Source organism: Trichogramma pretiosum, unplaced genomic scaffold (assembly GCF_000599845.2).
Source record: "Trichogramma pretiosum strain Unisexual culture from Peru unplaced genomic scaffold, Tpre_2.0 scaffold120, whole genome shotgun sequence".
Lineage (NCBI taxonomy): Eukaryota > Metazoa > Arthropoda > Insecta > Hymenoptera > Trichogrammatidae > Trichogramma > Trichogramma pretiosum.
The window spans coordinates 1-52559 of NW_019641645.1; the positions used below are offsets into that span (position 1 = coordinate 1).

The 52559-nt window shown below is 40.8% G+C and overlaps 3 protein-coding genes across 9 annotated transcripts; 1 reads left to right on the forward strand and 2 right to left on the reverse strand.

The window, feature by feature from the left end:
* Positions 1–2491: 2491 nt before the first annotated feature.
* LOC106655608 (transcription factor Dp-1) lies at positions 2492–8658 on the forward strand. Of its 5 annotated transcripts, XM_014376094.2 has the most exons (11): positions 2915–3042; positions 3105–3180; positions 4161–4429; positions 5363–5466; positions 5552–5615; positions 5688–5791; positions 6020–6138; positions 6211–6747; positions 6818–6900; positions 6980–7063; positions 7150–7379. In XM_014376094.2, the coding sequence occupies exons 3-11, from the start codon at positions 4381–4383 to the stop codon at positions 7377–7379; spliced, it is 1374 nt and encodes a 457-aa protein (XP_014231580.1). In that variant the 5' UTR covers positions 2915–3042; positions 3105–3180; positions 4161–4380. The 5 variants fall into 5 exon arrangements, with proteins under 5 accessions (XP_014231581.1, XP_023315539.1, XP_014231580.1 ...); XM_014376095.2 differs by lacking the exons at positions 2915–3042; positions 3105–3180 and adding an exon at positions 2492–2644; XM_023459771.1 differs by having other exon boundaries at positions 2912–3180; positions 6023–6138.
* Positions 8659–8738: 80 nt separating this feature from the next.
* Positions 8739–11997, reverse strand: LOC106655581 (COP9 signalosome complex subunit 9). 2 transcript variants are annotated; one of them, XM_014376051.2, is made up of 3 exons: positions 9354–11997; positions 9209–9281; positions 8740–8905 (listed from the first exon to the last, which is right to left on the reverse strand). In XM_014376051.2, exons 1-3 carry the CDS (start codon positions 9450–9452, stop codon positions 8868–8870), a joined length of 210 nt encoding a protein of 69 aa, XP_014231537.1. In that variant the 5' UTR covers positions 9453–11997; the 3' UTR covers positions 8740–8867. The 2 variants fall into 2 exon arrangements, with proteins under 2 accessions (XP_014231536.1, XP_014231537.1); XM_014376050.2 differs by having other exon boundaries at positions 8739–8905; positions 9209–11997.
* Positions 11998–12021: 24 nt separating this feature from the next.
* LOC106655583 (uncharacterized protein DDB_G0271670-like) lies at positions 12022–48284 on the reverse strand. 2 transcript variants are annotated; one of them, XM_014376052.2, is made up of 5 exons: positions 48195–48284; positions 33458–34782; positions 14029–14167; positions 13316–13373; positions 12022–13201 (listed from the first exon to the last, which is right to left on the reverse strand). In XM_014376052.2, the coding sequence occupies exons 2-5, from the start codon at positions 33549–33551 to the stop codon at positions 12212–12214; spliced, it is 1281 nt and encodes a 426-aa protein (XP_014231538.1). In that variant the 5' UTR covers positions 33552–34782; positions 48195–48284; the 3' UTR covers positions 12022–12211. The 2 variants fall into 2 exon arrangements, with proteins under 2 accessions (XP_014231538.1, XP_014231539.1); XM_014376053.2 differs by lacking the exons at positions 33458–34782; positions 48195–48284 and adding an exon at positions 26787–27629.
* Positions 48285–52559: the final 4275 nt, after the last annotated feature.

A 52559-nucleotide genomic window follows, 5' to 3' on the forward strand; every position in this document is an offset into this window, starting at 1 on the left:
AAATATGGTTGCCGCAACGTTGCTGCAACTTTCCGTGCTATCAGGGTATGCTCTCTATGGGTGGCTCCAATCACTTTGGCATATTTTTTTTCTGAAAATTTGGACAATTTCCAACAAAAAAGTTGCTGGGCACTTTTACTTTTGAATCATTCTACCCTGATCCAGGAATTATTTGAATATTTGTGATTTTTCATGAATTTCAAAAAAACCCTAAAATGGCCAACTTCGGGCCTCTGAAAAAGAGTGATAGATGGTCCCAAAAATTCTAATAAAATTTGGGGACATTTCTGACATCGAGAACAGCAAGTTTTTCATATTTGCAGAAAAAAAAATTTTTTGGCCATTCGATTTCACAGAGAATCGGCCATATATACAAGTAATCGAGGTAGAGCAGCCTCGTCGCCGACGGACCGAACGAGCACGGAGAGCGACTATGAGACTAACAACTACTGACGCAGAGCGAGATACCGCGACGAGTCGTCTATATAAACAAATTGTATGTTAAATTAATTATATTTAAGATTAAGCATAAGTACGCGAGATTTGTAATTCGAATAGATCATAATAAATTCCCCTTTTATGTACCCAATAATTAGAGTGTTCACACCTTTCACTTATCGAACCTACCATTCTCTTCAGCCAGAATAAGATCTAAAATAATTAATTATTTATGTAACAATCTACCCGTTACATTTTCTCGTAAATACGGCTAATTACTTAATTTCTAAGTCGCTGAAAAAGTATCAAAATTCATCTAAAAAAAATAACTGGCCCACAACGGGGGTATCAGATTTTCCGACAAGTCGCAAATTCACCGACAAAATTGCCATCAAACATGCCAAGCTAAATATCTCGAAAAACTCGGTACGGAAAAAGTAAACTTTATGTTTTATTTTCGATTTTTCCTCGTGAAAATGAAATTTATCGAAAAATCTGACTGCACCATGAGAAAACCACAGAAATTTCCTATCGAAAGCATATCTTCATTAATTTTTTCAGTCCCAACATCAATATATAAAAAAATTCATTGTCCAAAGATGGAAAATTATCAAATTTCAAATAATTCCATGAAAAGTGCGTAAGAACGCTTTTTTTGCATACAAAAAACTATGCGTCCAGTCCCAAAGAATACACCCCTAAAATTTTTAAGCGATTGTATAAAAAGATTTCGAGTTATCGTATGACCGCTAACACACGAAAATTAGACGAACTGGCCACGATACGACTTCGCTGCGCTCAGTTTAATTAAGCTTTATAAATTAATTTCCCTAGTGAAAAATACTTACTTTTACGTCTCGATGGATCCAGTTTCGGGAGTGAATGTAATTTATGGCATGCACTAGTTGTTTGAACCATCTAAGCACACCATTATATTTTATTTCTTTCGTCTCGACCAACCACTGGAGCAAATTTAGATTACCTCCAAACTCCATTTTTATGCAAAACAATTTTGAATTTTCGGTCCAGCTGCCATAATACTTCACAATATATTCATGATCGAGAGTTTTTAATGCTTCAACCTCTCTTTTCGACGTCACGGTATTCCGATCGTTTGGATCTCTAGTTAAACATTATTGATCATTAAAAAAATATTCAGTTGTAAAAATTTTTTTACGACTTACTCTGGCTTTATTTTTATATATTTAATAACATGATTGTTCTTTGAACTTGATTTACTTCGGAACGCCACCACCTTGCCAAACTTTCCCTCCCCCAGCGGACTAATTTCGTATTCATTTTCCATTTTTAACTTGTTTTTTTTCAAGGAAATATTTGTACTACGTACAACGAGGATTGAATTATGAATTAGACTCTCAACGGTTTGTCGTTCAATTAGGCGTTGGCCCTATCAAAAACAAATTCATCATATGATAGAAAGGCGATGATCAAAATATTTACATTTCTATTACGACAATAAGATTGGTTTCCTCTGTCAGCTTATTTAAATTTTGTATCATTTCCAGATGATAGTAATTAATAAAATCATTAATACAACTTTTTTTACCGATGTATTTGATAATGATCTTTGGTATAACTGCGTCATTCATAATTGGAAAAGAACATTTTTTTCGTGCGCGCATTAGTTCGCATTAAATAAGAAACAGCTAAATGAAATGGCACTTTGCTCGAATTCAAATTTCAAGTTGTGCCGCTTATCACGTGACCATCGTCGCACACGCGAGCGTGTACAGTTTCTGTGTCTCTCTGTCTATCTCTCTCTCTCTCTCTCTCTCTCTCTCTTTCTCGCACGCGCGCTGCAATGTGCATCCATGTTCCATTATTACGAGCGCGCGCAAGTGCACATCGTGTGGAACGCCGCGGTGCACGCGCGCGCATACATATATACTCATATACTACTAACTACTGCAGGCCTGTTGCCTGCCGCTGCCGCTGCTGCTGCCACAACTCCGTCCGCCAAGTCGATGTTACGTACTTACACATCTGTATATATGCATTATAGAGGTGCGCGCGCGCGCTTACGTTCATCCAACATTGAGTAGTAGTAGCATTAGCGGTGGCTCCGAGTGAAGCGGATAAATTCCGGCCGGAGCGTCGAAAGCGTATAGCGACGCAGCAGTGCAGTGTCAGTGTCGTGTTGTGTTGTATCGCGTGTGTGTATGTGCGTGCATGTGTCAGCAACAAAGTACGTAAACATCATCGCACCTTTATTAACTTATAACAAAACATAAAATTACGTCCAGTCGTCTGCGCGCGCGTGCGAATGTAGCTGCCTCGCTCATCATGTCCACCACCGCTACATAACATCGGCATCCGCGAAAGCGCATCTGTTGATGCATCGTTGTTCGATCAGAGATAGATAGAGTCCTGCATCGTGATCCATTCCCCGAATACTCGTACATAATTCAAAGTAAAGATACGGAGTGACGCGCGAGTGTCGCTCTTTCTCTTTCTCGCTCACATGCGTACATGAGATTCTTATAATCTGTGTGCGTCTCTCGAGTCGTGAACTCGACAGCAGCAGCAGCAGCAGTAGCATTTGTACACATATAATAGCGAGGCTAACGCAGTCTACAGTCGGTGGTGTGTGCCTGCCAGCTTGCTCCTGCTGTTCGCATTATTAAGTGCTTTTATTTACTATTTAGCAGTGCGTGAGTCCTCTCTCTTTCTACCGGACCGCAGACTACGATCGTCCATGTAATAATAATAATACGAATAATCGTAAGTGTGTATTTCACGAGTGTGAGTGAGCGTGTACGCGTGCCTGGACGTTACAGTACTCCTTCTCTACTATAATACCAACAAAACTTATAACGAGAGACTGTGTGCTCTGTGCTTGTTTTTTTTTTTTTTTTTTTTTACGTACTATACATATATATATATACTATTATGTACTATCGAGGCGCGCGCCAGCCAGCCAGCCCCGCAGAAGAGCGTCGCGCCATTTTGGGACGGCGATTTATAATAATACATACGCGCGATCATTGGGAAATTATAAAATAATACCAACTTGCACATAGGTGCAGGCGATAAACGCCGGGGATCATTCGGCGCGCGCGAGACACTCTTGCGTCTCTGCAGAGTTGTTGTTGTTGTTGTTGTGTATGTGTGCTATCCGCAAAGGCACCTCGGTGCAGTCGCGTCTCGCGTTCGATTACGAGAGTCGCGACGTATACGCCACCGCCGCCTGTTGTTTGCTTCGCTCTTGCATGCGCTGCTCGTGCTGCAAGGAGAAAAAACGACTGGGCCCCCGAGACACGGTGCTCTCGCCGATAATATAGGATAACGCTCGTGTGTGGATAGGTATTATATACATGGGCCGAGAGAGCCACCGGATTACGTTATTTTATCTTATATCGCCTCCCGAGCGATGTCCGAGGCATAATAGTAGCTTGTATACAATAAAACGATCGTCCTTTCTAGAGACAGTAGTCCGGAAGTCTCTCTCGAGGCGTGTATAATTTATAATTAATAAAAAAAATATATCCTTTATTTTTCTCGACGAGCCGCTTGTCACTCGATGGGTATACACACATGCAAACGCGCGCGCGCGCGCGCAGGCAGTGCAGGCAGTGCAGGCAGCAGCTTTTACCGCTGTCTCTTATTTTTTTTCTCCTCTTTGTTTTTGCCCATTCTCTCGCACGACGCTGGCATAATATCATACCCATAACTACAAATCGCAACTTTTTTTTTGTCAACAGCGGCAGCAGCAGCAGCTAGCTAGCTCGACGCTCGTCCGAGAGAGTGTGTGTTTTGGTTCCACGACGAGCCCTCCAGATAGAGCTCCTGCGCGCGCGAGAGACAGCTTGAGAAAGAGAGAGACAGCGAGCGAGGGAAGCCGACGGCGAGCTATTCATCGAGGGAATTCGAGACACGAGAAGCCCCGGAGCCCAGGCCCCGCGCAAAAACAACCACGACAATATGACCCAGCAAAACAAAACCGTGAACTTCGTGATACACGATGCCCACGGTAAGTACCGCCCCGATCGAGCGAAAAACTCTTTCTCATCTCCTCGGCGTACTCTCTTCCGAGCACGGTGTGCGATGGAGAGCGTGGTTATAATGGCACTGCGAGTGCTACGTTAGAGGCTTGACTTGACTTTATTCGTGCACTCGTCTGAACTGCATACTTTTTGGTGAAAATCAGCGTGTGCTTAGTCAATTGTAATGTTTGATAAATGCGTATGTGCCTGACAAAGACCAGGAGATATATTGTGCTATTCGTAATCAACATAATCGATGATCAATTTGTTATCGTAGTTGAAAATTCTACTTCTTTTGCTTATGAAAATATCCTGTGCTCTTTTAAATGCTTTGACGTATGACTTCAAACTTGAAAAAAGTGAAACTTGTCTAGAGAAAATTATTAACTTATCTGTCCAGTAGAGTTTATAAACCCTAGCTGAAAACGTTCTTATAACTTTTATAGTCAATTTACTGTACTCAACAATTTTTATACATAATTTTTTCTTATCGCATTTGTCCAATGCTGCAAATCTTGATAACATCTAGTAGTAGGAAATAATAATTTTAAAGAATTTAATAGAAAAAGCTGTAATATCAACACAAAAACCAACTCAGCTAAATGAAATCAAAGTATTTATCCAACCTCATAAACATGTGCCAAGCTTTCACTAATTGAAATTAATATTATTCCATCAGATTGTTTTAATAATTAGGTCAAGTTTTAAGAACCTGTCAAAAAATTATTTTTCAATTGATGCATGTGTCGATTACAATAATCTGCCATGATTAAAATTGAATTGTAGATATTTATGATTTTATTTATAACGCAAAGTATTTGAAAGATGAAATATTATTAAGCAATTTATAGATAAGAGATGCAAAAACTAATTCACCTTTATTGTTTTTTTTTGTTTTTTGTTTTTTATTTTTGTAACAGGAATGCCTCAATATATCAAACTAGTTCAAAGCACACCAAATAAAAATCTCAGTGGCATCGTTGGGTCTCCAAAACTTTTAAGAGCAACTAACCAAGAACCACAGGTAAATTTTAAACCAGTTATCCTTGACAAATTATAATCTGAAAAATTTAATTCAAAAAAATGTCATGGTATCAATTTTGATCTAGGTTGTAACAGCTAGCCAAGTGCTTAGAACTTTAAGTTTCCAGAATCCAAGTAACACTGGTCAGAGTAAGTTTTTTTTTAATAGTTTTAATCATTTTTTAATATCTTTTTTACAAATAAATGTTTATATTTCCTCAGGATTAGTTACAATACCTATACAAAATGCCAAGGTTCAGACAGTATCTACTATGAAACCTGCTGATCCACTTGCAAAAACAATACAACTGACTCCTAATCAAATGGTAAGTAACAAAAATTTAGGAATTCAGTCATAATTTACTCACTAATCAGCATTACCACTATTTTGTTACTCCTGCACATCATAGCTCTCATATCAAATTCATTATTCAATAAAATTTCCATATTTCCATTATATAGTAAAACATAGCTGAAACTTGAGATGGTTATTGCCTTGAAATATATTGCATTTTATTTAGCTTTTGTAACTTACAAAATAATACTTTTTTTAGCAGGCTGTCAATCATCAAATAATAAAAGATGCATCTGGTAAAACTTATATTAGTCCAATATTGGATCACACAGGAAATCGTAAACGTCAAGATACAGAAGGAAGTGAATCTGTTACTGAGTGAGTATTTTTAATCGTTTTTTTCTTTTATTGATTGATTTTTGAATCTATATATATTTTTTTATTTTTTAGTTACCCTTTTACTAAGCGTAGGAAAACAGATAAAGTAGGAAAAGGTCTAAGACACTTTTCTATGAAAGTTTGTGAAAAAGTAAAAAAGAAGGGTACAACTTCTTATAACGAAGTGGCAGATGAATTAGTTGGAGAGTTTACAAATCCAGCTCATTCTAATTCTTTAACCGATCAACAATATGATCAGAAAAATATCAGAAGGAGAGTTTATGATGCGTTGAATGTTCTCATGGCTATGAACATTATTTCAAAAGAGAAAAAGGAAATCAGATGGCTGGGATTACCAACCAATTCATTGCAAGAATGTGTCGCTTTGCAAAAAGATCGAAAAAAGAAAATTGAGAGGATCACTCAAAAAACCCAACAGTTGCAAAGAATTATTTTACAACATATTGCTGTAAAAAATTTGATGGAACGAAATCGTATTACTGAAACAATGTATGGTCCACCTAAGCCGAACTCTGCAATTCAGTTGCCATTTATTATTATTAACACAGATAGAAAAACTGTTGTTAACTGCAGTATTTCAAATGATAAGTAAGTAGTATATACAAATACATTTTTCTACTAGATAAATTTTTATTAATCATGTGTTTAATAATTTCAGAACTGAGTACCTGATGAATTTCAATGATAAATTTGAAATTCACGATGATGTTGAGATATTGAATGAAATGGGCTTGACATTTGGTAAGTGAACAATATACCATTTCCATTATTGCAGTATTTTTTAAATAAAAGCCTGTAATATTTTACTTTCTTTTTTCAGGATTAAATAAAGGAAAGTGCTCAGAAGAAAATCTTAATATAGCCAAATCAATGGTTCCAAAAGCTTTGGAAAAATATGTTGAGCGTATGTATTGATTAAAATCTTCATTAAGATATATTCTAGTTATGAAAAATGGTTTTTCACGATGGTTATTTTTTTTTTTTTTTTAGAGATGGCAACTGGAGATATTGAAAAGTTTTTACCAGTTCAGATTTCTGCTTCTAACTCTGGAGTCGATGACATTGAGTTAAAAATGGAAGCCTCTAGTAGACCACCATCATCTTCACACACCTCATACTCGGAAGAAGCTCCGTCGCCGTCTCACTATTATTCTGAATTTGAAGATGAAGAGGATAGTGAGCAAGAAGAGCAAGTAGAAAGTGACTCAGAAATGAACTAGCGCTCATTTGATCTCTAAAGCTACTGAAACTCATATTAAAAAAAAGCTAATCAAAATGAAACCAACAATTTCTCTCGGTGAAATCAATAAAATACAAGGACTTTTAAGTGAGCCGTTCTTATAAATTATGGTGTTGAATACCGTAGAATCGGTACGAAAATAGATTGTAAACGTATTAGCGACACATTTAAGTACAAGAGCATTTTGCAAATCTTGTGACAATTTTTTCACATGAGTGATGTGTGCATTGCACTGATTAACTATGATGTTTATCGTTATTATGAAGTTTTTTGTAGGTGAGCTGCTCAAATACACGTAAAACGTTGACAAAATATCGTGTAAATTTTTGATTTTTTTTTTTTTACATTTAAAATGTACAATGACGGTGGTTATTATTGTAACATTGGAATGAAACAAACAATTACACTGGCTGTCTTTTTTTCCGTAAGTTTCGTATATAAACAAATACCAAATAGTTACCGAAAAAACGACAGCTTTTATGCAGTATTTGTTGAATTTCAAATAATAATTTGGTCTCGTATTTGAGCAGTCAACGCAATGCATTGTTAAATATATTATTCTGTATGAAAGAGAATCAAATCATCAGCAGATTTCCAAGTAGAATTTGTGTGAATTTTGGAGTTGAGTGGGGCCAGTCATGAAAATCAATAAAATGTATGAGAGCATTAGATAAAACACTGAGGGAAAATAATTTTTTTTAGTAAAAATACTGGATTGAAAGTTTGAAATAACCGAGTTACATCGGAATTTTATAACAAGAAGCATCTCCAATCTTTTTGAGATTCACAATGACTGATGAGAAATTCGATGTTTTTTTAGGTATGCATCGTCTTAAGGGTTTTAGGCCCAATATGTATTGTACATTATATGATAAACATAGTACATGTACAAAATATTATGTACTATTATTACTCATTTTCTTATGTCACCTTAATGTAACTTTGAAGTATAAAAACTTATTATGATAGGCACAAAGTGTCAAAATAGATATGGAAAAATTGTAATAACTTTTATGCTTTTATTATATCAGTTGTAAGTGCACCTGTTATCATATAAGTAAATAGTGATTTCTATATTGAAAAAAGTAGAAAAAGGCCAACTTCACACAGAATACTGAAAGAATTTTGCTTCAAAAAATTTATAGATTACTAAAAAAAATTGAGGAAAGTTTGGGTTGAATTTCTTGAGTGCAAATATTACTTTAAATAACTTTTTATAGCATTGTCAGACTTTAGGCTTTAAAAAAAAACTTATTTTTGCGATTTAAGGTAAAAATGATTGAAAAATAATTAAAATGTAAATACATACGTAATATAGATTGTATTATCAAATAAATTGATATTATTCAAAATTTTAGTCTTTATTCATTATGTACATTGATCCAACAATTCACAATTTTTACACTGCATATAATAATTATACATTACGTAAAGAGTATTTGTTTGTAGTGAAAGGCTGGTTACTTTTTTAGTCTAGATCATTGTCATCAAACAAGTCGTCGAAATCTGAAAGTATAAATTATGAAAAATCAATGAATAATTGAAAGTAAACTAGAGGTATACGTCAAAAATAATGTAATTGTACGCATCAATTTAACCTTCTCTACGTTAAAAGATTTCTGTACGTTCTGATCTAATTGTACGAGCTCAACTTTGAATAAGTCTAATCGAAATAAGCATAAAACAATCAATTTAAAGATTGAAGCTGCTTTATTATTTATAAAACTATTTATCACTAGTTTCTGTACTTCAAGAAAATGAAGAAAAAAAAACCCCACTATCACGCGCCAAGAGATGTCAAAAACTCACCATTGTAAAAGTCTATGTGTACGGATTTTTCATCTCCGGCAATGTCAACCACAATGGGGCCAGATCCACCCGCCTGGAAAAAATCATAACTTTCATCTCCTTCGTCGTTCGAGTCGACGTTGTCCTTCCGCTGTCGTTTACTTACGATATCCTCCATGTTATCAGCGACCATTTCGAATGGCAGATAACGGCCGTGCACACCCTCGGGGAACATCTCGTCGGCAACGACCGGTGAGGGTTTCATTGTTGCAATTATCGTTTTTTTTTTCTTTGTCAATTGATAAATAAAACGAGTCAAACGCTGAGGTTAGGAGACGCGCAAACTGACGCAGTGGTGTGTGTTTTGACTTATGAAACTGTTTTTGCACTGACTGCACTGTCTGCTCAGCAGTCATATAGCAGTGCGCGACGCCGAAGACACTGACAGTCAACGACAATAGCGAAAGTGGCGACGATTGCTCGGCTGCGGCTATTTCTCGAACATTATCAGCCGAGGATATTCGTGTGCGTGATAGTTAACGGTATATTTTTGAAACGAGAATCAATAAGTAAAGCCATGTTTTTCAAGAGAAATAATGAGTTTATTTTCATGAAAAAAAAAGTTATCTGTATTTATGAAATAGGCTTCGATGAAAAGATATACAAATCGTTATTTCGCATCATGTATCCTTGCATCTCGTTTTCATCTTCGTACATTACTCTCGATACCGTTGATCGGCGTAAAATCATTTCTAAGGTCTCCCCATAGAGCTATTGCAACGAAAAATATCAACGACGATATTATAAAGTGATTTCACTTCGATAGTACACATATTATTATTTGTTTTTTTTTTGTTCCTTTTTATTATCGGTATACAAGTTCGCAACATGTAATATAAAATTTATATCAGCATCAACTATCCGTAATTATTATTATAATATAATGTATCGTACGCGTTGGCGTTTTTACATGATTTTTTAATGGTAATTATAGCTTCTTCTTTTTTTTTTGTATTTCTCATCGTCGTATCAATTTGTGATACACACATGAATAAATAATGTTAATAAAATGTCACTCTTCATCGTATCGATAGACATACCCTTGATACATGCCCATTCATCGCTCGCGGGAGGAGATTGCACAGCAAACACGCGAATACTTTTACTCTTCGTTATTTGTAACGTCAACGTTTTGTCTCCAAATATAAATAATATATGGCTTATGCTGTACTTAACTTTAATGACTTCATTCGTTCATTCTTTTTTATTCTCGATTGCTAAATGATATATCAATTCATTTTTGCACATAATTGTCATAATTCATACCGTCTGTAACATCTCCGAGCTGTATCAATTCGCAGATTGATCCATGCCGTCTGATTCCATCCTTGTTTTTTTATTTATATTTACAAATATTTTCATGCAATCCTCACTCGCACCCAATATTTTACATCGATATTTTTTATTTCATGATCAACAGTGAAAGAATTTAATATATATATCTCTTTAGTTAACTTATGTTTGGCACTTAAAACCTATTTACACATTCTCACGTTTTTGTACACATTTAGAGAAGTATTGATTATCCATTGTCCCTTAAGGAGGGTAAAAAAGGCTAAGCTATATTTAGAAGTTGATTTTCGAGCTTTAATTTGGAAATACACTTAGACGATACGATTATTAAAAATTGTATGTTTGTATTCTTCTCTCTTTTTTCTTCCTTATAAAAAAGATGAAAACTTACGAAATAGGATCCTGCCTCGCCATATCGAATCGCTGTTGATATACGTGCGTTTTTTTCGCAAATAAATTCATAAAATTGTCACCGTTCGAGTCGAGTCACTGTAACAATTCTCGTTCAAAAACGCCCCAGAGAAATGGTTGAAATTATCAATTCGGTCGCGAGCGATCGCAATTACAACAGCAACAAGAAAAAGAATACAACAATAAATGCACTTTGAATATTTATTTAATCGTTTTGCACAAAAAGACGATTCGTTCAATCAACGTTATTTTTATCGGCATAATTCTTTCGTTTAGGTATCGGAAAATTTACTCGGTTTAACTCTTCATTTGTACTAGCATTGTTAATTGAACTTTTTCTCAAACTCGACAGATTAGCCACGCTACGATTCATCTACATTATTATCAATCATCGTTAGAAGGTCCTCGCATAAATTATCACATTAAAATTACCAGAAAAAAATCATCAATCGCGACCGTGCTGTTATCTTCATTTTTTTTTTTTTCGTTCTCGACGATTCACGAGATTACAAGTTTTGATATATCATTCTATGTACATAATTATATAATCAAATACATATATATAAATATACACATGTTTATATCGTAGGCAGTTCACAATACATGGATTATATGATCGACGCAACACGCGCTCGGCCAATTTTTCTTTGACCCTCCCTCTCATCCGACTCAAAGAGAAGAAGAAGTAATGCGAAAGAAAAAGCGCGGACATTATCGTCGTCGTCGTCGTCGTCGTCACACAAGTACCATCGAGAGGTATTACACATCGATAACGCGCGCTTTCCACGCGAAAAGCCTTTGGTCCCGCAAAAACAAATACGGTATCTCGGTTCCATTAAGAAACGCAATTATGATAATCTCGTCGCGGTACGGCATTCGGGATCGGAACGAGAAAACAAAAACATCAGACAGAAAATTCCCATACATACGCTCGTAGTCTCACATTCGTACGCCATATACTCTCGCATGCGATTATAAATTAAATTTACAAAAAAAAAAAAAAAAAAATCATGACCAGACACACGTATACATTAGCATTATCATTATTACATATTATATTTTTTCTTTTGCACATCAGTCTTCGGTAATTAGATATATATATATATCATACGTACATATATATTTTTATTATTATTATTATAAACAAGGGTATACTACGGTCGCTTTGAATGTTCGCGTTCACAATCCAAGAGTCTGGTGGTCACTACTACTACAACTACTACTGCTGCTGTTACTACTACTACGACGAACGAGAAGCGATCACAACTTGTGATTGCGATGGCGCTGCCTCCTCCTCTCGGCGTCCCTCTGCAACGCCAGGGTGTTCTCGTCGAAGGCGGCCACCAGCGGATTCTCCGGCGGCTCGCGTCGATAAGACACCGCGGACGACCTCGACGACGACGTCGACGTCGACGACGAGGACGACGAAGACGACGACGAGGCGCTCGAGTTCCTGTTGCGCTGCTGCTGATGCTCGATGGCCTGCTCGAGCGCCTCGGCGCCGGTGGCGCGGCCCCTTATGCGCACCGCGAAGTCGCAGGAGTTGCTGGTGCCGTGGATCCGCTCGTACGTCCTCGAGTCGTGGTCCGGCCGATACGGATAGACCATGGGTACGGGCCTGTCGCACTCGGGGACCAGGCGGCTCTCCTTGGCGCACTGCTCGAGCAGCTCGGCGCCCTTCAGCCGGCCCCTGATCTTAACGCCAAAGTCGCAGCCGCCTCCGGATTGCGACGACTGTTGTTGTTGTTGCTGTTGCTGTTGCGGCGACGTCCTCGTGACGGTGGTGGACGAGCGCTTGCTGCTGCTGCTGCTGCTGTTGCCACCGCTGCTTTGTCCCTCGTCCTGGTCGGGCGGACTGGTCCTGGTCGACGTGTAGGACTTGGGGCTCTGGGCGATCGGCTCGAGCAGGTGCTTGGGCAGATTGGCCGTCTGTATCTTGGCGGCGCCGTTGCCACCGGCCTGATTATGATGATGGTGTCGCTGATCGCTGCTGATGCCGTCGATCTTGTCGGCCTCGTGGCTGCTGCGCTTGATGGTGATCGGAGTGCTGCTGGGTCGCCGTTTGGCACCGCCGCTTCCAGCAACGCTTGTGTTGCTACTGCTGGTGGTGCTGCTGGTGGTGATGGTGGTGGTGGCTGCCTCTGGTTGCGGCAACGACGCAAGCATCGACAAGGCCAGGCTTTTCGCACGCGGCGACTTCAAGTGATGCAGAATACTGTAGCTGTCGTCGGTCTCGTCGAAGTCGGGACCCTGTTTTTGTGGACAAGAGTGAGAGAGAGAGAAATTAAAATCAGTAACTTGGCTTGGGGGACACGTTATTTATTTTGATGGCAATTAAATAGTACGAGCCGAGGGTTTACTTACATTTTCAATTTTTTCGTCCAGCATGCGAAAGAAGTCTATCTGGCTGGTCGACACCTCGCTGCGAACAGAAAAGAAAAAACATATATGTAAAATATAAATAAACAACTTTGATAGCGGCTGACTCGAGGTTTATCTGTACTACTTAAAAAAGCCGAAATCGGCGTGTTGCGATTCGCCTCCGCGCCCTGTCGATACGTTATAGATACTTCTTGGAATCGAAAATCCCATTGTAAACGACGCGTTAATAAAAACAAAACGTATAAAAAGAGTAAATTATAGTCTTTTTCTCCTGATCCTCCCTCGCCGCATATGTATTTGGCATTTTCGTGTGTATATATTTCTTCACACTACGATGACACACATACATACAGCTCAGCGCGCGACACGTGATCAAAGTGAAAATCCCCGATGGCGAGCTTATCGAAGCGTAGACTCAAACGGTGTACACCTTCGTGCACGCCGTATCATATTATTATACACGTGAAGTTACAAAGGTATACATATATCGGAGGCACACACGGGGGTGGGCCACCGGCCCCTCTTTGCAAAGTGATTTATCGCGCGGAGGAGACTCGCGAGGGCCGATCGATATCGCAAAGACGCGTTAACGAATCGCGCGCCCGAGACACTGTTTGAACTCGCGACTTTGAAGATATATCATTGTTTTTATTTTACCGAAAAAAAAATTGTGATAAATTTTGCTATGAACTCACGTTTGCTGAACGAGAGGGCCACCCGGCGGTACGGGCCTCCTCGTCTTGTCGTCATTGGCGTCGTTGCGATTGACCTCGCTGCCGCCGCTGTCGGGCCGTCTGTTTCTGCCGTTCTCCTTCTGCGTCAACGAGGCCGAACCTGCTCAAAAACAAACGAAAAAAAAACAGACACGAAATTAGTTTTATATACATTATTATTATTATAAATGCGGATGGCGATAATTTTTGCAGATTTCATCGACGCATTCAAACGTTATGTACGATAAATCACGCATAATTGCGATAGTGCGCAGCGGCCCGTGAAAGAAAGCTATCTAGGAGTGTTATATATGTATAAAGTAGGCGACGTACTCGCGTGGATGGGGGGGCGCCCACTCGAATTTCGCACGCTACATTTGCCGGGTTAATTGAAATTCCTCGCGCCGCATTATAATACGTATCTGAGTAAGAAAACGCCAGCGCGCAGAGATGGTCTTTTGTGACCGTGCGTCTCCTTCGCTGAGCACGAAAAACTGCCTTTCGGCGCAACGTCGTCGGGATAAACTGGTCGATCTTCGGAAATTCGGGTCGAATGGAATGTTTTATCCAATCCAAATGTAATTCCTGAAGCGTCATTATACCGACGACGTCTTTTACACCGTCTCGACTGTTGGATAGGTAAAGCTCGCAAGGACTTGAAAAACTTTGGATTTTAGCAATTTTGATTAAATTTCGCGATTACCGCGTGTCGATCGAGTTCGCCTTTAACGCAAACTCGAGTATACCTGAGTCGGTGCGGTAACGCGGAAGCCAGAAAAAAAGCCATATAGACAGCCTGAAAATTGCGTATCAACGAAGACGCGCGTGCCGAGAGGATACGTCACGTGAAAATTTGATCGTTTGCCAGATCTCTCTTTCTCTCTCTCTCTCTGTGCTGCATTCCCGCAGTGGAAAATATATACTCGGGCTTTTTCTTTGCTTTTGTGACCTTATCGTTATCGCCGATATTAAATATATTTAGTGAATCGACGATTCGGAGATCTCTGCTCCTACTTCAAAGTCATGCATATATATACACGATTCGTATTCTAGAATTTTTCTCCTCTCTCTCTCTCTCTTGCTTTTGGCTTATCGCGACGACTTCGACTCGGTCACGCGCATATTATAAAACGTACACACGTACGTATATTTTACAACCGTGTGCGCGCGTGAAAGGTGTTTCTTATCGGGAACCGCACGTGCGGCCGTCCGCTACCGTATACATATCGCCTACGACTTTTTATTATCAGAGACTTTGCCGACTCCAAAAATAAAGAGTAGGAGAGAAATCTGTGTTGGTCTTTTCTCGACGACACGATAACGCGAGCCCAGAAAAAAAAAACAACTGAAAAATCAAAATAACAATAATGAAATTGCCTGTTTGATATACATGTGCGCCGAGCGACGACGCGCGCGAGTTACGTAATTAGTCGCGCTTCTATACTTACGAGAATAGAATTATACGAGAGTCTATACGTATCGTAGTGTCAATAAACTTGCACGCACACACCCACGCGGCGACGACGACGGCCTGCGCTTGGTTTTCCGTGCATGATATACCTTCTTTTTTTTTTTTTTTTTCATCTCGTCGAAACGCCATATTAAATGAAAAAAAAAAGGAAAGAAAAAAAGAAGAAGAAGAGGAAGAAAGGATCGTAACGTCTCGCGCGCGGTAATTGAAAAGCAATAAATTGCTTATTCGATATACGAGGGAGGGCGAATATAACATCGATGCACTTTTTATGCTCCCTCGTATATACGCTCCTCGAGTTTACTGCCAGGCAGCAGCAGCGGCGGACGTGCTCGCTCTGCGCGGACGTTATAAATGCGCGGAAAAATATGCACCGTGCGTGAGCGAGAGTATACTATATACGCGTCGAGCAAGAATGGGGCGATGTTCTAATTCTCTTTTATCGTGTGAAATTTCTTTTACATTGGACAAACTTTTACAAAATTCATTGTTTTGTAACTGATCAGGGCAATTAACTATATAATAATAACCACTGCCGTTCTCTGTTCATCTAATTTCTCGAAAGCCGGCATATATAGACACATATACACACGCAGAATTCAAGTTCAAGTTCGGCAACGCGCGGAAAACACTCGAAAAACCCGTTTGATCTATGTATAGCGAAACGCGATAGACGCGATGTTTACGACGATCGGTTTTTGAACACCGCGACGACGATGCCTCCCCGCCCGCGTGCGAGCGTCACGTGTGCGTTACCCATTATATGATACGCCAAGTTTCAAGGGCATCTCCCTTCGAAAGAAGAGAAAATTTCTGTGCTCCTGGCCGTATCGGTTCGGTCTCCGATTCAGTCCGGACTAAAAACATTTCCGTCGAGTCTATACACTCGAGCTTTGTGTGTGTACTTGAACCGAATACACATGTCTCTCTCTCTCTCTCTCTCTCTGTCGGTAATGTGTTTACGCGCAGAAACGGATTATCAATTTCGTTCGCCAGTCGCGCGCGCGTTTCGCGAAAATAGAAACGGATTTCCATTATCGCGCTTATTTTCGTCTTACTTCTTTTTACTCCAGCTCCGATTATCTATTATTGAGACATGCGAATGTTGTTGATCGATAAAAATTCCAACGAAAAAAAAAAACGTTGATCGCAACTACCGAGCTTTTTTCTGCTCTCGAGCTTTTCGCGCGAGGGGGTTCATAAGTATACATAATAATACAATAAACAGCGACCGAGGGACAGCCGTGTGAGAGAGCCATAACATTTTTGTTGTTCTCGCTACGTCGATAAATCAAGGCCACTCCGCAGCAGCAGCAGCAGCAGCAGCGCCGAGTAATGAAAATCACTGTCGCACTTTAGCACGCAGCGACGCATAACAACACACAAGCGATTCGTCACGTATACACACGCGCACGGCGGGCAAATAAAACGACGAGAAAGAGCTGCTGCTACGGTACTACGACTATACATAGCTTAAATGACCAAATAATGAAGCCTCTTTGCGCAGCAGCAGCTCGGCCGTGTGTACGTGCGAGTGTGCAGCAGCACACGGAGAAGCTGCTGACAAAAGAGGAAGAGAGGATTACGTTTAAAAGTACGTATATAAAAGTCCGAGTTGTGCGTAGATGTACACGAGGCATTAATGGAGGTCTCTCTCTCTCTCTCGTCTATATTATAAAAGGTGCACTCGATAAGCGAAAATACTTTAACACACATATGCAGCAGCGGATAGACATAAGTTTCACGACCTTGGCTCGGCATTAGTATATATATGGAGCTCCTCTTTTCATGCATGCGCTGCGCATTTATTCGAGGAGAGAATCGTACATACACACACGTCGAGTTAAAACTGGTTGATCGAGTTATGTTATAATACAACACGTAATAACAAATAATATTGTACCGTGGAATCTGACGTTTTGCACGTTTATTTATTTGTTTTGTTTTTCTTTCGCCGTCGTCGATTGTTAACTCGGTTGCCACGCGCGGGCGAAACATTTTAATTTACGATGCTCCACTGCGACGTCGATGATCTCGAAAGATAAATCCAAAATCGTGTTTTAACGAAATGTATCGTGTGTAAGACACCGGCAGCAGTCAGGAGGATGGATGTGCAACGGATTCTTCAAGCAGCTGCATGGAGATATGACTTTTCTCTTTCTTTCTCCGGTCGTTCATCGATTTTATATAGGAATTTCGGGGATCGACACTTCGAACACACGGAGAAGTTTCGCAAACATCGGTGAATCTCGATAGTGTAAACAAATCGTTTCTCGCGCTCGATATATATGTCAAAAGTATGCGTTACGATATCATCGAGCTGTCAAATAGTTTATACGCGCGCTCGGCTTTTTCGAGTTATTATCTCTCTCCATCTCTCTAATATATATATCGAGCATCGCGCGGACAGCTGTTACACTACCGCCTTTTTTCCACGCACAAAACAATGTGTCGAGCGGACAAATAGATCGATAAATTTGTATACATTTCTCGGGTGGAAATCATGGCTATTAGATAAGGCCGAGACTAAAAATAAATTCGCTTCTACGAATAATTACGTCGTACAATATGCATATGTATACGACAATGAGTCGAGCGCAACCTGTGCAATTATTTCATCAGATATTGCAAAAAATATATATTGTACATTGACACGAATCGATCTCGAAGCTGTCAAAAAGGTGCTTACGATACGGCGAAATTATCGCGACAAATCGATCTCTTTCTCTCTCTCTCTCTCTCTCTCTCTCTCTCTCTCTCTAAATATTGTATTGTTATGTACGGCGCGTCGTGACTGATCGAGCATGTGACCACATAACAATGTGCCCGACGAAAAATATATGCACAGATGAATCAGCGTGAAAGATCGACACGAAAAAAAAGAATCGATTCAAACGTGTGTATCGTCGTAATACGTTCTCGTAGCTTCTAAAACCCGAACTTCTCGTGACTTTTGTGTATTGTTTATCGAACTTTCTGCGAGTAAGATCGAAGTTATATATGGCGCCACACACTCGGACTAAGATTTACAATCTCGATGCGCGCGTGCAGCTCGACACGCCGATCGAGATCGTTCATCGTATACGGTACATAAATTAGCGCCGAGTAAAAATTTTTACGATTAAACTTGGAATGATTTTTCAAGAGAGCATCGGACTACTGACATTGCCAGTTTTACGACGCTAACGATCGCGATGTCATTGGAGAAGAAACGCGCGCCTACAAAAGGGAAGAAAAAACAATTACATGCACCGAGCATATAATAAAAGGACTCTCGTGCGCCGTTTATATTAATTTTACCTCGAAAACGTAGAACGTCGATAACGATGATCGAAGCGCGAGACGAGAACGAGCAAAACGCATTTTACGCCGTTATTGGATCGAGGTTGAGAGAGAAGTGAACGAAGTATGATTGATTGCCGGAAGCAATTGTACTTTGAGGCAAGACTCTCTCCGCGATCGGTATACGATGTTTATTTTCTCCCTCGATGTAGTAACTTTTGTAGTTATTCACGCGGGTAACGAGCTTTTTTTCCATCGAATACACCACTTCTCACCCCGTTGTATACTTTCGATCGTAATTTTATCCAGTTATACGTCGTGTTCTCAGCTGCTCTATCCAACTGTTCACGATAACGTCTTTCGCGCACGCGAATCGCCTATTATTATTATTATTCGCGATGTACGTAAACACACGGACGCGAGCTTACGGAAATGAAGAAGCTTTTACAAAGGCGCGCGCCTGCTGCGCTCGGTGAAAAATGCCGATGGATTAATCCGCTTGAAAATGTAAGACTCTCTCGGCTGCGTGTGTATAGTTGGGCCGAGGCGCACTCGGTCGTTTTTATAACAACGCCGCGCGCGCGCGCGATTGTTAGATAATCTCGAGGGGAGAGACAACAACGACAAAAAAAAAAATTCCATAAAACGCAGTTGTCGTTATATGTTAATCGGTTTTTCGATGTATTTATTAATAAGCTCGCGAGCGGTGCTCTCTGCACACGGATGACTCTCGAAATTCCATTATAATATTGCCGATATACGTAATACGTCTCGACAACATAATACGAACGAGACTCGACGATGCCTAAACCAAACATTTGAATTTCAAAGATCGACGAGTACGCACGCGAGTCGACGATCGTAATCGCTTCGTTTCTTTATCGAGATGAGATCCCGCGCATACACACATATATGCATATTAATGCCGTTTACGAGCTCGTTTTTCTCCACACCTATGTTAACTACAAGACCAGATCTGTGAATACATTAAAACGCGCGAGCAGCGCGACGTATTCGACTCGCTGCTACTGTTACTGACGTCGAAAATAAAATTCTCGAAAAATATCGAACTCTTATTATTATTTTTTTTTTTCACTCTCAAGCGTGAATATCAATCGGTGAAGAGACTTTTCGGAATATACAAGAGAGCTCGAGGAAAAAGAGCATGAGCCGAAAAATCGTCGTCTGCTTGTGACGCGCGCGGGGGGGGTAGATCGTTTTTCGATGCATATACATCGCGCGTGTGTGTGTCATCGAGTCGAGCTGCGCGTCACTCGAATCGTGAGCTTTTACGCGGCTGGCTCGGGAGGAAAAAAAGAAGAAGAAGAAGAAGCTTTTTTCAATTTAAATAATCCATTATCTTCCTCCTCTTGTTTATTGTTATCGTGGTTGTCATCATTATTATTATTATTTTTCTCTTTTTAACAAGGAAGCTGACTCGATAAAACTTTTAGCGCGGTGTTATCTTTTTTCTGGCGCTTAATGCGAAGTAAAGCGATCATCATTACGGGCCGAAAATAATCATGAAAAGCTGAGAGAGAGGGAGAGAGAGAAAATTTCTAAAGCTTCGCCGAGAGCGAGAGTGGAGAGCTTTTATACAATAGTCGGGGCTATAGTCGCGAAACGAGTCATTCGCTGCGCATAATAATATACATACATACATACATACATACATACATACAACAACAGCAACAAAAGCTCGTGGATCGTTTCATCCGATTGAAAAAATAAAAGAATAGGGCTGTAGAATGGCGAGTGAGAGATGCTGCGTATATATATGCGCGGAATAATGCATTTAACGTTTGCTTCTCTCTCTCTCTCTCCTTTAAATAGAAGCAGTTAGGTGAGCTATTCTATGAAAAGCGCCGGTTTTATTCTTGTAACGTGCGCCAGCGTCATTATGTGCGCCTTCTTTCTCTCTCTCTCTCTCTCTCTATCTTGTCTGAGTGAAAATTCGCATGCACACCTCGAATATTATTATGTATATATTCTATTTTCAGTTGTAACGACGTCGCCGTCTCATCTCGTCTCGTCTCGCTCTCTTATTCCGCAGACTCAAGCGCACGCATCCCATGAGTGAGGCGTTAATTTGACACGCTCGATTTGACGTAGACACATATCCTCCTCGCCTCTCTCTCTCTGGCGTTTTATTGCGTTATTTATCCATTCGAATAATGCATAATCCTCCTCCTCATCTTCCAGCGGTTGTTTTGTTTTTTTTTTCTTGTTTCATGCTCTTATCGAATCGCTTACTTTTTTTTCTGTTTCTTCCATTGCGTCGTAGTCACGTCTGTGTGCTACCGTCTCTGTTTCTTCTTCTTCTACCTCATATATTCTTTATTATTTTTCGTCGATCGATCCGCGAGCTGCCGCGGATGACATGTGTGTCATCACACTCGGCGATTATAACGAAAGAACGAAGAAGAGGAGAGAAAAAAAAACAGCCGACCTTGAGACGACGTGTGCCGTATTCAAATGTGTGTACACCGACACAATCGCAGAGAGCCACATGCGTATCAATTTTCGTGCCTCGATACGGCTACTTTATATCATTACGACTTTACGCCGTACGTATCAATTCTTATGTACGCGATAAAGAAAAACAAAAAGTAACGCATCATCGTTATGGCAACTATATATGAAGAAAGTACGTAAGAATTACGCCTTTTTTCGTCCAAGTTCACGCGCGGCTTATCTCGGCTTTATAAATACTTTCATCGAGTCGACGTACAACAGCGTTGCAGCTACGAAAATTTTTCGTTGGAAAAACGTACATAGCAGGAGGAAAAAACTCTCGGATTTCGCGCGTTCGGCCTCGACCGGCCTCTCTCTCTCTCGTTTGCTCACAAGCTTATAATATAAATACACGCGAAAATGCCTCGAATTAATTCGTTTAATTCTTTCTCTCGCGATAAGAGCGAACCGCGATGCCAATCTACTGTGGAAATTGCCCCCCCGTCATCTTTTTCCCTCTCGCAGCTTTCCTTTTCTCTCTCTCTCTATATACATGTGCATTCTACGTATTCGATGCGTCGCGTATATATACACACCTCTACCTACGTTTGTAAACAATACGACGAAAATAAAACTGTCAAAGTCTAAAAATAGACTAGAGAAGAAGAGGAAAAAAAGAGAAAGAGCTTTTCCACGTCTCGCGTATTGTTGTGTGTTTATATAGTCGACGTCGTCGTATCGCGCGCGCGCGGCGCACTTGTTTGGCTGCATTATCATCGCTTTGGCGCGCGAGAATCGTATATACCTGTGTATACATACATTTACGACGATGATCGATAATATAGTCGGACTATCACGGATTGGCTCAGTAGATACGTAAAATAGTCGATGGAATCGAGCGGTATAATGTCAATTTCGTCGTTCGCACCCTATCGAGGCGTTTGAAAAAAAAAAGAGAGAAAAAGGTGAACCGGCCCGTGTACGCGTGACATAACGCTTGAATTGAAAAAAAAAAAATAAAAAAATAAGAGAGAAGAAGAAGAAGAAGAGCAACGCCATGGATGACCAATGATCGTGTCGTGTGCATGTATACAAGTCGGTTTAGCGACCTACAATCGATTACTTTGCCGCCGCCGCCTTAGCCGCGCGTCATCGGTTTCGTTGTGCAGCTTATATACATATGCTATATAACGTGCACGACTCCGGGGGGACAAACGAGTGTCGTAGCACACACATATATACGTATATGTGTGTGATCGACAGAGAAAGAAAAGAGCTCGTGTCTGTCGGTGTGTAGTGGCCTATAAGCTTCTCTGTGTTTCTGTGTATGCGAATCGGACTTTTGTGCGTCTGTAAATAGCCACAGTGCACATGCATACACACACACACACACACACACACACACACACACAAACACACGCTTCTTGGCTTTTCACCGGCCTTATATGCACCACGCGCCTGTATACACACACGAACTTAATAAGCTCTCGACCATATAACGCGATGATCGTCGTCGTCGTCGACACGAGTTCGTGAACTACACGACTGCAATTAAAATATGTTCATGAATGCGTGTGTGTGTGTGTGTGTGTGTGTGTGACTATATATACGTTATATAGATATACAATAATTGCAATAGACGCGCCGTTCAGGCGGCGTGCCGATCTCGATTTCTTTTTTTTCTCGACAAACATATATGCGCACACGAGAAGACGCCGGCGACACTCTACGCAAAGCTCGAGCGATCGTTTCGTCGTGTATCGTATATACTATATCTGTTTTTGTTCCAATAGGTCAATGGAAAAGTTCAATTTTTATCTATGTATATCAGCTGCAGTCAATCCACAGGAATGGTGCCGATGTAGCTGTCAGGCTAGGTTTTGACTTATATACGGTTGTTTTGACTTTGCCACTTGCAGATTTACCGAAACAAAGGTACTCGCCATCTGGCGGCGAAGACTCGAACCGATATTGTCGTATTTACAGTGGTTGAAAACTGATTCAAATTCAATTGCCATTTTCAGGTCATTGTAAATGCGTTTGATAATTGTAACATAATGGTGAGAGAAAAATTGCTAAAAGCAAGTCATTCTAAACGGTAATTTTTTGCTCATCGGGCCATTCTTAAAATTAACCATTTCCAACACATTATGGTCGCGCGGACCACTCGTCGGGTCGTCGTCGCATTTTTTTCTACCTCTCGAGCTCATCGATGGTTACATATTTTCATCGCTCGAAAATCGTGCAACAATCGTAAAAGACAACTCGTTACGGCTAGTCAACAACCGGCGTCGCTAAAGCTGCCGCATGCGATATACTTTGTACATCGCGAAGCAAACATTGCGCGCGGCTATCGCAATTTTTTTTTTCTTTCGTCGTTGTCGTCGTACATACATTCGCGCGCAATCACAGAAAACGCGCTGCGATTTAATAATACAGATATGTAAATATGTGTTTTCCATGCTGTCTTATCGCGGATTGATTTTGCTATAATTAACCGCGCCGATACATATACATGCTCGCGATCAAGTCCGCACAACGACGACGAATGAACGAATCAAGTGAAAAAAAAAAAACGCCGCGATCGCCACGAGTTATAAATAATACAATGTAGCGACGATAAATCGGCTCGTGTATACATACGTTTCATTATCAAAATGCAAACGCGCGAATCGCGATCGATCGAATTTACAATATATATCGTGTATATACGACGCGCACGCATCGTATCGTACCCGCGGATATCGCAAATATTGTACAGCGGCAGATATATAGTTGAGATTTATATTTATTGCGTCGCGCGCGAGGTAAGAAAATACGAAAATCTTCCCTTCGCGTACATACATAGTCGCACCGAATCGATTGTGCACTCGTATATATATACAAGCTTCGCTCGAGTGTAATTTCATAATTTCCGGCTGCTCGAAACGCCACCGGCCTAAATGCATTTACGCGTCGATAAACGTATCGCGCGCGCGCGGCTTGTCCAAAAATACACGCTTATAACTCTCGTTTTTTGGCTCGCATACTTATGATACATTTGTTATGATTGCCATTGTCATTGTTATGATTGTGATTCTTTTTTCGTTATCGACGTAAAAAAAATGTTACGAGGAAAAATCGCGCTGCGGGAAGGCAAAATAAAGCGTCGGCGGTCTCGTGTGCGCGCGCCCGCGTGCCCCATTAACGCGAGTATATGTGTGTGCACTTTCGACGTCCACCGAGAAGCGACCGAGAGAGAGAGAGGAAAAGTGCGTTTTTCGTGATTCAGAGTGCTTCGACACACACACGCATGCATGCATGTGCATCGAGCGCTTAAAAATAAATTCACCTTGTTTGCTCGATGTTGTTTCCTCTCTCTCTCTCTCTCTCTCTTTTAAATGGACATCGCAGAGATAAACATGCAACGAGATGATCTGTCTTTTAAACAGAGGGGGAGACGTGCCCGCCGCATCGGAAAATAAGCGGCTATTATTTACGAAAGTACCGAAATCGCTTCGTTGTCGTCGATAATTTTTCTCTCGCTTTCGTTTTCGTGCCGTTGTACCACGCTCGATGGTACATGGCCTTTGTACATCGTGTACAGAGTAAAAACCGATTAACACGTTTTTAATCGATCGATTTGTAATGGCACTTATTGCAAGTTTTTTAGGCTGGACAAAAGTCGAAATTTCGAGTTAAAGTTATCGGATCGACTTCGACAATTCGTTTCATTATTTAAAAATTACGAGCTCTGATAATAGTTATTACATAGTTGAGGATTGACGTATTAACACTTAATGCGAAATTTGCCATCGATAAATCGAAATTACGGTACGAAGCATTAACCGGTTAATTAGAATTTAAAAACTAGATTTGACGACTTTTTATAGGAAAATTACTTTTCAAGTGATCGAGTGCACGTAATCAATCAAAATTTTAAATATTTATTGTACTCAAATCAGAAAGCTGCGTACGAAACAAAGAGTGTAAAAATCTTACTCGAGTGTCCGAAAACTAGATTAATCAGAACTTTTCTAGAAAAAAATCACATTTTAAGATCATTCGGACTTCTCGAGTAATCGAGTGTAATTACGTAATCAATCAAAAATTCAAATCTTTATTGCACTCGAATTGAATTAGAAAGTCGCGAACAAAGCAAAGAGAGTACAAAAAATTTTCCACTGCCGTCCGAAAACTAGCTTATCTCACCCTATCTCCCGTATACGCGTTACACGAGTAAAACGAGTGAAAGTTTGGACGCCTCTCCGCAGCCACTCGTATTACGATACGAGCTATGAACAATACGATCGCTTAGTAGCAGCACTCGAGAGAGAGCAGGTGTCGAATTTTCTCGCCGAGACTTATCTCTTCGGCCTTTTCTACGCTGCTTCTTCTTTTTTGTCCTCTCTTTTATCCGAAGACGATTCGTCGAGTCTCTCTGCCTATATGAAACATCCTATAAACGTCGCGAGCGAAACGTACGATTATTAATAAAGCTCGTAAACGCGAAAATAGTTAAATGCCTCGTTACGTTCGGCTGCACGCGTTCGCGCGTGCTATTGCGAACGTCGCGTAAATAAACACCGAAAAGCCAATGTACCAATTAGCTCTCGCACACACATATATACATAAATACGTATATATATAAACGTGTCGCTCTCGTATTGTATACACACTCATTATATACGCGGTAGACAGCGGCGCTCTCGAGACGCTTCGTGGGCTTAAATTGGATTTAGCATTTTACAAATTGTCATGCAGATGCAGACACACATGCACTCGGACTAAAGCCCCGTGGTTGCTATATATATGTACGGGGACAATTTATATCGATCGTCATCGTCGTTGCACAGCAGCGGCCTCAACTCCGATTTTTTTTTTCTCTTTTATATTAAGAATATCCGCCCGACCTTGACTTTATATCGCGAGCGCGCCGTATAGCGTGTACGATACGATTGATCATAAAAAGAAAAGAAAAAAATACGAGGGCGAGAGGGAGAGACATCGTAACCGAGTTATGTAAATAAGGGTGAGTTTTACGTAGGCGTGTACCGATACAATATACGCGTTTGTGATATGTAATGCATGTGTAAGGTCGGACTTGGTAAGATTTCTCCGAGTCGTTACATGTATACAGCATAACGTCTGCTGCATTGTGTCGCGTAGCATACAATATCTAAGTAAAGAATGTACATATAAGTACACCCGAATATGTGTCTCGGTGATTCTAGAAAAAAAAAAAAAAAACGACGATCGAGATCTATTGATTTCGATAGAGATCAAGAAAGAGAAATCCGAGATAAAAAATCTTCGGGAAATTCGACGAATTTCTTCGGCCTGTATATTTATAAAAATACGCAAGTGGTTCGTAAATGATTCACGCGGTCCATTTCGGAGTCGTGCCACACGATCAAAAATGCACATTCACTTTTTTTCCTAACCTGAATCCACCAAAAAGAGGAAGAAGAAGAAGAAGAAGAAGCAAAGAAGCTAGCCCCGATATTTTTCATCGCTTATCGATCGTACGATGCGCGGGCTCTTTTATCCTTACCTCGAAACTTCCTCGCGAACTGGACGATATTTTTCTTGACGATTCTCAGCCACATCCTGGCGCCGGACGCACCGGCGCTGTTGCGCCGATTGTTCTCCTTGACCGCCAGCTCGTTGTTGTTGTTGTTGTTATTGTCGTCGCTATTGTTGTTGTTATTATAGCAAGCCGTCGCGCTTTTTTTACGATTATTATTATTACTGCTGCAACGATTGCTGTGCTGTCTCTGCTGCTGCTGCTTCAGCTTCTGACGCAGCGGCTTCTGGTGCAGATAGGCCGTGATCAGGAGGGCACCGCCGCCGCTGCAGCAGCGCACCGGGTTCGCCGTCGTCCTTACGTTACTGTTACTATCGTTGCTGGCTACGGTGGTGGTGGCGGCGCGTGCACAACAGGCGATCGCGGCCCCGGGTTTGCTCAGAAAGGCCGCCACTTTGATGGATTTTTTTTTCCAACGTGTACACACGGAGCGATCGCGGCACGCACGTGTCTGTGTTTTTATTACCGAACACACAAAAGCACTCTTTTTTTTGGTCAACACACGAGAAAATTACGAAATTCACCAAGAGAAAATTAACAAAAAAACTGCAAAATAACTATACGAGCAAGAGAAGAAGATAATATTAAATATCGTCTGTCTCTCTCGCTGTTGTATATACCGCGTGTGTGTGTAAATGTGTGTGTTTATCGATCGATCGCGTATCGTATACTGTATATTGTAATATCGAGTACGCCGGTTCAGCCGGCGTAAGATATGTATACAAGAAAAACGGAGAGAGCGAAGCGACGCGTGCGGTGTGGATATGTGCGTGTGTTGTGATATACTGAGGAGCGAAAGACTCCGACTATACTGCTGTACTGCTGTGTTACTGCTGCTGCTACACTGCTACACATGTGCGCCACACACACACACACACTCTGACGCGTCGTCGCAATAGATATATAGCGAGTATAACACACACACACACACACACACACTCGTCGTCGAGTTGGTCGGTCGCAGTCGCTCGAAGAAGCTCGTGCGTTGGTGCGAGAGAGAGAGAAAGTCATATATCGAGCGACGATATATAGGTATATCATATACGTGTCTCTCTCTTTCTACTCCACACTTTTACTTTTGTCGAACGCGAGCGAGAGAGAGAGAGAGAAAGAGAAAGAAGATGTATAGAAGGGAAAGAGAGAGAGAGAAAGCGAGAAAAGAAAGAGAGGGGAGCCCCCCCCCGGAGAAAATTGTCACGTTAACAGGCATTTGCTCGACGGCTAACGGAAGGATGAGCGATATACTTGTCTATGTTTAAAGGGCTAGTAGGGACCTTTAAATTTTTCATTAAAACTCCGAAATTTCAATCGCGTGCGCAATTTTTGCCTTTTTCGCGCGATATCTTAGGCACCCATCGCACAGCTCGTGCACTCGGGGCTACAGGCATGTATAACATAATATAATACCAAGATATACGTACACGTAAACATATAACGCTTCGCTGGCGCAGGTGTCGAATGAACTTACGATTCGAGCTGTCGGATCGATCGCGCGCACGCAGCTGCGTATACCGCGCGGGCGTGCAGTTCTCCGAAAATCGGAGCTAACGCATCGTCTCTCCGATTCAGAACTCATTTACATAATTCCATATACGGATGACACGCGGTACTGCATGATTTTCACACGTGTGCACGAATTTCAAAGATTTCCGATTGATATAATTAGATGGCTCGTAATTGGACGCGACTTTCACTCGAAGAGTTTTCGATTCGATTCTTCTTCTTTTTTTTTCAAGCCGAGTACATCGACCTTGTGACAGAGATCCCATGCACGCATGGAAACTCGGACCGTCAACTTGGCCCAAGTGCGCGCGCACTCGTGAACTCCGGCCGCGTACATATATCTGTATAATAACGTTACAGCATGTGTCCGATATACGAAACGCGCGCTATATATGTCGCGGGTATTTACATAAGGTCTATATAATACAGAGAGCTTACGTACACGCGCAAGGCCGACTCGGTACAAAACTAAAGCAGACGACGCGGATCCGCGTGTATATACCTTGTACCGAGCGATACAAAAATCCGGCGTAGATGGATAAACATCCCATTTTCTTTGCTCCGGAGCTGCGTCGATGCACTGAAAATATAATTTTTCATTGCTTTCCGCAGTATAATAATATTAAGAAGTCGATTGGCTGTTATAAATGAATATTGTTTTGTGAAATAACTTTTCGAAAAGTCAAACAAGCAGACGAGAGAGAGAGAAGACAAAATTCCATTTTTTATTCATCCTGCCTTGATTCGTAATACGGGTAACGATCTCAAGGTGCGAAAAGCCTTATAGTTTAGTGGATAATCGCGAACGTCTGCAAGAAAACAACGGAATAGAGGCCGTCGCATTTATTGTTTTCTTTTTATACGCGTACGTATAAGCGAAACGTCCTAGAAACACAGTTGGGCGTATAAACAAATTTTCACGGCTTGCAAGCGCCTGGCGCCAGACGCGAACTATTACACGTTGTCTATATATCGTTCAGGCCGTGTATAACAAGAGAGAGAGGGACGCACTGCCTTCACGCGTGCACAAACTTGGCGCGTATCAATTAACGGGCCATTTTACATTTAGAAGAAAATAGACGAAGCCTATCAGGCGAATTTCATTTTGACAGAACCATGCTCTGACTTATACATTCAATTCCATTTTGTCACTTGCGGATTTCCAGATAGTGGTACTCGCCATCTGGCGGCGAAGGCTGCGTCTCTAATTGTAATTGAACGTTCGTACATTTTTCGAAAAGTTAGAGCAGAAAATAAATCAGTATTGAAAGATTAGAATTAAGTGTCATTGCATTGAGAATCATTATTATGTTTGTATCTTTATGAATTTTTTTGTGCAATTTAGGTAAAAAAAAGTATTCAGCACTGATTCATCAATTTTTAACGAAGTTCTATGCGAACGTACTTAAAAGGAAACCAGCATCAGTTATTTCCATTTCAGTGTCTTATTTTGCATAAAATGCACGTTAAATTTTTTTCCAAGTTTTTTCGCTCTGCACGTCTGTACGGATTCTCGTGCAATTTCATCGGTGTCACGCGGTCGCGATTATTACATATCGCGCGTCTCGAAAAGAGCCCCAAAATGAAGGAAAAAGACGAAGTAATAATATATATATCGGAAGAGCAGCCGCTCGAGGCGTCGAATATTATTTTTATCTCGAGCCGCGCGCAAAGTTTATTTACAAAGAAGTCCGTGTGCGTCGTCAACAAAAGACCGAGAAACGAGAGAGAGAGGAGGGATCGGCTGTTCCGATGATCTCCGATTTCGATCTACATGAATTTTGCAACGCAATGTGGAGTGAGTGAGAAAAAAAACACACACAAGAACTAATAATGACACGCAGCACGTGAAAGATATAATGTACGATGGTGCATATAAGCTGATATCGTTTTTTGTTTTATCAACGATTATTTATAATTATATTCGTGGGTGAGTCGATCGATATTATTCGTAACGCGATTGAGATCTAGTAAGCCACGTTCAAGGAGTCGTTGGATAATAACACCAATTGCGTATAAATATATATACAACAAATACACACACACACACACACACAAATCGAACTTATAAACTCATCCGTACGCGAATGGAAAATATAGAGAGAGAGCCCGAGAAAGCCTGAACAAATATCAATACACGCGAACGAGCGCGGCGTCATAATTCGATGTTATACACATCGGACGCGCATACCTGATGTTTAATCGAACGCGCACCAGGTGCGATACGTGGAAAATCTGACGACTGGCTTCGGTGTAATAATTTGCCGTCACTTAACGAGGAAGCGCAAAAAAGAGAACCGAAAAAGAGTAAATCGATGATTCGCATATAGCTACTTGTGGTATTTTTATGGACGAACGGAAACGACGATAAATGATGAATTAAGCGTTAATCGAGCGGTCGATTTTATCGCCGAGTTTTTTGTGTGTGTGTGTTATTTTCGGGAAAATTTGCGTGTACGCAGGGTGCGTAATGAGAAAGAGATGTCGCTGTTTTTTTTTTTTTTGTACTCTATCGAACAATCGTTTCATACACGTAATTGATATATGTACGTCGTCACAAATCGCAAATTGATTCAAGCCGATGTAAAAGAGAAGTAATCAGCGCTCAATGGTTAATCCGGTTCTTTTTTTTTCAGCCGCGTAAAAGTTTTAATTTATCTAGCAAAACCCATACAGTCCGTCTCTCTATTCAAATCGAAAAGCTAATTATCGACTTTTATTACATCCTCGGCACGGTGCGACGACGAAGGTTCGCGATGTACAATGGAGAGAAAATTAGTTACGAACGAACGAGAGAGTAACATTTTATTTTTCCAAAGCTCGCCCGACGTTTCAATTATGTTGTTGTTTTTTTGTCGATATAATAACAAAAGCGCCACAAAGTCCAATTCTCCGCGCGCGCTCGAGCTAAATGTTTTATCGTTATCAAAACACGAGTAATAACACGAATTTCGCGATTATAACTTTGCATCTCGTTCGTGCGTCGTTATTATTATTTTTTTTTTCCTTTCTTTTCTCGCTGCCTTTTTTTTTATCTCGCCCGCTTCTAATCCACCGCTGTAAGAATTAAATTGGCGCACGCAGCGGTATAGGAGCAGCAGCATCGGCAGAATCTCTCTGGTTTTACAAAACGCAATTCGTGGACTACGTGAGTTTTCGCACGTTTTTATTATTACGTATAATACGCAAGTAGAAAGAGAGAGAGAAGACACAAAAGAAATTAACCAGATGATTATCACGAGCCGCACGATGAATAATGAACTGCATAATGTGTGCACGCGATAATGAATCTCGACATCCGCATAAAAATCGTGTGCATCGATACAAACTAGATGCAGCATGTGTGTGTGTGTGTGTGTGCGGGGCTATATAAAATGCCGAGATTCGGATATCGCGAAAGTATAACGCAATGAATAATCGATCGCGCCTATATCGCTCGATGATCGATCGGTTCTCTTTTCCTCGTACGTATAAAACCTACGTAAGGCTCTCGATCCGTCTTGATATACAACCCCTCGCTTACGATATCCGCATTATGCCTCGAGACTTATGAATTTATTACAAAATTTCGAAGCGAGCGCGAACACGCGCGCGAGCTTATCGCGATTTTATTGCGACGAATCGCCGTCGCTCCGTCGTTAAAAATTAATTTATTGTATACAGAGGCGCGCGCGCATTAGGCACCTCTTTTGTGTCGCAAGATCTTTAATTATGCATCAACCACTCGCTTATTCGGCGATGTTTATTGTAACTTTTTTTTTCTTCAAGATCTCACCTCGATCCGATGTTTCGCGCGCGCGGTCGCGCGAATGACCTACATATATGTAATAAAAAGAATTCGTCGCCATCGTCTTCTTCGAGTCGTTTTCATCGCTGCCGCGAGCTTGATTCGAATTACGAGAGATTTTTTTTTCCCCGTTTACTTTTTCTGTTTTTAGTTTATCATCGCTCGTTATTATTGGTTGAAAATCGCTGCGCGCAACTCGAGCGCGAGCCGCGCGTAAATAATTTCCATTCGGGCAGCAGCGGCGGCAGCAGCAAAAAAAAAGTTTCCTTGATGGAGTTTTGACCTTAATTTAATTGCCTTTGCGCGTCCTAACTTTTCTTATTCTTTTTTTTTTTTTATATATTACAAGCGTCAAACTTTGGCGGGCGCGCGTCAAGCGGCGACTACTCTGGGAAATGAAAAGTCTTGTATATCAGCGCGCGCCGCACTACACACACTGACGTGTACTACATGTACTATACAATCCCAGTGCCCTGAGAGAGGGAGAGAGAGAGAAATTGCATCATGAGTTTGTATACGGCGGGGGGCGATAAAGTTACGCGCTTTTTGTCGAGGGGGGGGNGGTGAGGGTCGAAAGAGATTCAGCGAAAATTTTTTCTACGTATTATGTGCTCAAGCTCCTTAACGGGGCGTCGAGGGTCGTTATTTCGATTTTCTTTAAAAAAAAAAAAAAAAACAGGGAAGCTCTGCACTTCAGGGGGCTGCTGCTGCTGCGTCCTATTAAGACTGAAAGCTCGTTCGGAGTTTTAAAGTGCCCGAGCCCTTCTCCATCCCGGCCCAAAGAAGTGTACTACTATACACAATGGGGCCAAAAAAAAATTCGCCGTAATTTCGGTATATAGTTTGCGCCAGGCAAAATGTACCTCTTCGATGTAAACTTGGAGCTACTGCACGAGGTACAAAGTTTTTCATCCTCTCTCAAAAAAAAAAATTTTTTTTTCGAAGTTTTTCATACGCAAAGCTTGTACGAGAAAAAGAGTCTCGGATACGTGCAGCGAAAGAGAAAGAGAGAGAGAGAGAGAGAGTTTAAATTATCGGTAAAGATATTCCGGACGATTTTCTGGTTAAAAAGTTTTACGTCACAAGCGATATATCATCCGCGCGCGCGAAACTTGTTTGACACATCTGCGACTCCGAGTTGCATAAAACAAATAATATTTCGCGCGGCTCCTTTCCTCGCTTTATCTCTCTCTCTCTCTCTCTTTCTCTTCGCGCGCGCTGTCCGTCGCTCTTGAAAGTCGTATACGTACACTCGCGACATAAGAATAGAAAATTCCGATATTTATACGTTTATCATTGTTATTGTTTTTTTTTTTGCTCAAAAAGAAAAATAATGAAATATACTCACGTGACGACGAGAATCCATTGCGTTTCGAGCCGCTCTTGCTTTTCTTGTCTTTCTTCGAACCGTCGCTGCTGATCTTGCTCTGTCCGCAACCCATATTTCGGATATGATATACGGTCAAATGTGTATTCGCGATTCGCGCGCGAGACAGACGAGACGCGCGCGGCGAACTTAATTAAGTCGTATCAACTCGCGCACGCACACAGACGCACACCTGTTCATAGGCAAAACACGTATACACACACAAACACACTTACACACTTTATTATTATACTCGCAGTTATTTGATTTAATTAATTTTTTTCACACTCACGCACTGATCGTTATTATTGTCGATTATTTTTTTTTCTTCGAATCACACTAAAGCAGACTTTTTTTGAAGTAAGAAAAAAAATCCCCCCCAAAAGTATCGTCGCGCACCTCGAGTTTATCAATCTACAGCTCGGTTATAGATTCATCGGTGCGCGGGCCAGTGATATGTCCGATTCGTGATTTTTGTATATCTCTTTTTCTTCATGAATATTCGCGCGCGCACACACACACACACACACACACTCGTAATACTGTTTCTTTTTTTTGTTGTTTATCAATACAAGTCGACACGTCTATCTAACGCACATTCCTCTGATTCTTCGGTCAGAGTTTCCTCAGTCTTTTCTCTTCCGCTTCGTCGTCTTCTTCTCCGCCTTGGGGGTTACACCTATTGGCGCCTTGGACAATCGAGCGAGATTTGTTTTTGATGTGTATATAACTGATATGTTTACGCGCGCAATCGTAACGATGTCACCCTTTTAATCGTACGCGTGATTATATACGGCGATAACCTCGGCGTTGTATCCACACTTTGTCTCGTCCTGTGCGCGCGTACGCAAGTAAGTGTGTGTGTTGTCTCTCGTGTTGATATTATACAGGTACGCTTTGCAGACTGCACGATCGCGCGTCGAGCGCCGTATACCAGTATCGTGTTATTGTTTATAAAATCCGACCGGTCGGTAGCCGTGGCTCGCGCGGCTGACCAATTTTCCGACTGGCAATCATCTTCTCCTCTCGTTATGGCGTATCATCGTCGATATCGCCTTCATCCTTACGCAAGCGATCGTGACTCTTTTGTCGCCGTTACCCTCGCGTGCTCCAGTTTTTCGCGATCGCAGTGGCATTTCCTTTTTTCTTCCTCCTGTTCTTGCTCGCTCTTCTCTCTCTCGTCTTCTCGCGGTCGCTGCGGCGGTCGATAGTCACGCGGATTGTCGTCGTGGTCGATGGCCTCTCGATCCGTGCCGTGACATTTTGTCCGCGATCGAATACAGCGATCATCCACTCGTGGACTGCGCCTGAAAGCAGAGAAAGAGAGATGCGTCTTGTTAAATCGTCGCCCAACTTATAACGAGAGAGGAAACTTGATGTATACATTGCATACGATCGATGCGGTATTTCAGACGCGGGCGTAAAAAGTTCGTTTAGTTGTTTCGCTTAATTGACTATATATTCACGTGCGCAATGGGAATTGCAAACTAAATAAAATATATGTACGGACGAAGACGCAACATTTCGAAGTTTGAGCTTTCTCTGCGTCCCTTGCGAAAAGGCGAGATTACCTCCGTTACAGCTGCAACGACAACAATAAACTTTTTGATATACATCTATATAGTGGAATTGTATAGCGCTTAGAGCTTTCGAAGCTCGGGGAACGATTAAAAAGACAATGGAGTGCAGCTACTGCGCGCCCGAGTTATTACGCGCGATTTGCATACAACGATATCTTGACGCTTTCAACTCTATATATTGCCGTGTAACCGTAATGAATCATGCCGCGTAGGTGGTCGAAGGGAGAGCGAGCGCGTAAATTGAAACTCGAGGCGATACGACTCCGATCTCGGATTAATACAAACGCGAATTTTCTCGCTATCTGGATAAAGCATCGAGTCGGATTCGTGATACGTCCGAAGCCTCGTCGGCACGAGCTAAAGCGGCAGATGCGCTTGTATTGAAGCAGGCTAACCGATGAACGATCAATTTTTCTCTATTAGTATACATGGCGCGCGAGCCCACACGTGCTCGTCAACTTTCTCTTTTTGCTCCGACGATCTTTGATGCGAGTCATACTATAGTATACTTCGTAACGTGCAGTTTATGATATTCACTCGAGATGTCGTTTTTTTCGTGTATTAGATGTCGAATTTTGGTGTCGGTTGTCGCGAGCTGTAATTTCTCATTAAGTACGTGGCGACGCGTTCATATCTTCGCTTTATCTTCGTTGCGTCGAGTAAAAACTCCGTTTCTCGCGTGATATACTATACTAGCCTCGCTACTTGTAAGTGTCAGTGCTGTGTAATAGTGACGCCGACCACGTGCTTGAGGTTTTTAACGTTTATCGACCAGTGTTCGCAGTGTTATACTTTAAATTCTTAATCTTGTCAACAGTTGTCAATTGAAAATGGCAATAAATAACGACGATGCATATTTATCTCTTTTGTCGGAATACAAAAATCGTTTGAAAAGTTTAAAAAAATTGAACGATAGACGTGTAGCATTTATCAACATACTGAATACTTGGTCAAAGGCGGAAGAAAACGAATTAATGGCCAGAGTTTTGGTGGATTTAATGAACTGTGCGAGTTTGTTTCCGAATGTCGAACGTAATAAAGAATTATTCTTCCAATTCGCGTTGAAGCGACGCAGCTTGAAAATGGTACGACTGATCGAGTCGAGCCCACTGGATAAACACGAGTTCAGATGGCTTGGAGAGTCCGCTGTTCATTATTTGGCTGAGACGGTCTACGAGACAAACGATGGATTCATTTTCGGTAAGCAAGTTACTCTGAGTCTCATGGGCTATTTTTTGGAGAATCCAAGGGAAAACTTGAACGATGATTATGGTTACACATATTTTCACGGGGCCTGCATGTCCGGCAACGCGACAGCAGTAAATCTACTCTTGAGCCAAGGCGTGGATGTAAATCTCGACTCGTACAAGTATTCAGCGTTGCATATTGCAGTCCAGTACCGTCGCGAGGAAGTAGTAGAGATTTTATTGAAACACGGAGCTGATCCAAACAAACGGGACGCGGAGAAGTCGACACCACTTCACGCACTTGCGAGGCTGTGTCTATGCCTTTGCACCAACGGCTTCAGATTTTGCGATCATCGAGTACCAGTAGATAAAGTAGTTCAAATGCTCGTTGATCGCGGGGCGATTATGGAAACTCGCAATCGACATGGTGATAGTCCTTTGGATTTGGCGGTTTCTCGTTTCGATGTGCAGCTTGTCAAGTCACTTCTGGCTTACGGCGCGAGTCTTGACAATTTGAACGAGGATAAAATGTTCAGCGCAGAATTCACATCGACCGAATTGAAGAATTATCCTCTTGCGCTGAACCTCATCGAGATGGTAAAATTTTTGCAGTCGGTCGGATACAGAATGAACTTTTGTTCAAGACTTAGAATGATTAAATGTTTCATGAGAGTTCGAGGAATAGACACAGACCATCTGATCCCCGAATTGACTGGTAAGTAACTTCTTTTTAACAAAAGTAATAATTTCTATTCCTCATTAAATTTTTTTTTTCATTCAGGGTGTTTTAAAAACACACGCACCATCATGGGAATGTTTGAAAACTTAATTGTTCACGAAAGGTTTGGCTTTTATATGAATCCAGAAGCTAGGGATTTCTTTCGTCAAAAATGCAAGAAAATACAATTGATAGGGGCTATGAATATGTTTAGATTGATTCTTCCTTACCCTAAAAAAAAACGTCGTATTTGGACCGAGGAAGTTTGGAAAATCGAAAACATCATGTTAAACAATGACGTCTCGCTGTATCAACTTTGTCAAATGAACTACAGCGAGGGTTACTCGATAATCAAAAAATTGAATTATTGGCAACTACCACCAATGGCTGACATTTCGTGTACCGAGATAAACCTAATTGTAAAAAGACACTTGGCAAACATCTTAATAAGATTACAGTTGGAATTGTTCGTAACTGATCTCTTTATGACTGATTATTGTAATTTAAGTCTTCCTTACGTCGCTTGCCGACGAATAGCCGAATGTATGAGTTACGAGGAATTATTGCGTTTGTACGAACAGACATACGACGATGTGTATCCCTGGTGGAACGATTTCTGGAAGAGATTCAAGCTCAAACATATGAATGATTTGTATATATTTTTAAGTATTAATTTATCGTGTATTTTATATAGAGCGTTGAGCAATAGACAATCTGACTTAAAAGACCTCTGATTAGTCGAGTTACTTTTGATTCGAGTCGAAGTCAGATAAAGCAACATCCACGGTTAAAGTAGCTGAACATATGTTATTCCGTATAACTAGAAATAATTTAAATAAAAAATCACATTAAATTTTATGGGCAGTAGCTAATATATCTATTACAGACCCCTCACTAGATCTGATGAGCAAAACCTTAAAAAGTTTTGAAGTATTACTAAATTATATAATATAGATTAACTATGGCTGCCATTGGTGCTAAACTCTTACTTCATGCTACCTTGCACACATTGCTATTAGTTTTTAAGTCTTTGTTATAGAATAGTCTTTTGTAACACATGTCTATTAAGTCTATTTATCTTCAACGTGTAAAAGTATCTTTTTGTCGTGTTTAGTATTAATTTGTAATGTATTTAATTTTGAGCAATAATAAAACTGAATTATAAAGAAATTTTTTAAAAATGTTCAAAGTAGCAACTTTTTCAGAACATGGCTAAAAAATTAACAATCACAAGTCACGTCTAAAATTTACTAGTATTATAGTAATCTTACTGGTATTTATGATGATTTTTCGTTACTTATGCAAGAAAAATAAGTCATTTGGCATCATCGCATGCAGAGCACCTATATTAATACTGTAGCAAATCGAAGCAGAAAGATCCAGTGAATTGTGAGAAGATTAATAGATTTCCAACAGAAAAAAAGTGCTGATGTTGTCATTTGATATTTCATAGATTTATATTTGTCTTTAAAAATTCTAAGTAAAAAATGCGAAAGACAATAGGAAATACAAATCTGCACAGTTTTCTCAGAATTTGTAAATTTTTCTTTCGGTTTTTAGCGTTACTTGAATTTTATCAATTATTCATAGGAATTGAAATGACCATGAAAATTATTTCTTCATGTGTATCAACTTTGATTTTAAGTTAGACCGCTAGTTTTCTTGTTTTTACCAGAGCCAAATTTTCTGTTGAGCACATTGAAAGTGTCACTTTTCCAGTCTGAAAACTATCGGCGTGCATACCCGACGTTTAAAATAATGTTTATCATCGAATTTCAAATTATTGTACAATGTTCTTTTCTGTAATGATTTCCATATGTTGAAAACAAATAATATTCATTTATATTAAAGACGTAAACACGAAACAATATTTTCATTAACCTCTTTAATATATCTAAATATCTCTACTGCTATCAAGGTTTTACAAGTTCGTTTCATATGACGATTTATTCATTCGATGTTTTTTGTGTGAGCTCAATATTGTGTGTCGGGAGTTTTTCGGAAAGTATTTAGTTTTCAATGAACATGAAAATTCCTCCGAGGAATTGTCGCCAAGATATAATTTTAAATTGTTGCAAATATTGCAAAGAGAAATTATAAACATATAAATTGGTAACTCAATTATAAACAATAAGATTATAACCGATTTTGACATAGTCCCTCGAAACACTGATCATGTTTACAGTGAAAATAAATTAGTTTGAATGTTGTCTTTCCCGATGGAACAAATCATTATACCAAAATTTTACTCATTGAATTTTTGTGGCCCTAAATGGACAGATCAAATTTTAATTTAACCACCAACATGTATAAAAGTGAGAAGAAATTCGAGCAAGTTGTTACTGAAGATAATTTGAATGAACATGACATTGTTGTTCCAGGCGATAAAAAATATGTTTGTGATATTTGTCAGGAGGCATTTACACTAGAATCAAGTATGATAACACATCGAGAGACAATTCACAATGATCGAAAAAATTACAATTGCGGCAAGTGCGACAAGACATTTGGGTTTCGAAGTCATTTGAGTAGACACCAAATATCAGTACACAAAAGCTGCAAAGATTTTGCATGCGACAAGTGCGAAAAAAAATTTGTGAAACAATCAAGTTTGTCTACGCACCAAAAATTAGTTCACAAAGATCACAAAAATTACTCATGTAATAAATGCGAGAGAAAATTTGAAAATAAATCAAATTTACTCAGGCACAAAAAAGTATTCCACGAAGTATTCAAGAATTACTTATGTGAAAGGTGTGCGAAGAGATTTGATTCGAAATATAGATTCCTCTTGCACATGAAAACAGTGCATGAGTACCACAAGGAAGTACACGAACGTCGTAAAGAACTAGCATGTAACAGGTGCGAGAAGAAATTTGGACAAAAATCGCATTTGCTTATGCACATAACGACAGTCCACGAAGATCGCAAAGATTTTACTTGCAACAAATGCGAGAAGAAATTTGGACACATATCGAATTTGATCAGACACCAACAGACAGTTCACGATGGTCGCAAAGATTATGCATGCGACAAGTGCGAGAAGAAATTCGGGGGTAAATCAGATGTGAACAGGCACAAAAAAATAGTCCACGAAAGTCATGAATATCATGAATGCGACAGGTGCGGAAAGAAATTTGGACTTGAATGTTATTTACTTAGACACCAAAAGATAACTCATGAAGGTCGGAAAGATTTCGCATGCGACAAATGCGAGAAGAAATTTGGTCTAAAATTTGATTTGAGCAGACACCAAAAAGTAGTACACGATGGTCAGAGAAATCACGCATGTGACAAATGTGAGAAAAAATTTGGACGAAAATGGCATTTGCTCTTACACCAAAAGGCAGTTCACGAAGGTCGCAAAGACTATGCATGCGACAAGTGCGAAAAGAAATTTGGGACTAAATCGAATTTGCATAAGCACCAAAAGATAATCCACGAAAATCAAAAGTATCACCCATGCGACAAATGCGAGAAAAAATTTAGACAAAAATTGGATTTGTTCAAACACGTAAGGACAATACATAAAGGTCGGAAAGATTACGCATGTGACAGGTGCGAGAAAAAATTCGGTTTCGAGGATAGTTTATGCACCCATCAAAAAACAATTCATCAAAGTCGGAAAGATTTTGTATGCGACAAATGCGACAAGAAGTTTGGACGAAAATCGCATTTACTTATGCACATAGCAACTGTCCACGAAGGTCGCAAAGATTACGTATGCAACCAATGTGAAAAAAAATTTGGACACAAATCGCATTTGCTCGTCCATCAAAAGATAGTACACGACGGTCGCAAAGATTTCGCATGCGATAAGTGCGAGCAGAAATTTACACAAAAACCGAGTTTGTTCTTACACAAAAGGACAGTCCACGAAGGTCGCAAAGATTTTGCTTGTGATAAGTGCGAGAAGAAATTTGGAAAAAAATGTACTTTGACCAGACACCAAAAAACAGTACACGAAGGTCAGAGAGATTACGATTGCGACAAGTGCGAGAAGAAATTCGGGCTAAAACATCATTTGCGTTTTCATCAAAAGACCGTTCATGAGAGTCGTAATGACGACGCATGCGAGAAGAAATAATAATTGACAATTGTAAATATGTTTTAACACTTATACATATTTTTTTCTAAAACTTCAATAAACATTGTGCCAAAAATATTGTGTTTTACTTGAAACTTCTTTATTTCTTATATTCTTAATAGCATATTCAAGGCGTCAAATTAATTTAATCGATTATGTACTATCCCCAGTTGTGTCGGGAGTTTTTTTGGAAAGTACTTAGTTTTAGGAGGTCAAAAATCGCCTCGACGCAATTATCACCAAATTACAATTTTTGGTTGTTTAAATATTGTAAAAGCAATGTATAAACAGATAAATCGGCAACTCAATTGTAAACAATATGAAGATGAGCGATTTTCAAATCGTCCCTCGACTCACTGATCATGTTATAGTAAAAACAAATTAGTTCGAATACAGTCTTACCCAATGAAGCAAGCCATAATACCAAAAGATACATTTTACGCGTTTAATTTCCTAAATAGAAAAATCCATCGGTAAATTTAGGCACAAAAATGGACAAGAATGAAAAGAAATCGGAAAAAGATGTGTCTGAAGATGATTTGAATGAACATGACATTGTGGGTCCAGACAACAAAAAATATGTTTGTGATATTTACCGAGAGGCATTTACACTAGAATCGAGCATGATGACACGTCGAGAGACAATTCACAATGATCGAAAAAATTACAATTGCGACAAGGGCGAAAAGACATTTGTGTTTCGAAGTCATTTGAGTAGACATCAAATAACAGAACACAAAAGCTTCAAAGATTTTGCTTGTGACAGGTGCGAAAAAAAATTTGCGAAACAATCAAGTTTGTCTACTCACCAAAAATTAGTTCACAAAGATCACGAAGCTTACTCATGCAACAAATGCGAGAAGAAATTTGAAAATAAATCAACTTTAGTCAAGCACAATAAGATATTCCACGAAGTTTTTAAAGATTACTTATGTGAAATATGCGCCAAGAGATTTGGAAATAAACGTAGTTTGCATTTGCACATAAAGGCAGTCCACGAGGGTCCCAAAGATTTTGCATGCAACAAGTGCGAAGAGAAATTCAGAAAAAAAGTTGATTTAATCTTCCACCTGACGATAGTCCACGAAGGTCGGAAAGATTACTTATGTGACAATAGCGGGAAAAAATTTGGATTTAAAAAAAGTTTGCTCATACAGACGAAGACTCACCACGAGGAACTGAAAGATTTAGCAAGCGAAAATTGTGAGAGGAAATGTTTTAGTAAAGCAGATTTGTTGAAACACCAAAAAACAGTTCACGAAAAACGTAAAGATAACCCATGCGACAAGTGCGAGCAAAAATTTAGAAAAAAATCGGATTTGATCAGTCACAAAAAAACGGTCCATGAAGGACGTAAAGATAACCCATGCGACAAGTGCGAGCAAAAATTTGGAAAAAAATCGGATTTGATCAGACACCAAAATACAGTCCACGAAGGTCGAAAAGATTACTCATGTGACAAGTGCGAGCAAAAATTTGGAGAAAAATCAAAATTGATTAGACATCAAAAAACAGTCCACGAAGGTCAAAAAGATTACGCATGCGACAAATGCGAGAAGAAATTTGGACTTAAACATCATTTGCGTTTGCACCAAGAAATAATTCACGAAAGTCGTAAAGATTTCGCATGTGACAAATGCAAGAAGAAATTCGGACGTAAACATCATTTGCTCCGCCATCAAAAGACTGTACACGAAGGTCGGAGAGATTATGCATGCGAGAAGAAATAATGATCGACAATTGTAAATAGACACTGGTGCACTTTTTTTCAAATTTCAATAAATATTGAGCCAAAATGATTATGTTTTACTTGAATCTCGAGCGATTAACTATGCTAACACTTTTGTACACTGTCGTTGTGGTGTTTTATTTTTGTGCCAAATGTCCCATGTTACTAATTACTACTCTGTATTCATTTTTGGCCAGTTAGTTTCTCTATTTATTCATGCATGGATCAGCCCAAATCGTTTTTTTTTCATGTCTTGTTTGGATCTGTGAATGGGGCGAGTATTTAAATAGCGACTGGTTTTTCGATTAACCGCATATAATTTTCTGACAGCCCGATAATTTTTGAGAAGAAAGACATGATCGGTACTAACAATAAATTTGGCCAACGTGTAAATCATTTATTTCAATTTAAACCTACAAATGTTTTCTACAATTCTTTTAAATTAGTAAAAGCTCTCATTATTTTTTAAATAAAAATTGTTTTAATAAAAGTTTGTGTGGTGGCGATCCATTTTCTAATCCGCCACTGATTGTATACCGTAATATACTAATTTCATACACAGGAGCCCGAAAATCGCTCTTCCCACTTTCGGGAAGCGGCAGGGAAGTAGTCACTTTCGGGCCGCTGGTATGAAAACTCGTTATCGTTCTTGAATGGAAAGCCTTTTGTCTGCCCAAGTTATCATGCATGTATGGATACACGCTGTACACCACTTGAAACGTTCCTCTCTCTTTTTCTTTCGGTGAGTGTGTATGTGTGTGGGCTGCAAAGGAGTGGCCTAAATGAGCTAAAAGGAAATACGCTTTCTGCTTATCTGCCGTTGCTCGCACGAGAGGGAGAGAGATGACTACTCTGATTAACTCTCCTGCACACGTGTCGCGCGCTCGCACGTATAGAGACGAGTTTTCGAAATTTAATTAAGCGTATAGGACGAAACAAGCCCGAAAATAAAACCATACAAAAGTCTAATGAAAACTTTTTCCTATATTTGTTATTGTTGTGAGACGTGTTAATGTATATTCACTCATTGAATACGAAATTATTAATTATTATAAAAGTGCACAATGTATAAAGTAAGAAGAAATAAAAAACTGCAAGTAGTGAGCTATTAGATTTAGTCAGACGCGCGCATATAAAAATGGAATTATGTGCACCGTTGAATAATTCTTTCTTCGACACTTTCTCCTTGGTCGTGGTTCTGTCGAAAATTGTTCGCGTTAGGCAAACAACCGAACGAACAAACAAACAAACAAACAAAAAATATCCCCACAAAGTTCGTAACTTTAATCCGTGATTTTTTCGTCACCATCGTCGTTATCTTTTGCTACGTATGATACATCATCGTACACGACTCGTCCGCAACAAGTCTCGGCCTCGAAATTAAGCTCGAGCAAATCGACTACGCCGTATATGCATGCCAAGTTCAAGTATACGCAAGTATGTTCAACACGCGTCTCTTTTCCCCCGAACGTACATAACGCTTTGCGCGCGACACGAAAAGCTCGCGAGATAATAATCGCGTTATTCCATCTCTCTTACTCGCGAGCTCGCGAGCTCCATACGTGTAAGTTAACAGGATCCGAGAAAACCCCAGAAGAGAAAGAGAGACGTATTGTGGTACAAAGTTCAGTGTACAGTGGTGTCGGCTATATATCTATGTAGCAGCAGCAGCATCAGCCCGCGTGAACTGGGTCAACCGAGCTTTCTCTCGCTCCCACACACACATACAGGTAGACACATACATATACACACGAGCTCGTGAGCTTGCAAGAGCGTAGTGCAGTAGCGGATAGTAATAGTAACGGCCGGCTGCGTCGTATAGCGATCACATCTCCATTGTATACCTGCGAGTTCCTATACTATATAACTACTGCTCTCTCTCTCCGACCAGTGATATCCTTTATTTTCGTATCTTTCTTTTTTTCTTCTCTTTCCATTTTTTCGCACACACACACCCTCTCCAGTCGCCCATCGTTGCATAATTACCATCGTTATAACAATGCAATAATAATAATTGACGCTGTATATATACGGTATATACAACTGCAAAACCACCACCGCTGCCACTGCCGCCGCCACACGAGCTTGCGTAAATATATGATTAAAATACAGTACACCACGGGGCGTACGGACGATGAGTTTTTGGCACGCGTCGCAGCGTATATATGTGTGTGTGGGTGCAGTCGCGCGTGCTCGTTATCGGATTGTTATAATACATACATATATACTCGCTGAGCGAAAACAACCAGCCCGTCAACCTCAGCCTGCCTTATATATAACTGTATACTCGCACGCGTCATTTTGTTGAAGGTATATGTGTGTGTGTGTGTGTGCGTGTGTACACACCGCAAGCTATAATTAAGCAATTTCAAAAGCCCGTCGTCGTTCGGAGCGGAGCAGCAGCAGCTATCTCTCTGCCTCTCGAAATTAATGAGACAAATCGTTTGGTAAATAATTGAAGGAGAAAAAAAAACATTTGAATTAAAAGGCTCTTTATCGTGCTCTCTTTCTCTTTCAATTTTTAATACAAAAACGTAAATATATAACGTGCACGTATCGGAGTATAGAAGTAATAACGGGACACGGAAACGAGACGGTATATACAGCTCTGCGGCTTGTTACTCGATCCTAAATAGAGTAAAAGTTTTTCGGAACTCCGGCCGCCTTTATTTTCGCTAAAGTTGAGAAACTCCTCGGTATATTCACCCCGCGCGCTATTGTAAAGGCGCACACGCTTTGTGCGACGTGTGTATAGTATTCCCCGCAACCGTCTTACGAACTCGAAGGGATTTTTTTCTTCTCTCTTGAGCGGCTTACGATACGCGAATATCGTGGAATATATGCATATAGGTAACGAGAGCTTATTTATATCGTCGCTATATCGTTATATACACCAAGCTCGAAAAGTCACGAATAACAAACTAATACGGAACAACATGACTATTTTACGAGATTCATCCCGAATCGGTTGTTGTACATATATATACAGGTGAGAAGGACGTTGACGTTAATAATAGGATATGGATTATCGATTTATACCCTTTGTGTTTGCTCGAGTTCAAATGTGAAGGCGCCCTTTTCACCTGCGCGAGATATATCAGAGCAGACACCTGCAATCTGCATACGCATATATACACGGTGCTGCACACAGTCGATGAATAAACGAGAGATATCTATCATTCCGTTGCATATTGTAGCGGTCGTAGTAGCGGATAGTAATAGCAACATCGGCAGTAGTTTCGGTACATTCGGTATTATATACAGTCAGACGCGATGGCATAGTTGCGATAATAATGCCTCGAGCTTTTAGGCCCTTTATTCCAAAGACGAAGAATGATTCTCGTTCGAAAATTTCTTCGAGATATATACTCGTCGTCGTCTTCTCGGGGGGTTTCTATTATTCATAAAAATGAAATTGGATATTTAATCGCGAGAAGTAGTCGCGACGAATTTTTATTTTTATTTTTTTTCTCAACCGACTGTCTCTGACACAGCTTAAAAGGAAATTTATCAAGGCGAAGACGATTTCGCTAACGTAAATAAATCAGCGACGCGCGGCAATTACGAATCGCTTCAATTAGCCTTTTCAATTAACGCAGAAAAAAGTTCGACCTCTCTCTGGCTCTCTTGCACAACGCGGCAACTCCGCCGCGACGACGACGACGACGACGACGACGACGACAGACAGACAGACAGATTTGACGAGGTTAATACGGTAAATGAAATGAAGAATAAAAAAAAGAAGAAGAAAGAAATAGAGCGAAAATCAGGAAACAAAAGCAAAGTTTCCTCGCAGCAGCTGCAGCGGAGGAGTCACGATCATCGGCTCGAGTGTACGCGCGATTTAGTTTGCTCATTATCGTTGCCGCCGCCGCCGCTTGCCACGTCGTCTCGTCGCTATTCAACTGCGAGAAAGTTGTATAGTGGGTAGTAGTAGTTAGTAAAACAGAGAAAGAAAAGAAGTTCAACGAAAAAACAATAAAACTTTTTTTTTTTACTCCTTCATCGCCCTTTTCTTATCTTTCTCCCCCTCTGCCTCCCTCCGACGATCGTCGTCGCCTCTTGATAATTGAGAGCTCGGTGCGCGGCTAAGAATATCCATATACCAATTTGTGTACCACACGTTTGACCTGCACTACGCAATATAAAGAAAAATAAAATGACAACAACAATGATGGTATATAAAACAGTATAATACAGGGAATCGTCGTCCGTGTACAAGACTCCATATTACGATCGGACTTGGCTCGAGCTCGCTAAATAAAAAGTCATGCTTCGAAGGGCTACTGCTGCTAATCGTGACCTGGCACGAGGGAGGGAAACAGAGAGAGAGAGAGAGAGAGAGAGACGCCGCAGGACGTTGACACTATTATTACCCTCGGTAAAATACGTATATACGTTGTATTATCGATTGGGTATATTTCCCTCTGTGTGTACTGTATACAATGTAAAATACACCTCGTTGTATATATACGCCAGATCTTGGTTTGCAGTCAAAGGGCGATAAAAAAAATAACTCCGTTTTTTATCATTCGCGTTTATATCTATCCACAGAGACGAAGGGAGATATATGCTTGGTAAGGAGTAGCGCCGAGAGCTATTGCGTATTACACGGACGAAATTGGGGTTTTAGGTACATTCTTGTCGAGTGTCACACGTTACTACCATTGTCATGTGGCTCGTATGTGTCACACGAGGGAGGTAGTCAACACAACGAGAGATACGAGACTTTCTCTTATGTATAAAATGCGAATCGATACTAAACGTGCTCCAAAGATACAGAACGAGACGGATCGAAATTGCGAACTTTTCAAGTGCCTATAACCACAGCAGGGAGATACCGAAGAGCCGCTTGTAATACACACACGTTTATTTTTCATCCAGATAACTATCATAATCGTCAAGCGGAAGAGCGGGGACGTGCTTCAATTTTATTATATATGAAAAAAAAATGTCACGGTTTCGTTGATGCACACACGCACGCGAGCTCCCGTTTCATTCACACGTTTATAATTCCATCGCGTATTCGGTATACGTATAACTTAAAATATGCACAGCGTAATTGAATCGACGCGCGAGTCTTTAATAATAACAGTGATTCCGATAAGCCCCCCTATACTACACCCCCCCACCCAGTCGGCGTATACCGACTTGTACCGAGCCGTATTATACGTTTTATTATACACACATATTACAATTACACGTTGCGCGTGTGTGTGTACAATTGCACACTGCACGTGGACGCCGCGATGATTATCGCACGTGCGCCGTATATACCCGCGATCGTGTGCAATCGCACGCGCGACACGTTGTAACGAAACAAGTATATAATGTAATATAATATACAATGTGATCGCTTGTATAAATTTTCATTGAAACACCGGCGCCTTTCGTTACGCCTGTGTAACAACGACTTACCCCGTGCGCTGTGTATTACGAAGTCGCTGCTATTCGGCGTCTGAGCTATACTAGCCAGCGGTATCACTTGTAACACAACGCGTATATTGGGTGCAGGAATCACGAGATGATGCTCGCTCCACGCATGCACATGTGTGCACTGACTGACACTGATCACTCCGTTTTTGTAATGCTGTACACGTGCTGGTGCTGTGTGTCGCAAATGCAATAGCTCCAGCTTTTGTGCTCCGCACTTTTGCGTAATTATCACTATAATCGAGAGAGATATAAATCGTTATTACCCTACGATCACACACAGTACACACACACACACACAGTCGAGTAGTGAGAGAGAACCTCGCGAATCACTCGAATACGGTTGAATTAACGATGCACACGCGTATACACATACACTACACACGCTTGACACACAGACGTAAACCTATATACGTCGCTGTGCGAGGAGCAACAGTTTACGAGCTCGCGCGCGCGCGCGGGGGGCTGTCAACTATACACAGTTATAACTCCTCTTTGCCCACTGTGCGTATTTTATTATATCTATATTAAATTAATATGTCAGCTGCCACAGTACGATATACGCAAATTGCACGCGTGAGACGAATTTTGCACGTCGTTTGTATAATGTACACGAACGTTTCGAAGCATCAAACGAAACACCGCTACGATGCTATACTATTATTTACTCCCAACGGTGTTGTACAAGCCGTATATATATAACAATGATTACCGCACTCGTATATATCTATATATACGTTTACGTTCTCCACTATATAATGCACTGTTTATACTGGCGACTCGTTGACACAAACGGCCGTGCGTTTGTTATATATCACTATATATATCTCGTGCTCGTGTCGTCGTTGTACTGATGCACCGACGACGGACGATACAACGTCTCCCTTAGTCTGGATAATCGAGGACAGCGGTTGTTGGACGAGCCCGCGTACGAACGATGCTGTACGGCCCTGCTGCAATTGTTATCGTTCCAAAGTCGACGGTTACGCGTTGTTGCGCGTTCGACGCTGCTGCTACGATAACTACTACCAGTAGCTGTTACGGTGCCGTCGCGCGAAGAATGCATGATGACAATAACGATGAAGCTTCTTCGTCAACGTGACGGAGTCGCATGAGAGGTTCTTTTTCAGTTGCTGCTGAGCAACGATCGAATCGTACGAAGCAGCGGCTGCCTCGAGAGCTTACTATACTTGTTATATACTCGTAAGCTCATCCGCCAATTGCCTTCGTTACTATATAGACACTCGATCATTGGGAGTTGAGGCCGGCCCCTCCGCTCCTCGCTCCTGTGTGTGTTCGTTCGTTTCTGGACATGTAAATATCCCTGGGTATACGATAACGCACGATATATAATATAATAAGGACGTGCAGCTCTACGTCGACGACGACGTATGCTGCACAGCCCGCGCGCACCACCACTGAAACTACTGCCTACTTCGAGACCGTGCACAGGTGCCAGTTCTATGTATCGGTTCTATATAACATATATATCTATATATACGAAACCACGCAGCGCCGCGAGCCTGGCAGTCGTGTATATGGCACACAGTGCACAGGCAGTTTTGCGTTGAGATGCGCGCAGCACCCCCTCGCGGGCGCATGCGTCGCTCGCGGACTAGCAGCAGCTCTCGTCTAGTTCGCTCCTCTCTCTCTCTCTCTCTTTCTCTCTTTCTATCTTGCCGAGTTTATATATATATATAGGGCGATTCACGTAGTAGAGCCTCGTGCATACACACACACACATATATAGGCTGGTATAGAGAGTAAGAGAGTAAGAGAGAGAGGAAAGTTCGCGATTCTCGCGCCGATCTCGGCCGTGTCATGCTGCTGCTGCTGCGCAGCGAGAGAGAGAGAGAGAGAGATTCGTGTGTTGAACGTCTAGGGAAGCTGGGTCACTGGGTTGCAGCAGCAGCGTTGGGTTTTATATATGTATCATGTGTATATACCTATATATATAAAGTCACCGAGCTACAAATGTGTAGTGCACTATATATAGGTTGTATGTATGTGTGTGGGTGTGTGCGTTATAGAGAATGAGGATGGTGGTGGTGGTACTGTATATTATATCGTCACCCCGCAAGGTGCAGAAAGGTTTGTCGTTTTAAATTCTTATAGGCCGAACGATCGAACAATAGCTTAATAAATTTGTTCGAGTCATTACAAGAGTTCGATCCAATCTTAAAAAATTTTCTCACGGCATTTGAAATTATTTAATTTGCTATTTTTGCCCATTTTTTCATAATGTTCCACCAGTGAGATAGAATCGAATTCCGAGCTTAATGACATCGCCCCAGTGGTTTTGCTCACTTCAAAGTAATTACTTTCAAAAATTCAGAAAAAAAAAACATTGCGCTATTTCATATCTGTTGCGGAAAAAATTTGGCGAGCTTAAGATCAATCTGCATTTTTGTACTCGTTTTGACGCTATTAAAGTATTTACGGGGTGCGTGGATTTGTCATCACTGAGATACAGTCGTTTCTCCTATCGAGGGAACTAGTCCGGGCGCTGGTGACATTTTAGTGAACTTGCGAGATCCCCTCGGCGAGTTGACGGATTTCTATGTTTTTTGGTCAATTTTTTGTTTTAAACAAATTAATTGTTTAAACGGACATATCTTGTAAAATATTGAAGATAGATTGAAACAATTTGTTTTTATTTCATTCATCTTCAAAACAAAGAAATTCAATTAAATTAATTGAAAATCCGTCCACTAGAAAAAAAGTTATGCAATAATTAGTGTAAAATTCCTAGAAATACGTCTTTTTTCATCTTTCAACCTCTGTAACTTGGCTCGTTTTGGTGCGATCGAGCTCATCGACGTCTCATTTTAAAGGTAATAGCCTACAGAATGATGTAAAATAATTTTTATGTTAGTCAAATTGTTTATATTGCAGTCTGTAGACGTGTATAAACGTAATTTTATGGCTCTGACGTACTTTCCATTTGTTTATACGCGTTTTTTTGCTGAGATAAATTATTAAAGCAACGTGGCAACTCAGTTCAAACGAAAGTACATCAAAAAATTGAAAATTTTAAGCTGTTTTGAAAAGGTAATCGGCCAAGTAGACGCCAAGTTACAGCCTTCTGAGTTTGAGCGTAGAAACGAGCGAGCGCTTAGAGCGCGCACACTGAGGCAACAGGCAACAGCTTATGCTATATGTGTCGTCCTACGATAAACAACCAAACCCGATTCATGAATACGCTCACGCAGATGTGCTAGAGCGAGAGAGAGAGACGCAGAGGTACACGACATTACAGGGCCGTTTACATCTACTATATATAGGCACGAGTGGCCCCCACTAGAATTACACTTTGTAACCGCCATCGAATCGAATGAATTCTAATACTGTACATAGCTCGAGCTATATTTAAAATCGTATTGAATACGCACATCCTATTCAGTACACGTTGTAAAGCCACAGAATGAACAACTAAAAAAAATGTCATCGTTTGCATCTAGTTGTTTTCGCTAACAAAAAAACAAAAATTAAAAATATCTCAAATTATTGACAATCGTAGTGGGTTGTAAGTGAGTGCGTCATCAGTGAGTTCATTGAGTGATCTAAACAATGTCCGAGTCCGACGAATTTTTCGAGGAAGTGAAGAGCTTGCGCAAAAATTTCAATTTGGAAATCTTTGAAGAGCGATACAAATTTCTCTGTAAACTCGAACCTTTGATCTCGTCGGGACAACTCGCGAAGAGTATAAATGAAATTTTTCAGCCGAGTGAAATGGACGATCTCATCGCGACCTCGGTGCGCGACAGAATGACAAACGGCAGCGCGGGAAGAACATTCATCGATTTCATAATTCGAATCGGCTACAAAGACGAGCCCAGAGTCGACGCGGAGGGCAAGCCAATTTCGCATTATCGCGCGACACCGTTGCATCGCGCAACCAAATACCAAGGCGCTCGTAGCGATCCCGACGCGTTCAGATGTTTGTTCGAGATATACGACGACGCGTTCGACGCGAATCACAGCGACGAGGACGGATTGACGCATTTCCATGTGGCCTGCCAGTTCGGCTGCGACGAAGCCGTAGAGAGATTCCTCGAGCTCGGCCGGGTGGATCCCGATCGGCCGGTGCCGAAAACCGGCGATTCGCCGCTGCACTTGGCCGCGGCGGGTCATTATTGCGGCGTCTCCGCGAAAAAGATCTACCGAGCGCTGCTGAAACACGGCGCCGATCCGAACTCGATCAACGAGCGAGGTTCGACCCCGCTGCAAATTTTATGCGGCTCTTTCGATCGCGATAAATCCAAGCTCGAGTTGGCGAAGATACTGCTCGAGGTCAGCGAAGAAAATCATCGAGCGGTAACGGTCGACGCTCGGGACGATTCGGGCATC

Coding starts and splice junctions, on each gene's coding strand:
- LOC106655583 (XM_014376052.2), bottom strand. CDS start 33,551: ATGGGTTGCGGACAGAGCAAGATCAGCAGCGACGGTTCGAAGAAAGAC. Junction 13,374..14,028: donor GGCCCTCTCGTTCAGCAAAC/GTGAGTTCATAG, acceptor TTCTGTTCGCAG/CGAGGTGTCGACCAGCCAGA. Junction 13,202..13,315: donor TGGACGAAAAAATTGAAAAT/GTAAGTAAACCC, acceptor CCACAAAAACAG/GGTCCCGACTTCGACGAGAC.
- LOC106655608 (XM_014376095.2), top strand. CDS start 4,381: ATGACCCAGCAAAACAAAACCGTGAACTTCGTGATACACGATGCCCAC. Junction 5,616..5,687: donor TCCAAGTAACACTGGTCAGA/GTAAGTTTTTTT, acceptor ATATTTCCTCAG/GATTAGTTACAATACCTATA. Junction 6,748..6,817: donor TGCAGTATTTCAAATGATAA/GTAAGTAGTATA, acceptor TAATAATTTCAG/AACTGAGTACCTGATGAATT.
- LOC106655581 (XM_014376050.2), bottom strand. CDS start 9,452: ATGAAACCCTCACCGGTCGTTGCCGACGAGATGTTCCCCGAGGGTGTG. Junction 8,906..9,208: donor ACACATAGACTTTTACAATG/GTGAGTTTTTGA, acceptor TTATACTTTCAG/ATTTCGACGACTTGTTTGAT.